Here is a 63,593-nt window from a genome sequence, read left to right as displayed (position 1 = left end):
CATGCTGCAGTGGCTGCTGATGGACTCATAGTCTGTGCTTTAAGCCATTGAGCCACCAGAAAGGGCCCAGAGGGCCCAGAGAAGATACATTTAATTTAACATGTCAAAAAGCTGGTTCCTGGGGTGGGAGCCAGTATTTTCTCACTTGGGCAAATTAGTTGCCCTGTGCCTCATTTTCACACCTATAAAATAATAGTACCTACTGCTTAGGTTTGAAGAAAGTGTTGAATAAGCTAATACATGTAAATAGCTGTGAATATGCATTAGCAATTTGTTTCAATGTCAAGATGACCCACAGACAAGCAGTAGATACCACCTTAGGAAGCTAGACTTAATAACTAGGTAGCATCTAGTTGGTGAGTCACCACAGTCCAAAGTTTCATCCTGTCCTGGCATCTCACAAACTTTATCTTAAAAGCTAACATTTATTAAGAAGTTATTCTGTACCCAACCCTGTACATTAGCTCATTTTATTTTTACAACTACTTTTATAGGAAGGTACTATTTTCTATGTTACAAATAAGGAAAACATTCTATCTTCTGAGGCAGACTCTCTTTAACCAAGCACAGAATAGCAATGCTCCAGCAATGCTATCATATTGTCAATATTAATTCACAAGAAGAAAACTACTAAAGTGAAACTGATTTCAACTTACACTGACCAGCATTCTCCTAGCTTATAGCCTAAGTGAAGTCAGATGATCACAGAGACTAAACATGGTACTAGAACATGAGGAGTTAACTAATCTCAAAAAGTATTTCGCAGTAAGGGTAGCTGGACACATTCTCATCCATCTATATAAAAATACAACTATCATTTAATAAGTGCTTATATAAAGCTCATCTGACCAAATGTGGTGAGATCAGACTTCTTCCCCTGGACAGGTTTAGACAGGTATGAACAGAACCCTTCATTGTTCTGGGATGACCAGGCCTTCTCTTCACACAGATTTTCTCCAAATAGGACATCTAGTGAAAGCCTGTCTTTTCTATGCTTTTTCAAATGGCTATATCATTACAATTAGTGGAGAAAAAAGAGAGAGAGGAAAGTCTGAGTCAAGGTAGTTGATTTAATTACATAATATTCTATCTATTAAATAATTTCTTGAACTTTTAGTGTGTCAGCATGAAAATCTAGTCATTTTAGATAACAGAGAGAGAAAACGTAAGTATCTGGAGCCTCAAAACAGAACATTAGATCCTGAATCATGTAACCCTCCCACGTAATGGCCATTTTCAGATCTGCCTGGGCCTCCACCTGGGCTTTATCACAACTGCAGCACTGCCTACCCACCTGAATAATTTTGGTATCACTTTGAGCGTCCTTCCTCAGTCTTTACCATCCTTCAGGAATAGCCTTTCATCACTTGGTCTGAGTTTCTCAATCTTCTGAACTCCAGGGACCTTCATCCTTCTTGCACACTTTGATTCCTATTTAACTCAACTAATGCTGATTATGGCCTGTGCTAGCACCTTGCTAGGACCCCTCAAAGATGAAAATGAAGCTAGCAGAGGAGACAGTGCACACGTGCAGCCAGCCATCACATATGGATGTGAAGAGTTTAGTAACTAATCTCTTGGGTGAGGCAAGTCAAGTGTGAGTGCCAGCTCTGCCACATCATGCCTATGAATGAATTGTTCATCATTAGACTCCATTTGTAGAGTGAAGATAATAGTACCCACCATACAGGTCCATTATGAAGACTAAGAGAAAATAATGCTTGTAAAGCACTTAGTATAATCCCTAACTGACAATAAACTCCAGTATAACCTAGAAATTAAGAATGCTGGCTCATTTCATTTTTACAATTACTTTCACAAGAATGTATTTTCTATGTTACAAAGGAAAACAGGCATAAAGGTTTGCCTGCTAAGTTGCTTGGTAAGGCAACATTAACTGATATTTGTAGCTCTATCACTTGTGTTGCAGAACCCCCACCTCTATTTCTTCACCTACTAATTGAAGATAATAATACCATTGTTGAGGTAATTATATATTAAAACAATTAAAGGAACAAAGTAAAGGCATATAACATGAAATCTTATGTGTTACTCTAGTAACCTGCATGTCCCTTGACAATTTTTCCCCTTAGTGATCCTCAGAGGCACAACTACAAAACACCCAGGGATGATTAGAACACTATCTGGACACTAAGTAAATAAAAGAGCTTGGTCCATTGTGTATAACAAAAGTCAGATTCAGAATCAACAAATGAGAGCATGTGGTAAATAAGAATCAAACAGGACTTCCAACATTCCAACTTGGACAACTTCACAACTGAGGTAAGAAGTTTCTGCCTGTCTGCATGGCAGAAGTTGGAGGAGACTGATATGCTAACACTTTTATTACTATTAGTGGTTAACAAAGTAGGAGTACAGGAAAGGTATTAGATAAAATCTTCATGCTTTACTGCTGAAACTTTGGCCCCCAAATCTCAGTGTAGATCCCATTCCTAGTAAGTGGGCAAGACCCCATCAGAAATAGGATGTCTCCTGCTTAGACTTCCTTTCTCTGGAGTCTATCCAGTTCCAGGTATATAAAAAGGAGAAACTAGAGGAAGAAAAAAGAATCTAAAGAGAAATTCTTAGGAGCATGTACGAAAAAAGAGACCCTAAAAGACTACGTGTCAAAAAAGACAATCTCAGATGCTAGTCACTTTTCAGCCTTCACTCAGCCATATGAGACTGGACCTTGGAAAATGGAACACTCCTTACCAAGAGTTAAAGAGTCCATGTAGAGTGTGCCTGGCTTATCACCTATGTATGGAAATACCTTCCTTTGTGCTTATCACCCATGTATGGGAATATCTCCCTTTGTTTCAGGCTCAATGAGTACTTTTTAGTCTCTGTGTAAAGTGTGTGGAGTATATGGCATTTTACCAACCCCAAGATTAAATCTGTCCTCCCAGAATAGGGGTTCATTCCACTGCAGCAGGAAAACTGTGTCATGTATAGGCCAACTGCCTTATGTCACTGATCAAAAGAAACCCATTAGCTGTGAGCACCAACACCAATTTTGAAACTAATCAGTGTTGTCCCATCCAGAATTTGAATGTACTTACTCTCCTTGGTGACTCTGATCCAAGGTGCAGTGGACACAAGGGTTCAGAATCCTCCCCTGGAATTGATAACTGGTGTGTGGTTCTCTATTTGACATCATGTCATGTGGACACAGAGAACTCTGTGTTTTAGTGCTATAATCAGAGTCCTTGTGGTCCAGGCCCTAACCTACATTTATCTTCTGCCCCTTTAAAAATAAGGAAAGAAAGCATATAGCTCGACTTCATGTGGAAGAAGTAGATGAGAGGTATAACGCACGTTTTGAGACTTTTTCATTGCAATAAATGCTTACACATGGGCTAGGTACAACTCCAGGTACTAAGGAGACAATAGTGAGAAAAAAACAGGCATGACCTTGCTCTGAGACCTTGCAGTTTCAGAGAGGCAAGGAAACCTAATGAATAAGTTCTTTAATTTTACAGCAGGGATAAAAGCTGTAATGGAAAAGCACATCATTCTGTGACTATTTCATAGAAAGAACTTGCCTAGTCACAAAGGGCAGGGGAGTTCCTTAAGGAACTGATGGATGAAGTAAAAGGAAGGGAGGAGTTAGCAAGATACAGGGAAATAGCTAGGAGTGGTGAGGTAAGCTTGTTTACGCAGAGTGACAGACAGCAGCATTCAGCAAACTGAAAGACCAGTGTTGCCAGAGTACACTGCTGTGCAGTGAGAAGTCATGTCCTGTGGGTCATGGTAAAGACTTTGAACTTTGAATTCAAAAATTAATGAGCTATTTTAAACACAGATGTGACCATGGATTTGTTCTTCAAAGGATTAGTTCTACTGAGGTACAGAAAATGGATCAAAGGGTAAGAAGAGTATATGAATGGAGACAGGTTAGCAGGTTACTTTGGTTTTCCATTTAAGGTGATAGTTTGTACACAGGCATTACTTCAACTCCTTCTAGAAGTCTTAATAAAATAGCAAAAGTTCACAAAGAAGCAAAAGCTGCCAAGAATGAATATAATAGGGCATAAGGTAGCAGCAATAAAGCTTTCCAAGCAGGGGCCCTCCCTGGTGGCACAACAGGTTAAAGCATAGCACTATGAAGCTCTCCACAGCCACTGCAGCACAAGTTCGATCACCGACAGGGAGGTGACCCACATGGCTTGGCAGACCTCTCCTGTCTCGCCTGCAGCTTGCCCCAGCAGTGTACTTCATCAATCTGCCTGTTCTAATCCCCACTCTGTCTCTGGTGAATCATCTCACCCTTCATACCTCTGGTTTGTATCCCAGTTCTTATATGCATAAATAAATAAATCTTTAAAATTAAAAAAAAAAAAGCTTTCCAGCAGGAAGTATGATGGATGAGCAGTCATTTCTTTTGTGAATCCAAGAAGCCTGAATCCTAAATTTACAATGGGGAAAGCTCAGAAGCAACCTGAGACTTAGAAGAAGTCCTCAGAGACTTACAAGAAGGCATTGAGCTTGTGTTGGGAAAAAAGTTAATTGAACATCAGTTTATAAAGCACTAAAAACATGGTTCTCAAGACTCTTCCCTCCAGTACCAAGAAGCCTGTCTTTCCCCACTGCAGCTTATTCTCTGGATGGAATATGACTAGGGAACAACCAGTACAGAAGAGAGCAAGGACTCGATATATAAAAGGGCATTCTGTGAATGATGAGACAGAATGATGAAACTCATACCCTTGTCTCCACTAAACCTGGCAGCCAGGCTTACATTCTCAAGGGAGAAGAGTCTGGAAATTTATCAGCACAAGGAGTGAAGCAAGGGGATAGAATGTACCGACAGGAGGGAAGGCCCTATGAACTGCCCAGACAAATCACCCTGGATGATGTAGCCATGCCAAGATGCTCCACCTAGTTTGTAAGTCTTCAAGTTAGCTTTTGCAGTTTGATCCACTCCAATATACATATAGTACAAAGATAAAATATACATATAAATAGCAAAGATTAGCAGAGATTCACCAGATTAATGAAGAAAGACATAACTTTTTAAAGACTTTTTGTTTTATCTACTATACAAGATCTGGGGTACAGGCCGTAGGGGGAGGAGCTGAGAGGATTCACTAGAGACAGAGTGGGGGGTAGGGCAGGTGGATCTACTGAGATACACTGCTAAGCAGTGGGTGAGACAGGAAAGGTGTACTGTACTATGTGGGTCAGGTCTCTGGCCCAGGATCAAACCATGCACAACAGCTTGATAGCACAGAGACTTTGATTCCTGTGCCACCAGGGAGGCCCCTGATAGCACAGCTTTGAAGAAACAGATGATGCAGGCAGAATCTTTAAAGCTTTAGGGAAACTTTAAAACAATGTCTTCAAGAAGACTGCATCCATGAAGAATGCTAATATGTTATAAATAAGGTTATTGGAAAATAAAAAGGGGTTCTTAGAAATTAATGACTGTGAAAACGAAAACTTCACTGAAATATTTCACAGGTAAAACTTAGAAAATCTTCCAGGAAGAATGAGCAATCTAAAATAAGTGGGAGAAAACAATATAAGAAAATTAAGAGGGGGCATCCCAGAGGTCCAATATCTGAAAGATAAGGTATCCAGAAAAAAAAGAAAAAAACAGGAAAAAGGGAGGGAGTGTTGGAAAGGAATAATTATGATCTAACAAGTGTTCAACAAGAAGACAGTAAAACACCCTATGACATATTGGTGTAAAAATCAAGAAAAAGAAGGACAGAGGAAACACCCTAAAGACTTTCTGCAAGCAGAAAACAAATTACACACACAAGATTAAGAGTCAAAATGGCAGCAAATATTTCAACAGCATATTAAAAACCAAAAAAAAAAAAAAAGAGCAATGACTTTAAAGTTCTGAGAGAAAATTATTTCCCAACTGAATTTGATACCCTAGTAAATCTATTAAGTGTGAGGGAGAAATAAACACATTTTTATGTATGCAACATCATGTGCACCCTCTCTCAGGAAGCTGCTAAAATATGTGCTCTATCCAAAACAGGAAGTAAATTGAGAAATTAGAGGATATGCAATCACTAAACTGGAACTCTTCCTTTAACAGCACCCTCTATACCTCTCCCAGCTTGATAACATATTCTTATCATTCGTGCTTTAATCCCATGACAGGAGACCTCATCGCAGCTAAGAACATAGATGCCTGAATCTAAATTCCAGTTCTCATTGACTCTCTCGCTGTACCTCAACTTTCTCATCTAAAATTTGGGAATATCAATACCTACCTTAAAGGACTGTTATGAGGATTAAAAGCACTTGGAGGAGAACCTGGCACTTAGTAAATGTACTGAACACATTGAAAAGAGGTTATTGCTTCTAAAGAAAAATTTAGGAATTAATGCTAAGCACCTAAGAGCAAAAAAGACAACTATTCATGTAAGAAAGAATAAAAATTGTGGTATGGCATATAACTCAGAAGTATCCTTTAAATAATTACAATAATGTAAACCTAGTTACTATTCATTGAAATTTTAAAACAAATATATTCTAAAGGATGGGGATCTGAAATGCACGTTGAGAAAACATGCATTGTAGAAAGCAAATCTTCATCATCCATAAAAGGCAATCAATTGATAGTGCCTAAAACTGACAAATTAATTTTTAAAAAAGGTTATTGCATTAATTCATATGGGAGAAGACATTTAGGATACAGTGAAGCAGAGGTTAAAGAAAGAATTCAAGGGGCATTTGGGTGAGATGATATTTGAGAAGATAAAATCAAGAAGTGTTACTATGGACTGAAACGAAAAAATAAAGGGTAAAACTATCAAAATTGCTTTTTTTGACCTAGATTACAAATTGGCTGGTGCCTCCATTAAATGACAGAGGGCACTGAAGAGAGCAAGGGGGAAGGGGAAAGGGAAAAGATGGAGATTATGAGTTGTTTTTAGATACCCCTGATTAAAAAACATGCTTCATTCTACCCAAATGAAGCATTAAAACCAGTAGAAACTACTGGTTCAGATCTGGACATAGAAAGATGTGAGTCATCTTCAAAAAGTGGTCATTAAAGTCACAGACATAACTGACATCACCTAGGAGAAGAACCACAGAATGAAAAGAGGCAAAAGTCTAGGACGGGGACTCAGAGACTCCTCTTTTAATAGCCAAGTAAAGGAGACTGAGTCTACAAAGGGCAAAGAGTAGGAGTAACCAGAAAGCTTATTCTAGAAATAACCTGGAGGGAAACCAGGAGTGTTTCATCATGGAAGCTAAGTTCAGTTTGGAACATATTGAATATGACACTGCAGTTACTTAAATATAGTAGCCATTGGCACAAAGATTCTAGAGATTGGGAAAGTGCAGGGCTCACCACACAGTGCCCCAACTTTAAGACCTTGAACTCACTTCCCTTTCTGACTACAACCTCCACTTTTGCACTTTGAATCTTCTCTATACCCTTTTTGTAGGTTGTGAATTCATTAATCCCTGCATGGGTCTCATTTGCCTTTTGCTTTTCTTTATGAATGCCCAGGAAATTCAATCCAGGATTTCAAGAGCAGCAGTAACATGCAGACTCTAAAGTGAAGCTCTACCTGTTCTATAGAGTAAGGCACGTCTCCCTCATCCCCATCCCAGCCTGAGGTTTGTACTGCTGAGCCCTCTGGCACCATGTTATCTCAGCAACAGCAGAGCCAAATAGTAGCACTGAAATACAGCAATATTACAATACGGTAACTTTCTTCACATGTCTAAAAATTTAAAGTACAGTTTTCACATTTTTTTAAATAAATACATTTGCTACTGTGAAAAAAGAATCAAGGTTGAGACTATGAAATCTGATGTCAAATTGTCCAGGTTCAAATGATGATCTAACAGTGCTCTTAGGAAATGGCATATGCTTTCTGAGCCATGGTTTTATCATCTGCAAAGTATGGTGGTCCCAATTTAGATCAAATGAGATATTGCAGTGCCTGACACATGGGAAGCAAGAAATTGATGAAATTATTTCAATTACCACCCATGGCTTTAGTTCCTATCAACATATCAAATAATTCCTATCACTTTCATTTTTGCTTTAAATTTCTTTAATCTATTCAATAAGATTAATCTATTCAAAAAGCTTTTATCAACCCCAGGCAGTTTCTATCTGTCCAACTACCAAAGCAGGAACCTGGGTATGATCCTTGGTTTCATTGTCCAAATCATAAAAAAAATTCCTAGGATTCTTCCTCCTAAATGACTTTGATTCACCTTCTCTTGCTTTTTCCTTCTCCCGTTGCCCTAACTTAAACCCTGGATTTCTGTGTTAGCCTCACAAATCACCTCTACCTCTAGAACTGCAAATCCTATCATGTTAGTCCCCAGTGTTGTAAAGTCTTAACCTTGAAACTGTGATAAGCAAATATAACCATTCGATTGCCGTCATTTGTATTCCTTTCAAGCTGTCCAGCCTCAGGTCTTGTCATTGACCATACAAACCCTGCACCCCAGAGACACCCAGACACTCGCCTTTCTAGATATGCCTGCTTTCACAAACCTCTGGGTATGTTCCTGCTGGTCCCTCAGTTTGAGCTGTCCTACATATCTCTTCCTTTGTGGCTTCTTTGCTGATCTCCTGCCTACCCTCAGTCCTCCAGACAAAGTCAATCTTATCTTCCATATCCTTAATTAGAACAGTAATTCCAGTACATTTTAAATATTTGTTTCTGTGTCTATTTTTCTAATAGTTTCTGAAGGAAAGCACCGTGGTAGACCTTGTCCCTGACAAGTGTCTACCCATTGAAGTAGTCCATAAGAGTTTGAAAAATGATTTAACTCCCTACCAAGGATGATTTTCACAAGAACACTAAAAAATATGGACCCCTTCATAAATTTATGTATCATCCTTGTGCAGGAGCCATGCTAGCCTTCTCTAAATCATTACAATTTTAGTATATGTGTTACTAAATGAGTCCCCAAAACATAGTAAACTTTGGAACACTTGGATTCCCATTTCTAGTTTCAGCCTCTTCCTCAGTCAGTTAGACCTGTCCATTCATTTCTGCTATTCCTGAGTCAGCAACTTAGGTCCACTCTAACAGAAGTATATTCTTCTTCCCCACATCTCTCCTAGCCCATTCCCTTCACTGTGCCCCCACCAGCCCTCCTCCAATATGATCTAGCCTTGCAGGCAAGATGTAGTTTCATCTCTAATTGATTTTCTTTACAATTACTCTGTCTGTTCCTTTACTCAGGAAAATGATCTTGCTCAATTACTCTGTACCCCAGTCCAGGATTTCTTTATGGCTTTACTCATCTCTCCTCTTTCTCTGCAGTCTGAAAGAAAATCATCCTTTTCCCCTGAAATGATTGTCTTCCTGCTCTGATCCTTTCCTGCTCAAGAGAAAGTCAGTTTTTGCTCCTCTTATATTTTGTCTGTCCTGACTTTTTTAGTCCCTGAGACAGAGTGCTGTGTATTAAAATTAACAACTAAGATGGAAAAAGGCTCAAAATGATGTAAAAATAAACTTATATTATTTAAAAAAATAATGCTTTATTTACATGTATTTTCTAGGAAATCCTGATCATGAAAATTATCTAGTCTGGATACATTAGGATGTAAATAACATGTAACAGTTTAAATGAAACAATACTTACTCTTAATTTATGTGACACAGTCAGATAATCCCTTTGCTGTGATGTTCTACTTCCCGATCCCCTAAATTGGTTTCAACTCCCACGAATGAGTCGCATCCCAGGGTTTTGAACAGTCTGCGGCGCCCGTTGCGCCCTAGCCAGATACTCGCGGCTTTAGTAACTTAGCAACCAGGCAAAGCGGGCGGACTTCCGAGCTCCCTCGGAGTTGTCCAATAGGCTCTTTAGAATTGCCGCAGGGGCTGGTGGGACGTCGGAGACAGCGAAGGCCGCCGGCGTCTGCACCATGGTGACGGTCGGCGCCGTGGCTGGGTAGCAATGGCGGCTTGGTGCATCTTATCCCTGGCGGTAGAGACTGCATTCCTCTCTATGGTCCTCCTTCGCGTCTCGCAGGCCCAGACTTTTTCCTTTCCTTTCCGGCAGCCCGAGATGTGCGGTCACAACGAGTACTTCGATATCTCCGCACTCTCCTGTGTCCCTTGTGGAGCCAACCAGAAGCGGGACGCCCGAGGTGAGGCTGTTTGGGCTGGGCCCTGGTTAAAATAACGCTCCCGCCTTGGTAGTGCCTCCGGGCTTTAGAGTCGTTGAAAACCTTTTCAGCTGAGTGAAGAATGTTTCTGCACGGTTAACCGCCAACGCCTGAGAGGGTTTCCTGGAGGATTGCAGCTTGCACACCCGAGAGACTGGGCTACCCCCAGTCCCTGAACTGTTGCTCGTAATTAATTTCTGGGTGCCAGTCCTCCACACCTCAATTGAGGAGTCTTTAGGGAGGTGTCTGGAAAGCCACTATCAAGGTAGAAAAGAAATGGGATGTAATCTGAGGTGCAGAGGAGCACATGACCGGTCGGAGAGGATGCGATTTAGCACTTTATTTGCTTTGCAAATCCTCGAAACATTGAGCTGGAAGGGACCAACAGGTCCATCTTCTCATTTTACAGATCAGGAAACTGAAGCCCAGATGAGGTACTGTCTTGTCACCGAAATTGGGAACTTGAAGAACGATGCCTCTTTGCCTTTAGGCTTAACTGGTGTATTGTGCTATTGAGTGCGTCCGTTAATATTACAAATCTCATTAGGATTGGGAAACTGCTCAGAATAAAACTTTCCCCAAAGACCAAGATGTTTTCAGTCTCATTTTGGTGATTTCATAGCACTATCATCCATCTCCAAATTTTATATCTTCATTTAAATCATTATATAGGACAGATCAGGCTCTTCAAGTGAAGAACAATGAATGAGAAAGCATTTCACAGACTCTAAAGTGTAAACTGTTAGTTTAATAATTATGAACCCAGACATCACATGCATTGTACTACTTCCATGTATAATCTTTAGAGAATATTCTCCGTACTTTTCCAGAGTGCTGAATACTGATTACCTTATAATTTTACTTTCTTTCCAAATGTATTTTTAAAAGTGATTTATTTGAGGTCCTTCCTGTTGGCGCAGTGGGTTAGGACGCAGCACTACAAGCCAGCTGCAGCCATGACAGTGCGAGTTCGATCCCCAGCCCCGGAGATGATCCACATGGTGCAGCAGACCTCTCCTGTCCCGCCTGCTACTCCCCTCAGCAGTGTACTTCATTGATCTGCCTGTTCTCTTCCCCACTCAGTCTCTGGTGAATACTTTCACTACCCTGTACCTCTGGCTTGCACCCCAGTTCTGTATGCATAAAATAAATAAGTCTTTAAAAAATGATTCATTTGAATTAAGGTAGTGTTCTTTATAAAGTTTTGTTCTTGGTAAAGTAAATTTTAATTCATTGGATATATGTTTGTGGTTGAGTGAAATAGAAATGTAAAATTTACCATAACAGTTAGTCAATAGTTTGACTATTAGTTTAATGATTCAGTTATGCTTGTACTTAAAATAGCAAGCACAACACCTACTCTGTGCCAGTGTAAGACTATCACATATACTTGTACTAACTCTGTGAGATAAGCGGTGGTGTTGTACCTGTTTACACACGAGGAAGCTGATAGCCAGAAATTTCAGTAACTTTTTCAGGGATATGTAGTTAAGTAGCAGGATTGAAATTAGAACCCAAAGAATATATTTATGAATTTGAAAGCTAGTAGCACTGATGCCAAAGTCTTGCTCTTAACTACTGTACTCCCTGTCAGGATCTTAAGAATTATCAAGTTTCCCTATTTGGAGTTTTTTGTTTTTTTTTTTTTTTTTTAAGGATTTACTTATGCATACAGAACTGGGATAAGGCCAGAGGTGCAGGGGAGGTGAGAGGAGTCTCCAGAGACAGAGTGGGAAACAGAACAGGCAGATGGACCAAGTACACTGCTGAGGGGAGTAGTGGGCGGGTCAGGAGAGGTCTGCTGCACCTTGTGGGTCACCTCCTGGCCAGGAACAGGAAGACAATTCATGCTGAAGGGGCTGCGCTTTAACCCTTTGCCACCAGAGAGGGTCCCCTATCTTGGAGACTTATTTCTCAAGATTAAAATTTGCTCTTTTCGGCCCTCCCTGGTGGCGCAGCGGGTTAAAGCACTGCACTGAGAAACTAAAGCCGCTTCCGCATGAGTTCGATTCCCGCCTGCCCCGGAGGTGACCACATGGCGTGGCAGACCTCTCCTGACCCGCCCGCTGCTCCCCTCTGCAGTGTACTTCATCGATCTGCCTGTTCTGCTTCCCGCTCTGTCTCTGGTGAATCCTCCGAATCTCTGGCCTGTACCCCAGTTCTGTATGAATAAATAAATAAATCTTTAAAAAAAAGAAATATTTGCTCTTTTCTTTTTTAGGAACTTCTTGTGTATGTCTACCAGGATTTCAGATGATATCTAATAATGGAGGGCCTAGTATTACTTGTAAAAAGTGCCCAGAAACCATGGTATGGAATATTTATTTTAAAGTTATTTCAATGTAAAATGAGTTACACTTTTTAAACTACAATTTAATGTCACAGTCTAATATTTTCCACATACTTTAAAATTACTATGATAAAGGTCAAGTTTTATACAAACTTGGAGAAAGATCAGTGTATTGTTTTACTCTGAAATCCAAAATGTGCAGAACTATGAAAATTTGTATATCTTTATTTTTCCTCTTAGAGTAATTCAGTTATAAAGAAAAATAGATGAATGGTGCATCTACAAGTCAATTTTTAGATGTATATATTCTTTGGTGTAGATTGAATTCAATGTCATAGACCTATTGTATAAGTTTTATATAAAAACTCATGTTCATTATGACAACTTAGGTATAAGCTCATGAAAGGTTAGTTGCATTATAAAATAGGTTAAAAATATCTGTTACTGTTTTACTAATTGTTTCATTATATCATACATTTTGATAAATTGCTATTCGTATAATGATTCTTAATGGACAGCAATACATTTTCCATTCCTTATGGAAAAGTAAGAGTGTCTGTGTGTCAGTTTTGATTTTTTTTTCTGTAATATTATTTCTCAGAAAATGTATCTGAAAATTTAATATTAAGTTATCAGTTATCCTAACTTATGGCTAGGACATAGAGGTGTGATGACACTCATTTTATATTTTTGGGAATATTGACCTTGGCTGAATTACCTGTGATAAAGAGCAGGTAATATGAAATGTAGCAAAGCAGATTTATTTCTCAGAGATGTAATTAAACTATCATAATTTTAAAATAACCTCATAAAAATAGACTGTCACATATGGGAGTATTTCTTCATAGTCTTTTCAACCAAAATTTAAAATAATTTGCATTGTTTTCTTATTATCATTGTTCTCCACTAATTTTGGTTACATCGATTTTTGTAATATACTTGCTATATTTTTATGCCAGGTTTTTCCTAACCCATATAATATAAAAAGCCCAGTTTTGAATAATTGTTATATTTTACAGAAACTTTTACTATAAACTATTAGTAGCTAGTGAAATATCCTTATAATTTTATTTTAATAACTATTTACATGTAGCTTATATATGTCATGAGAACTGATTTTGAATCATAAATTTTTTAAAGCTAATGTATTTTAACTTTTTTAAGGTGCAGTAGTTATTTTAGAAAAAAAAAGACTAAACTATTAATTGACAATAGGTTAAATTCTTTTCAGTTTTGCTTTTGTAAATGGAAAAGCTGTATGGCAATAGTAATTATGAAAATAAGGACTTATATGAACTTAAAATCACAAAGAAAAACTATTGCCCAGAGGTAATAGTAGTACATAGTATTCATGTATAGCTTACATTTTTGGAATATAAACATAGTTCAGCATCCAAGAAAAAAATTTTTTAATTTGTATACAGTTTATCAACTGCAAATGATAGTATCGTGACATTTTTTGTATACATGATTAATTTTGAAAGGAAAAATTAAGAAGGATAAAATAATTTTTTTCTTGGTTTAGAATGGTGTTACTGAAGATGGCTGGAACTGCATTACTTGCCCTCATGGTTTAACTGGAGAAGGAAAATGCCGTTGTCCCACTGGCCATATTTTAGGTAATTAGATTTTTTATGAAGTAGTAATGTTGAATTTTCATATGTGTTGTGCAAGTAGAGGAATGCTTCATTTTCTGGGAATTTATTAAAAGGAGAGCTGATTAGAGTTGTGTATTTGCATGTATATTTTAAATGTGAAGAATGGGAAAAAAGTGGAGACTAAGTACTGGGACCTGAGTCCATGGTCAAACGGTGTCGCCATTTACTGAGACAGGAGATGGCTATAGGAGGAAGCAATATTTTACTTTGCTTTTGTTAAGTTTATATTTTTACCACTTTGCAAAAACTTAAAATGTTAAGAATAAAACATGGAAACATTATAGATTGGGGATAATAGTCTTTGACTATTTTTCCAGTGTTGATCTTCTGTTATTCCTTCAACCACCTAGTAATTATCATTTTGGTATGTGACTGTGTCCTAGAATCTTCTTTCTTTTGTTTTTAATATACAAATATTCTTTGTAGCCACAGAAAATATAGTGGTATTAACATATAAATGATTCATACCAAAGATGTTGTTCTATATCATAGGTTTTTTAATTACAATGTAATCTGTTAGATTACCACATTCTTTTTAACCCACACTAGAGTATTTCATAGCATTGTTATACCACCATTTTGTTAACATATGCTTCCATGACTATTCTTATACACATGTGCAAGTACTCTTATAGGTTAGTTATCTAAACATGAAATTGTAGTGTTGTAAACCTAAAATTTTAATAGGTACTATCAAGAGCCCTCTTAAGTTACAGCAACTTACCTGTAGTCCATGAACATACTTGTTTCTTCATACCCAGTTTAAATAGAACATGCAGGTAAGAAATAAAATTTTTGAGGAAAAATACCACTTTCTTATCATAATGATTTGGAAAATTAATTTCTCTGCTTTTTTATGTAGGATTGGGCTTTACTTTTCTGTACTTTGTTATGGAGGTGCTTGACATGCCTTTTATGAAAATAAAGTGTTCTGTTCTTAAGATAGTAAGTATAAGTGGATTTCACTAAGTATATAGAAGCTCATATGTTAACTAATCAATTTTGTTTTTAAATTGTATAGTGGAAAGAGATACTAATGGAACATTGTTCTCTCATGCAACTTGTAAGCTGTGTGCTGAAAATTCTTTTACTATAGCAAATGCTTTAGAAAACAGGTAAGCAGTGTGCAGTCATCTTCCTGATTGTCACCTTCTAATTATGTAGAATCTGTATCTTTTTAAAGAACGTTCCTATCATGTCATTTGCTAGTTTACAAAAGAAGGATGAAATTGAACATTAACATGTAAAGTTGAGACCTATAGAAAGAGACAGAATAGGATTCAAATCTTATCTCAGTCTTCGTCAGTTGTTTGACGGTGAATAGTTTCCATTATTAACCCCGTAAATATAGTATCCATGTCATTAGAATGGGAATAAACCATCCATCTACTTCATGTTTTATTATGTCCATAGTAAGTGCTCAATGAAATGTAGCTATTTTTGTTTATTATGTAATTTGTACAAATCTATAATGTAATATGTAGTATATAATAGTAATAATTTCTATTTACAACATGCTTTCTGTGTCCCAGGTACTGGCCTTCATATGTTATTACATTGAAAAGCACCTCAGCAAATACAATGATAATTGTAATAATCCAGGAAACCTGACATATAGCCCTGTTCTCTGTTACTTCCCCTTCTCCCTGTAGGTATACATATGTGAACATACAGCACACAGCAGCCCTCTCTCTAACTCAAACACATTATCCCTATTTGAACTTCTTCAGTTCAAATGATTACTTCCTTCCAAATGTAATTTTCTCTTCAATTCCCAAATTTAAGAGAACAAATACTTGATCAGCTTCTCCTGAGGTTACTTAGCACTCATTTTTTCTCTCAAGCTGACTTGGTTTGTGTTACCAGCTCTATCTGGCAAGTAATGAATTCTCATGTAAGCCCATATTTCCACTAGTTCAGGGTTCCCCCCACTCTCTATCAGCTGTTAGTGAAAAGTATATTTCCTAATATAAACAAAGATGATTAACTCACTTTAAAACGTTTGTTAAAGAAGTAGATGTATTTATCTTTTAGTTTGTTACCTTTTTACTTTGCAGCAGACGAAATAAAAGTATATGTGATATAACTACTGATAAAAATCATTGGATATCATTTATGAGTTTTAACTGAGTAACTTAACCATTTTTTTTTGCTATTCATTATTACTTATTTTATACATTTTATGTAGTTTTAAAAGAATGCTCTCATTACTGATTTATACGATGCATTTACACCTTGCCTTGCAATGCAAAGAGTGGTAAAAAGGTATTCAAATCAGTGTTGACATGTTGGCTTTGTCTATATTTTTAATTACTTAACTAAATGAATCTGTTCTAACCCAGTGTTTAGGAAGATTATGTTCTCAAGTAAATAGGTTTTGTATTATTCATTAACACTTGCAATTTTTTTTTTGTTATGTTGACAGGTGCGTCCGATGTGAACCAACATTCATTAATACCAGCAGGTCCTGTACATGTCTGAAACCTAACATTTTAGTAAGCCGAATCAAATTATTATAATTTAATCAAATTGTTAAATTATTAAATATTATATATTTTAAACTTGAATTGCCTATACCGTTCCATAAACTTTTGTGTTCCTTTTTATTTGTGAAGACAGGAGGATTATGTTTCAGCAACACAGTGAATTTTCCTCCACGTATGATTTCAACTGCCCGTTATGGAGAGCTTGTAAGTATGAATTATTTGTTCCATTTTTTTTTTTTGCATTTCTATTTTTTCTAATTAATTTGGGTGTAAAGTGAGAAATATTAATGTATGTCACATTAAAGTAGAAGTTATTAACCTAAAAACAATAGATGCACAAATAAATAAGCATGATAATAGTTACTTTCTTCACTACTGTACCTCATTCTTTTTCAGTGAATCTGAGATTGTTTAGGTCAGAAAGCTCTTTACATATCCTACAAATGCTTATAATATTCCAACCTGGTTATTGGCTTTCACTGGGCAATTCTAATGTATATTGGTCTGGTATTATTTTGTTTGTTACTCTTTGGGCCATTTGGATCAGGATGTCTGATTCATCTCCCAGATTAAGATGGTTCACAGCATTATTTCTTTAAATAAATTTTCTGTACCTTTTTCCTTCTGCAACCCCACTACATAGATATTACATCTTTTTAGGTTGCCTCAAAGACTAACAGTTTTCTTTTTTTCTCTTTATTGTACTACTTGTGTGTTCTCTACCTCTGTGCTTTCAAGGCCACTAATTTTCTCCATTACTTGCATTACCAACTGATGTAGCCCTCTACTGTATTTTTTAAATTCAGTTATAGTATTATTTAGATTAGTTCTTGCTTCATATTTTCTCAACTGTTGATTATCTTGTTTTTGATCACCCACTGGTCTCATGCACCACTCTGTACACCCCTTTTCCTCACTGGTGTGCTTGGCTTTTAAAGCCCCACAGTGGGTGTAGATACACTGTTTGTTAACAGCAGAGGGGTTCTGTCCATGTCACTGTGCTGTGCTGGGTTCACTGTAAGCATGGTTGAATCATTTTCTACCCCTTTCCACTGTTTCCACTGGTCATCTGTTTATAATTTAGGAATTCTGGGGGTTTTATATTATTATTGTAATTTGGTTGTGAGTATGTAGAAGAAACGAGCCCAGTGTCTTTACTCTGCCTCTATATTGCTGAATCCCCACATTGTTTTTTGTATACTTGAAATTGGCGTGATAGTTTTTTGGGTTATAGCCATACTTTATCTCCCATGTCTTTTGCCTAAGTGACATGACTTTGTAATGGAGTGTTGTTTGTAGTAACTGACATTGGTAAGAATGAATTCATACATTCCATATTACATTCTTACATTTAGAATTATTTTTCTGACATCAAGGATATAGTCATTTTCCATTCAATAATATATGTGGTGATGTCTTCCTTGTAGTGTAGTGGACATAAAACTAAAATTCATCTTTTTGTTTACAGGGCATGTCTTTCACTTCAGAATGGTTCACAAAGTATTTGCAATCATCAGCAACTGCTTGTTGGGTAAGTTTGACATTTTGGAAAATAATTTTATTTCATTTTGAAGAATTGTAGCACCATTTTTCTCAAAATAATGGAATTTTTCTATGTAGATGCATCTCATTGTCACACTCTATAAGAAAATACAATACTTTCTGGTAGACTAAAAGAGAAAATATATTAGAAAAAGTCATTTATTTCAATTTTCAAATATGTCTAAGTTGATTCAACTCAAATTGAGTGGGAAGAGAAACTGATTCATATTAAGTTTATTGATGGACTACAGTGGACCAGACCCTGTTAACATCTAATCATATTATATATTTCAGGAAAGAAAATTTAAGTCCCTCGTGGAATTATATTCTGATTAAGTGTCAAGTAGTGTTATGTGCTGTGACAGCATATCAGGGTGAAGAGTATAGAAAGTAAAAGAGGGTGCTAGTTCATGTTAGGATGGGCAAGACAAGCATCTCTCAGAGGATGGGATTTGAGCAAAGACTTGCAGGAAGTAAGAGAGAGCCATGTCAATATGTAGGGAAGAGTCTTCTAAGCAAAGCCCGTGATGAATGCAAGAGTCTTCTGGCATGCTCACTATTAGGAAAAAGGAAAGGGGCTGGGATCGTTGGAGCAGAGTGAGAAGGGAAAGTGGAGAGATGAATTTAGGGTGACAGGTGTGGGTACACAAGGACTTGGAGTTTGGCGTAAGGGAAATAGAGGGATTTTTGTGCACAGAAAGATATAATCAAACTTAACATTTTGAAAGGATCACTGGCATGAAGATTAGATGTTATTGGATAAAGGACAGAAGCAAAGACCAGTTAGGGAGGAAAGTATTTCAGTAATCTCAGTGAGAGATAGTGGACCCATGCACAGGGTAATACCATGGAAATGAGACGGTTTTTAAAGAATGAGCCAACGAGATTTACTGATGAGTTGGATATTTGAAGGAAGGAAACAAAGATCACTGCAATGTTGTTGACTGGAATAACTAAAAATGGAGTTGCCTTTTCTTGATGGGGAAACTGACAAAGAAGTTTGTGGGGCAATCTCAACAAATGATCTTATTTTGCTGTTCAAAAAACAATTACTTAAATCATACAAAATGGGTTAAATTTATATGCATAAGCTCTTACACAAACATCATTATTCTTTCAAATACAATTGTTCTGCTTACCAGTAATTTTAAATGTCATGCTTTAAATTTATTTCAATAGCTCGTCTTCATATTTTTGCTTAAAATTTACAATTAAATTGTACACATTATCTGTCATGGTGAAAGTTGTTTTCTACTTAAGAAAAAAGATATTTTTAAAAAGTAAAAAAATGCACAGAAAAAGAATTTGTCTAATAGGTAAAATTAAAAACAAGCATAATTAATACATAAATATCATCTTAAGATATTGAAGTCTATATTACTTTTCTTTGCCAATGTTATCTCATAGGTGTATGCCAATCTAACATCTTGCCAAGCTCTTGGAAATATGTGTGTGATGAATATGAACTCTTATGACCCTAACACTTTCGATGCATGTCAGCTATTTCACTATATCTTTGAAAATACTGCTGGATTACATACTATGTACTCTATTTCATTTTGGTAAGGATATTTTGATTGATGAATCAGAATTTGGACCAAATATTTCACAAATGTTAATAATAAAAGTATATTGTCTCCCTGTTATTAAAACGATTATAATTGTTTATAGGAGACAGACTCTTCCATGGCTATCCTATGGAGACCAAGTAGGATTAGCACCTCAAGTACTCAGTACCATACCTTTTCCAACAAATTTCAGTTTTAAAGGGGAAAACCAGGTACAAGTCACTATTATATTTTTTAATAATATAAAAGTTTATTTTTACAAGTCACTATTATTTTTAAAGGATAGATACATTTTGAATTATCTATAAAAACAGTAATACGAATGTTACTATTTGTTAAGTCCATTTTTTTTGTTTGTTTTTAAACATGGTATTGCTAAACTGGATCTAAAGATGGGCTGCCATAGGAACTAATGATATGGAAGTTAGCTATCTTGAGTATATGGATACCTCTGGATTATGCAGTTATGGCACAAGTAGTGCTTGTGGGGTTGGGAACAGTGGTTTTCATCACCAAATGCAAAACTACCTCTGTCTTTCTGCATCTCTGCATTTTTAACAAGTGCTTTGTAAGATTGGTTGGGGCTCTAAGCCACTTCTCTAGCAAATTCTCACTGCCAAGATTTTGACCTGATACCCCCACCTCTACATTTAATAAGTTTGAAAGGAAGTTACCTGTCAGTAGTGCTGCCTCAATTCTGAATTAAAAGTTGTTTTTGTACAAAAACACCAGTCCATTTTTTTTTTTTTTAGGTATATTTAATAGTAGAGATGCTTTGTTTCATTTTGCTTCAAATATAAAATAGTTGAATTTAATATTTGATCTCTGGAAAAAATAATGATCAATCAGCAGCTTATTGCTTTCAATGTGTTTGACATTTTATTCTTGTTTTTCTTTAATCAGAACACAAAACTGAAGTTTGTTGCTGCTTCCTATGATGTAAGAGGACATTTTCTCAAGTGGCAAACTTTAGAAGGTGGTGTTTTACAGGTGAGTATAATTCTAGTTAAAGAATTAATAACTGCCCTGAGGCAGTGATGAAGAAGACCAGATTATTATTTAAATAGAGAACCAAAGTTGTGCTACATTTGATTTTTTTTCTTGTGTTTTGAATTGAAATTTCTTAAAGCTACTTGGAGTTATGACTTTATAACAGAGGTGTCCTGAATGTCACCTTTGATGCATTAACTAAGTATTCTATAAAGCACGTGTCCCTGTTGGAACTTGAGAAATCTTGATTATAAGCAAAGAAAACCTTTATAAAAAAACATTTATTTTTTTTATAAAGATTTATTTATGTATACATACAGAACTTATGTACATGGGCGTTGAGAGGATTCACCAGAGACAGTGGGGAACAGAACAGGCAGATCAGAAATACACTGCTGAGGGGAGCAGCGAACGAGACAGGAGAGATCTTCTGTGCCATGTGGGTCACCTCCCCAGCCAGGGATCGAATTCTCACTGAAGCGGCTGCGGCTAGCTTGCAGTGCTGCGTCCTAACCCATTGCACCACCAGGGAGGGCCAAAAGATATTTATTTTTTATAAAAGTTGTGTTCTTTTGCTGTAGCTATGTCCAGATACAGAGACAAGACTAAATGCTGCTTATTCTTTTGGAACAACTTATCAACAAAATGTAAGTTTGAGCTGCTTTAAGACAGTCTATATTTTAGCTTCAGTTTTCATATCAGTGATAACTAGGGTAATCATTCTGTTTTCAAAATTGGAGATTTTTCAGTAGTAATGAATGATTAATTATACTGACTGCTATAGTTTTTTTATCTGCGCATAGAAAGACATAATTTAATCAACAAGAAGAGAGGAATTTTCTTTAGAGTCTAAAACATATGTTAGATTTCCATAATTATTTAGCTCCTTCTAAGTGTAGTCTAAAATATAATATCTACTTCTGCACATTTTGGGATAAAGTAAAAATATTTATTTTTAGTGACTAATAAAAATGTTACTCATTCCTTTTTCTTCCCATTAATAAATAAAAATGCTTCTTTTTCTCTCCCTCTGTGCTTTCCTCTCTGCCTCCATGTTTCCCTCCTTCCTCACCCTGAACCTCTCTGTCTGTTGGTAACACATTTTAAAATCACAGAGTGGTACAAAGGAATATTATGAGCCATTAAATTAAATGTCTGAAAGACATTTACAACCTTGCAAAAATGCTTCTTGATAAAATACATATACACATGAGAGAACAAAACTGTGATTTCAGCTTTGTTAAAATCACACAAAAAATGGCATCATAGAAAACAGATTAGAAGAAAGCACATGTATATGATTAGCTTTGGATGGTGGGATTATAGATGTTTTTTTTTCTTACATTTTCAAAATTCTATCATGAACATAAGTTTACTTTTATAATCAGAAACAATTTATGTGTTATTTTGAAAAAAAAATGTTATTTTTTTTGCCTATCTTGTTTATGGGAATCAACATTTGTTAATTGCCTGGTGTTGTGATAAAATGTCAGCATTCTATCACATTACCATATCTGATTCATGAAATCCCTATGTGAGATACATATTATCTGTGCTTTAGATGAAGATATTTACTCATTGAAATTATTTGCTTAAGCCAGTGTTCTCCTAGGTTTCAGAAATACAGTTTTTTTCCATTAAACCTGGTTGTCTCTCAAGTAGTTCACAGTTTAGTAGAGAAAACAACTAGATAGAAATAAACTGCTAAGAATATGATGTTGTTCTTCAGGTATATATGTCTACAAAGGACAGACCATCAGTAATTTTGAGGGGGAGAAGCAATATAGAAAGGTTTCATAGGAATAGTGTGACTTGAATTTCTAGAATGAGAACATGTTTTCTGGGAGAACACAGAAGAGAATGTCAGGCAGTGACAACATTTGCCATGTCAAAGAGACAGACTAGTGCATCATATTTCAGCACTTCTAGTAGATTAGCATGAATGGACCAAAGACTGGGAGAGTGGGGTGGGCAATAAATCTGGCTCTTGGGACAACCATCTCATAGACAGTTTTGTACCTCAGGAGAAAGAAGTAAGACCTCATCCCTTAGGACAGGGACATTTTTTTTTTTTTAAAGATTTATTTATTTGTACATACAGAACTGGTGTACAGGCCAGAGGCTCAGGGGTGGTGAGAGGCTTCACCAGAGACAGAGCGGGGAACAGAACAGGCAGATCGACGAAGTACACTGCTGAGGGGAGCAGCAGGCGGGTCAGGAGAGGTCTGCCACGCCATGTGGTCTCCTCCCGGGCAGGCGGGAATCAAACTCATGCGGAAGTGGCTTTAGATTCTCAGTGCAGTGCTTTAACCCGCTGCGCCACCAGGGAGGGCCAGGACAGGGACATTTTAAAGCACTCCATTGTACCCTTAATTTGGGAATGAAGGCATATTCTCCTCAGCTGAGTTGTAGAAGAACCAGGCAATATTATAACAGTATTTTGGAAACCATGTGCAAATGCATATAAATAAGTTAGTTTAAAGGTATTTTGCCTACAGGATTTTTAAAGCATTCCTTTAAAGATAATACATATTCATATTTTCAACTGAGTTGCTTTTCTTTTTAATTTTATTTTCCAGTGTGAAATTTCTATCTCTAAGATCTTAACTGACTTTCCCACTCCTATATTTTATGATGTGTACTTTGAATACACTAATGAAAATCAACAACAATATATTTGGGCTGTGCCTGTATTAAATCTAAAGCTTCAACGTAGTCACGTATTTGTGAACCAAGGTAAGACATCTATACATACCACCCTTCTCTGATCTCAAACCAATAAACAAGTAACCGTGTCTATTTAATAACAATGGATTATAAGAAAGGTCTGAGTTCTCTCCCCTGTGGTTTTTTTGTAGCAGACCGCAAAGCAAAACAGTAAGATTGCTGACATAGATTTTAACCTTTTTCCTGAATGTGTGGAGCTTATTGTTAAGAAATTATATTATTGCTAAAGGTATCCTGAGGAATACTAATACAGCTATAAATTAAAGCTTCTTTAAACTGTCCTTGAGCTGCTTTTTATAAAAATTAGCTGCTTTTGTTTCCCATATTTTAAAACCTATTTTTTCAAGGAAACTCACAGGAAAAGTCTTTCAAGTTGATGGAATATCCAAGACTCAGAAGACATTAAAGTGAGGTGGAGAAGGCTACTACCAGGATTTTTTTATATTCCATGGCTATTTTTGCAATTATATGAAAACAGATAGTTTAGTTTTGTGTTTCAGATTTACTCAGTATACTTCTTGAGAGCTATCTTGAGCAATTTGAAGATTTTTTAATGTCTTTTTTTTTCTTTTAACATAAAAGACAGTAATTCTGACAAATGGCTTCTGACTCGACGCATTTTCTTAGTGGATGCCCTAAGTGGACGACAAAATGACTTAGGAAGTCGGCCAAGAGTAATTCGAGTTGCGACCCAAATATCACTGAGGTAAACAAACTTCTAATGCACTGTGTAACTGTGAAACCATTTCATATAGAAAGGTTTTGCTAGTATCAGATGAAAACAGTAAGGACATTTGGACTGGAATAGCACGAAATTTTTCTAGATTATAAACCAAATCTAAAGCTCATTTAAGATAGTTTGTGTTGGGACCATTAGATTAGATTTCAACTTCTCTAACAGATGTTCTTATTAATCATTTGGTCCTGAAGTTACCAAGACTATACATTTAAATTCAAAATAAATTAGTAAGTTGGTTTTTTTTTAGGAATTTATTTATGCATATAGAACTGGGGTACAGGCCAGAGGTGCAGGGGTGGTGGGAGGATTCACCAGAGACAGAGTAGGGGGCAGAACAGGCAGATTGATGAAGTGCACTGCTGAGGGGAGCAGCAGGCGGGTCAGGGAAGGTCTGCCATGCCATGTGGGTCACCTCCAGGGCAGGGATCGAACTCATGCTGAAGTAACGTTAGCTTCTTAGTGCTGGACTTTAATCAGCTGCGCCACCAGGGAGGGCCCTAAGTTAAGTGTATTTTTAAGGACTAGATATCTTCGTAACTAGAAATGTATTTTCTCCTAAATAGCATCCACCTTGTACCAAACACAAAAAGTGGAAACATCTACCCTCCTTTACTAACCATTTCCTATAGTGATATTGATATTAAGGATCCTGACAGCCAGTCTGTGAAGGTGAGTTTTTTACTACTCAGAGTCCCTATGTAACACTATAATACAATGCAAGTTACATTATGGTCAAAGCACAGTCCTTTTTCAAATTTAAAGTAAACTCTCCTTTATATAGTCAAATCTGGACTATTTTTTTAACTGATAGTGGCAAGAATCCTAAGTGTAGAGAAGCAAGAATTTAAGTTTTTCAGTGACAGCATCCACAGCACTTGGTCATCTCTACTTAGGATTCTGGGGTGCCCAGCGTCTAATTTCTTCTCTCTTTGGCCGTCTGGCTTCTATTAGGATTTTGTCTTCTGGCCTAATTGAACTAGGAGCTCTCATTTTGTGTAGGCATGTGTATTTTCATCTCACCAGCCTACCTGCTTGATAAGCAAACACTTCAGTAGGCAAAAAGAGATTCAGCTTTACTTACTAGTAGCACTAAAGTAAACTAGAGAATTCAGTTTGGTCCTGCTGCCAGGTAGGCTGTCTCCTGCTTCCCCAGGCAATTAAACTCATTTAAATAAGTGTCAGCTATATTGACATAGTTGATAGTTTTGAAAATATGATGTTTATGATCAAATCCAGATGCAAATGTATTTTTTCCAAAATCTGTTATTGAAGTAATAGTGCATGATAACATTATATAAATTTACATATGTGTTATTGTAAATGAGCATCTGCATATACAATTTTAAGATCATTATTAAAAGTATAATTCTTAATCTTTACCTTACTATAAATGTTTTTGTAATAGAAAAGTAGGTTTGTGTTATTTAATCTCATTATGGCTAATTTGTTCTTTTAACTATCAGGTTTCTTTCTCAGTCAAATATGAAATGAACCAAAGAGAAGCGTTTGTCCAGACAGATGTAAGTTTTACCTGTTAAATTTTTACAGTATATATTTCAATTAAAATGGTTTTATTAGATGTACAGGAAAATTGTCAAAATGAAAAGCTTTGCTATACACCCACAACCCAGCCTTCCCTAAAGTTAGCATCTCACATAACCGGAGGACAGTAATCATAGCCAGAAAATTAATACTGAGATAGTGCTGTTACTTAATCTGGGTATTCTTTTAAACTTCACAAGTGTTTTAACCATCATTTTTCCATTTCAGGGTCCAGACTGGGATTGCATATTATTTTTAGTTATTCTGTCTCCAAGTCTCCTTTGATTTGTGAAAGTTCCTTGGTCTGTTATAGTCTTTCAGAACCTAATACTTTTGAAGAATACTTGTTGATTACTTTGACCCTCAGTGATAGATACCTAAGACTAGATATAATTTTAGTGCAAAGGCCACAGAAATGGTGGTCTCTGGGACCTTCTCAGTACAGCATATTAGAAGGTATTGGATGGCAATATACATCATATTTGGTGATCTTATACAGGTCATACAGCTAAGATGGTGTCTGCAGAATTTGCCATTTTATTCTCCATTTATAATTAATAAGAATCTTGTAGGCAGACATTTTAAGAATATACAACTATCCTCTTTCTCATTTTTCTTTTGCCCTCTAACTTTTTTTTTTTTTTTAAAGATTTATTTATTTGTACATACAGAACTGGGGTACAGGCCAGAGCCTCAGGGGTGGTGAGAGGCTTCACCAGAGACAGAGTGGGGAGCAGAACAGGCAGATTTACAAAGTACACTGCTGAGGGGAGCAGTGGGCGGGTCAGGAGAGGTCTGCCACGCCATGTTTTCACCTCCAGGGCAGGCGGGAATCGAACTCATGCGGAAATGGCTTTAGCTTCTCATTGCAGTGCTTTAACCCGCTGCGCCACCAGGGAGGGCCCTGCCCTCTAACTTTTAACCTGCATTAATGATTCTTGCCTATAGAAATGATCACTATGATATTTACTTGGTGATTTTCCATTTCCATCTTCTGTATTTGTCATTAAAATTTTAAAGAGGAACTGTCCCTTTGCCCACATTTATTTATTCATTTTTTTAAAATCAATATGAACTTGTGGATATTTACTTTATTCAGCAATTATAACCCACTAGTATTTATTTTGTTATTCAAGTTGTCCCATATCTGGCCACTGGGAGTTCTGTTAGCTTGGCTCCTGTGGGCTTTAAACAGACCCTTTGCCATTTTTTGAGTATTGTCTCTTTACAGTATTTTTTGACATGAATGAGTAAGGGAAGGTACATATATTCAAAGTGCTCTCTTTTTTTTTTTTCTCCTCAGATTGCTTTGGGGGTGCTAGGTGGGCTAGCTGTTTTATCATCTCTTTTGAGGACAGCAGGGTGGAAGAGGCGCATTGGGAGTCCTTTGATTGATCTACAGGTATGCTCTCAGGGGTTTTTAAAGTATGCCGTTATTTTGACCTACTTTACTTCCTTCCAGCAAAACACAGCTAGAGGAGGAGTAAGAACTTTCCTTGAGTTTTTCCGATGTATACTATTGGGAAAGGAATAGGCAATGCTCATTTGCCTCCCACACTGTGTGCCAGTCTGCACCACCGCCCACAGGAGTCATTTCCACATATCTATACCAACACCTGACTTTCCCAGTCTTTCCAATTTCATGCCAGGCTTTTGGTATAAGTGCTATGTGTTTCTTGATTTTGTTTGTTTGTTTGTTTCTCTGATAATTCTTCATATGCTTTGAAATCATTTGTGTTTCCTGTGAGTTCTGTTTATATCCTTTACTTACATTTCTCTTAGGTTCCCAGTTTCTCTTGTTATTTCCAGGTCTATTTTGTTTTTTCAAAATTTAAATAGCCTTTGGATTTTCAACATTGAAATATCTTAAGTGTAATCTGTCTGTTATTTTACCTACATGTTCTTTTCTTGAACAGGAAATATAAAAATTTTTATTTTTGACGTTTTCTTCTATTAACTTCTCATTTAATAGTTTTGCTTCTCCTTTAATCTGTACATGTACATCTACTATTTTTTTGATTATTTAGAATGTCCCAGGTACTTCTTATATCTTTACTTGTACAATTTGTTTAATCCTCACAATATTTCTATGAAGTTAGGTATTTTTTATCATTCCCATTTTACACATGATGAAATTGTAAAGGTTAACTAAATTTTCTACTTATTTAACTATTCAGTAATAGAGATGGTTCTTCCGTTTTGCTCTTAAAGGCCACCAAGTGACTTGGTTGTGCCAGGATAACTTGGTGAGTCTAAAGCCGAAGGAATCGGAGGAGGGGGGCTTGACTTACTGTCTGGGATAGTGAAGAAACACTTACTGAGATGCGAGAGATGTGAACTTTATGTTGGATTATCAGTGCACTCCACAAAGTCAGTGAGGGCCTTCTGGCTCAGTGCCAGCATCTATGGGCTGCTGGGAGTTCTGCTTGTGAACAAAGACAGACATGTTCTCTGCCCTCTGAGCTCACCAGGGTTTGTCAGAGTGAAGGGGAAAACATTTGATGAAACAATGTCCATTTCATTCCACAAAATAATTGAAGCTGTAGAGTGGTTACTGAATAAGTAGTTGGAACTGGCAAATGAGGGTAAAAGCCACTTTTGATCTAGGTTGTGGAAGTTTACATTTTAGTGAGGATTCACCCTCCGTTTTTAAAAAAGGATGTGACTCAAATCTTATTTACATTTTAGAAAGCTAACTCTGTTGATAGTAGAGAGAATAGATTGGGGTTAAAGGTTCTAACGTAGGAGAAGATTAGGATGCAGTCTAACTTTCTTAGATGGCAAAAAGTGAGAAGATTGAATAAGAAAGCTATTGGAAATGGACCAAAAGGTAGGAATCCAAATGCTGATCTCGGAAGAAGCCACAGTCTTTCTCCCTGATTCATGGCTCCATGAAACAAGGCTTCACGTCTGGGAAACTAGATAGATAATAAATTATTAAAAGTGACAGTATAAATAGGTTGCATCTGTAATAGCTGTTACTCTCTTTTAAATTGCAGACAGTTTTGAAATTCTTGATATATTATGCTGGTGATCTGGCTAATGTTTTCTTCATCATCACAGTGGGAACAGGACTTTATTGGCTGATTTTCTTCAAAGTGAGTTTATAACTATAACCTAAATGCCAATATCTGAATATCTGGTAAGCTCTCTTAATAAAGGAACTCTTGATTTAGGTATATTTCTTATCAAAAGTATTGAGGTGGGTGCTAAACTCACCATTCCCCATTATGCTATGTTTATTTAGTGCATAACAAGCTTCCCTCTTATGTTTTCTTTTGCTTATAAATTGGGCTTATTGGAAACCTGGTGTGATCATTTTTAATGGTGTAATTTTTATCATAGGCACAGAAGTCTGTCTCTGTTTTTCTACCAATGCCATTTCAGGAAGAACGTTTTGTTACTTATGTGGGATGTGCTTTTGCTCTGAAGGTATGTTTCAAAAGACAGGTTATTGAATTTCAAAGACATGTTAATAAACTTGTTACATCATTCAAATGTTTTCAAAATCTTTGGTGTATAATTTAGCTTAATTTTGAGGGAAGTTTGAATTTTCTATTTTACATAGAAAGTGTACTTTTATTATAATAGAGCTCATTCAGAAAATCTACTTAAATATTTTTCTTAAGCATAAATATGTTTGAATTAGCATGAAGTATAGGTAATTTGATAAACATTTTTCCTTAAAATCTGATGACATGTTCACAATGTGACAAACTATCATCAGGCATGAATTTTGTCTATTATTGAAGTTAAAGGTATCATCTTAGATAATGTGCTGAAATTTTAAAAGAGATTTTTCTGACCTTCATATGTCTTTCCTTTTTATGGAAATACCTTTCCCTCCTCCTGGTTCTGTCAATGTATATGAAGCTCTTTACATTTTGTGGTAGATCTCATCCCACTGTATTACGATGATAATTATATTGTCACTGACCTGTGAGCTCCTTGCAGAGAAGAATCAGTCTGTATGAAAGTTTTATCCCATGATCAATAATGTATCCAGGAAGAGTGCCTTAGTTTAAATATACTACCAATACTTCTGTAAATGAAAAAGATGTATTTCAGCAACACTTTTTGTTTAATATCAGAAAGAGAAAAAGACAAGACTATCATGAAACTTTAATTAGGACAAGCAAATTACAGTTGAAAAGCATCTTGACTTATAAAGAAGTCAGGCAGTCTAAAGACCAAAGTATGCTTTTGGAAACCTTGGGAAAGAGTGGATTATGCAGGATCCCTGTTTGAGGTCGAATGTGTCTCCCTTTTAATATCCCTATGTTAAAGATGAAAGAAGGAAAGGTAAATGAGCGTATGTATGAAAATTCTGTGAATTTGTTGTTTCCAGGTTATTTGATGACTTCCAATATTGTAACTTCATTTAACATCTGTGAAAATTACATATTCGAGATGTTTGTTTGGTTTTGCAAACAGACTACTGTGGATACTTTTTGGTATTTTGTCTGTCATTTGCAGGCTCTGCAATATTTGCATAAACTCATATCCCAAATTACCATTGATATATTCTTTATTGACTGGGAACGACCTAAAGGAAAAGTTCTTAAAGCTGTTGAAGGTAACTGAAATATCCATTTTATCAAAATTTTTTCCTACCCTTGGGAGCGAAGACCCTTTTACTCACTTTATCTCTTTGACCAGGTGAGGGTGGTGTTCGAAGTGCTACCGTTCCTGTAAGTATATGGAGAACTTATTTTGTAGCAAAGGAATGGAATGAAATTCAGACTGTGAGAAAAATCAATCCACTCTTTCAAGTACTTACTGTCCTCTTCCTCTTGGAGGTATGAACTGTTTGACATCATTATGAAGTTTTGGGGTACCTCCTAAATGTTAATTTAAATATTCCAGCTAAGTTTGCATGTCAGTGGAAGAGTTTTCTGTAAGTAAAATACTGTTACCAAATCACTAAAAAGGAATGACTTTTTAAAAACATGTGCCATAAAATTTACCATTCTAACCATTTCCAGTATACTGATCAGTAGTGTTAAGTACATTCACATTATTAACTGTGTCTTTAGAATTCTATCTTGTAAAACCAAAATCTGCATCCATTAAATAATTCTCACTCCCCTACCACCTTAGAACAGTGGAAACTGTTTCTATGAATCATGTGTTCTCAGAAATTAACTTCTTAAATAAGTTACATATGAATTATTAACTGTTATGTTTGTTTGCCTTTCTTTTTCCTTTTTTTCTTCCTTTCCTCTTATTTTTGAAACTAGAAGAAGACATATAAGTGATATTTCAGCATATACATGATATTTCAGAGGCTTAGGACAAAGGAACAATATTTGAATAATTTAGTGTTCTCTAGAGAATGTTTTCTAGAAACCTAAAATGTATTACACAAAAAGCAGTTTTATAGTCAAGGCAGAAAATTTAGAAAACACTGCATTCACTAAAGTCATGTAGATTTTCTTTACTGTAAAACTTGTCAGAATTTATTCTAGAAGGGTGGAAGGCATTGGAGATGAGTGTACTACTCACACCAAACTTAATCATGATATTCTTTTATCAAAAGAATGTCTTCCTTCAGAAGACATTTTAGAAGTCAAGTATAAAAGCATGTTTTGCATAGTGCCTGTTCTTTTAAAAGTTGAAGGAATTCTACTTGTTGTTGGTAGTATACAAAAGAAAATTTTACTCTTTTGACAGATATTTGAGCTTTGTTAATATAGATGACCTTAAGGTTATATTTGTCATGTAAACAGAATACCATATGCTCTAACTAAACACTTTGTAACTAAAAACAATTATTTTTATCTAGATTTCCTACTGTGTATACACACTTGACTATTAGATTTTTCAAAGTGAAGCGTAGGAAAACGGTCTCATTTTCAGTCTAAAGGAGGGTTGGTTTGTTTTAAGACTTTGTCATTTTCCTCTTACTCCAGGTTGTAGGTTTCAAGTACTTAGCATTAATGGACGCATCAAGCAGTCTTTCCAGAAGCCCAGTGAGCTATATAGCTCCATATAGCCGCATTCTGAGATACGCAGTATCTACTGCTCTCTGGTTAGCCATTGGATTTATGCAGGTAACAAGAGATTTTACTTTTAAGCAACATTGCTCTTGGATATCTACAACTCTGGTTACAACTTATTGTCCTCAAATACTCTCCACATCCTGATCTCTATTGCAGAAAAAAGGTGACAAGAACAAGAACAACAACAATAAATCTTACATAGTGTTATAATCCATACACTGTATTAATGAGTTGTATTTCACATGTTAACTTAATTTTTATAGTAGCCCTTGGAGTTAGGTTCTATTAGTATACTCATTTTACAGATGAGGACCTGAGGGGCAGAAAGATTAAATAATTACCTAAACTCATACAATTAGTGATTGGCAGAACTGGAATTTGAAACAAGGTACTTTGATTTCAGAGTTTATCTGATCAATAGTGGGGCTCTAAAGGGTCTTTCACTTTTTGGCTTTCTAGTCATATAATGGTCTCTTTATACGTGTACACACACACACACACACACACGCACGCACCCCTACAGTGATAGCTAAGCTGCCCTTAATATTCTTTTCTTCTTCTGTTTATATTTATTTAGATGCCATTAAATCATACTCAGATTGCAGGTAACTTGTGAAATTTTATTGCAAGTATTTATTGAAATAACTGAAACTTCAAATAAATTACTTAGTCTCAGGTCCTGTGACTCCAAAGGAGGCTCCTTTCTATGCTTGCTTCTTTTACCATCTTTTATGGTTTTTTTTTTTTGTAATTTACTTTTTTTAAGATTTATTTTTATTATGCATACAAAAGCTAGGATGTAGGCCAGAGATGTGGGGTTGGTGAGAGGATTCACCAGAGACAGAGTGGGGAGCAGAATAAACAGATCCACTGAAATACACTGCTGAGGGGAGCAGCAAGTGAGACAGGAGAAGTCTGCTGCGCCATGTGGGTTAGCTCTGGGGCTGGGGATCAAACTCGTGCTGCAATGGCTGTGTTTTGCTTCATGGTGTTGACACTTAGCCCCTGCACCACTGGAGATGCCCCAGAATTTAGACTATTTAAACATACACTTATTTTAATTAGTGAGACTTGTTCAAACTTAAAACTATAGGGATGGAGCTAATAAGGGATAATTTGACAATCAGGAAGAAAAGACAAAAGTTAGAATGTGAGATAAGATGGAGTCAAAAGAATGTGGGGTTTGATGTTTGTCATCAATTTAATGGTCAGAGGATATTTTATTTTCTACACTTGTCAGTATAAATTTTTGTGAATGGGTCATATTCATCTGGATATAGAGAATTTACAGGAATACTGCCAAAGCCTTTCATATTTGCTTGTGTATAACAACCATAATAGCAGCGCCAAATAAAAGTGACCTTTATTCCTCCTGTCATATAGTTTAAAGAAAGAAAAAGTCAACAGTGCAGGGCTGGCATGACCCAGAAGCCTGTTCTGAACTGCCTCTGTAGTTCCATGCTAAGTTCTCCTCCTACTCCATAGTGGCTGAAAAAGCTCTCAAAGAGGAGCACTTCTTAAAGAAGTGCTATTCACTGTCTCCTTGGCTAGAACTTAGCCACACAGCCACACCTCGCAGTAATGACATCTTTTAAGCTGAACAACCTTGTGCCCACACAAAGAAACAGTCTGTCCCCAGGAGAAAGGATTGGTGGGGCAACAGCTGATGGTCTCCAGCGGCACCACCTAAACACCTTCATTTCTTTTTACTTTCATTCTGAACAGGAGTATTTCTCTCCCTGGAAATATTCTGAGGATTCTAGTGATTATTCCTCAGGTGCCTTTAAGGGCTCCTTAAACAACTTGCTGTAGTACCATTAAGTTTGTTTCTAAACTCTTCTTGTTTTTCATAATGTTAGAATTTATGGTTTACTCCTTTTATTTATCTACCCTTTTCAACTTTAAATTTAATCCTTTAATTCTAAAAAGTTGAATATTATGCTTTTACATGCTCTTTAAAAGGGCTTAAGAAATATGTTTATTGAGTGTTTAGGAAAGTGTTCTTGGAAATCAGATGCTGTTACAGTAGAGATAGCTCACAGTTGGGAGGCTTGGCCAGTGGTCTGTTGTAAAGGACTGTAAGGGCTTTGATGGTGGGAGAGGTGTGGCAACATCTGAGGAAGTATGAACCTCTCCCCATGTCATATATAGTATTGTGACCTAATATTACCTCCATAAACATAAAAAATGAAAAATGGGGGGAAAAGGACAGAGATCCAAAGATAAACTGCCTTTCCTTATATTTTTATTAGAAAATGTCACATTGATAGTTGACCAAATAAAGGTTGCTGTAGACTGATCATATAATGTTTTTCAGTCACCAGATATAAGTGCCATTAAAAGTGCTGCTGTTGCTTCTTTTATTTATTTACACAGTTGAGTACATTTTATATACTATGCACTGTGTTGAAAAGCGGGATATGCTTTAATAAGAACAAATTAAAATTATGACAGCTGCTGTGAAGGGCATCCGTAGAGAGAGAAGATAGTAAGTGGAGATGAGAGTGGAAAGTAGGAATAGGGAACAGCAGGAACCGTGGGGACAGCCTTAAAGTGGTTGGTTAGGAAATGATAGCTTTCTCTGAAGCATATCCAGAAAGGTCTACAATGAAAACTTTTGTAATTTGTAAGATTTCTCTTTATTGGTATTGGTATTGTCACTAAATCTAAGAAGACATATGCAACCATAACCTATAAGTTCTTATCACATTATCTGTAGTTGAAATAGAATACTTACTATGTTTTTTATGAGCCACCGGTTAAGGAAGACCAGGTTTGAAAGACATGGCTTTGAGATTTATGAGATGGCCAGAATTGTAGAATTAAACATCAATCTGGTTTATCCTAAATTTTTCATTGTTTAAAGTCACTTTTTTCTCCCTATGTTTATCCTTTCTTGTTTTAATGACATAAAAAAGGTTTAAAACTCAAAATAGGCCCACCCTGGTAGCACAGCGGGTTAAAGCACAGCACAAGGAAACTTAAACCATTTCCGCATGAGTTCCATCCCCGCCTGCCCCGGAGGTGACCACATGGCGCGGCAGACCTCTCCTGACCCGCCCGCTGATCCCCTCAGCAGTGTACTTCGTCGATCTGCCTGTTCGGCACCCCACTCTGTCTTATGGTGAATCCTCTCCCCCTCCGCATCTCTGGCCTGTACCCCAGTTCTGTACGAATAAATAAATCTTAAAAAAAAAAAAAAAATTCAAAATAGGATACCTCAATGAATCTTAACAGAATTCCAAATCCATCTTCCTTTGACTTAGAGTCAAGAATGACAAGTAGAATTTTATTCCACTGGAACCAGTAGAGATCACTGCATTCTTAGTTGGAACTTTTTTTCCTTAAGATTCTACACTGTGGCTATAAAAGAAAATTAAATCCTTAAAGCTAATACGCATGTGCTTGGCTTAATGTTTCAGATCATGTTTTTTGCTGTGTTTTATGAGAGATTTATAGAAGATAAAATTCGGCAATTTGTTGATTTATGCTGTATGAGCAATGTAAGTATTTCCTGACTATCTCACAACTCTTATTTTCCCTTTTTAAAGGTCATGTGCCCATTAAAAGAGGCTTTAAAATTGATTTGGTATAATTGGATTTTCAGTCTAATTTTCTCCTGGTTGTTAACTCCAGAGATAGTTACAATGAGCTACAAGTTAATATTTACTGCTTTACTTTTTTCTTCTTTATTTTCAGTTTCTTAATTATGAATTTTTTGTGCCACCAAATAGTTCACTCAGCCAAGAGTGCCTGAAAAGTTTTCAGAGATCAACCTAAAGTGTTCCTTCCTTGGAAATTATCTTCAATCTCTTTTCTACGCACTTTTACAAAATAACCTCATTATCCCTTACTTGTTTATTATCCCCAACCATCATTAGTTTGAGTGAAAAGAAGCAATTTTAAGAAAAACTTAATTTAGTTGTTTTACAAATGAGTTGTTAATGGCTCCTTTTCCTTTTGTTTTTATAGATATCAGTGTTTCTGTTATCCCACAAATGCTTTGGGTATTATATTCATGGTAGATCGGTACATGGGCATGCAGATACTAATATGGAAGAAATGAATATGAATCTTAAAAGAGAAGCGGTATGAATTTATTTCATAGCTTTTGGTTTTTGAGAGATGGGTTCCCTTTGCTTAATACAGGATTTGTAATAATGTTTTCAAGAAATCCTCATTGATTACTTTTGAAAGTTTCTAGAGTGCCTGCTCATTACCCTGAACATTGATAAAGAGAAAGAACCAAATTAAATGCTGCAGAGCAGTTCAGAGCAATCAAATAAATGGAGGAAAAGTTCTTTCTTAATAGAAAAAAGTCAAAGGAATTCTAAATTAAATCATCATTTTATAATGACTAGTGGATTACTACCTATAGGTTTTAATCATCAGTAGTACTAAAACAATTAAGTGAAGCTTGATAAGAAACTTATCATAATAAGAAATCCGACTGACATAATTTATACACTGGCTCAATCTTATTTCAAGTAAAAATTAACAAATTGTGAATTTACAGTCACAATGTAATAGGAAGTAACATAATATCACCCAAAATATAATCTTGCCTAAGAAAATTGAACCTGAGTATGCTCAGATCTCTAGGCTAGTTAAAAAAAAATTTAGTGCATAAAGGAACAAATTAAATAATACCACAGAAACTGATTAGCCAGAATATAAGACAGTGTCTCCAGCCAATCAGTATGAAATGAAAAAGAGGGATGGTGATGGTAATGGTAGAATCAGATACTGAGATAATAAGAGAGATATAAAAAACAAAATAATCAAGTAAAATGTGTAGACATTACTTGGATCAAGTCAGACAATTCAACTAAAAAGAATCTGGGGAAATCTTGGAGATTAAGTAGGCTAATTATTACATAATATCAAAGAATGGTTAATTTGCTAGGTGTAAAAATGACACTTTTTAAAAGGACTATTAGAGAAACAATTATTTACAAATGAAATAAATGTTATCTGGGATTTGCTTTAAAAGAAATAGGTAGGTCGATAGATTTTGGTACATAGGGTGGTAGAAATTGATAACATGTTAGTTGGTAATTGTTGAAATTGGATGATGGGTGGTTTACCCTTCTTTCTATTATATACATTAGAAAACTTCCCTAATCAAATTTGAAAGAAAAATATAAACTTATGAGGGTTAATTAAGTACTTTGCTTTCAACTTATAAGACTTTTAAAACATAAAGATGGTATCCTCTAAGAAGAGTGATTTATTAAGTCCATTTAACTAGATTAGTTTGCTAACGATCAAAAATTACACTGGTTGAAAAGGTAATATAAGATTAAAAAAAACTGAGGAAGGAATATTTCCATTTGGGAGATGACATTCTAAAGTATAGAGAATAGAAAGTATCAAGGACTGATTTTATTTTTATTAGTACAGAATATTCACATGCCAAAAAAATCTTATAGATATTTAAAATGTTTGATTTATAAATTAATTAATGTAAAAATAACATTTTGGCCTTCTCCAAATTAGCAAACTTTTGAAAAAAGATAATAGCCTCAAGAACATGGTAAAATAGGCTTTATAAAACTACTGGTCTGAAGATAAAATTTTACAGGTTTTCTAGAAGGTACTTAGCAATATATATACCAAGAGTTTTTTTAAGAGTTCCTTATCTTTGACTTGCTATTCTATGAGTGTAACTCTAGAAAATATTAGCAATGTGAGTAACTAATTCATTGCAAGATTTTATCTCAGGTATTTTTTTAATATAGGCAAAAACATGTAAAAATGAGAGACTGTTAAACCTATACTTAGATTGACATTAAAAATCATGTTTTATAGAATATCAAATAGTAGGCGAGCTGGTCAGTGTATAATGTTAAGTGAAAAAGAAATTGGTGTGATCCCATTTTATGCCATCTTGGAATATCCTAGAGGAAACATGTAATAAAATGCTTGTATCTTTAGGTGTTGAAATTGTAAGTGATTTTTCTCCCCTCTTTTGGGGGTACTTTTCCATATTTTATAAATTCTCTGCAATAGTATGTGTTTTTCTTAATCAGGGAGATATCCCTGCCTCTCCCCTTTTAGATAGAAAGATTCACTACATGTGTATTTCCATTAGGTCCATGGAAAACCGCATATTATATTGTTTGTGGTTCAGTTTAAATAAAGGAGAAACTCTGGAGTAGGCAAATAAAGGGGATTTGCACTGACTTTGAAACATAAATGGAAAATGTCTGCGAGGGGTCAAAATCTTGCATATTAATAATTGTCAGGAATCAAGTTATATCAAGGAGATCTGATAAGGGTATCTAGTCCCTAATATTAATTCTTCACTTATGTATTACTGCGTTTTTACTGTAGTTAATTCAGCAAGCAGTTTATAAGTGTTAGAAAGCAAGAGAGACTATTTGCAGCTTTTAATTATAGCTAATTCTAAGACTAGTTGTTTGGTATCCTTTACAGCACAATAAAATGATTCATAAAAAATTATGAGAATTTCAACATATAGTGAACTTAATGTGAGATTTGTTTTCAGTAGGGCAGAAAAGAAGAGGTAATTAAAAAAAAACCTTCAAAAGGGTATCACAAAATAGAAATTAGTCAAACCTAGAAGGAAGTAGGAAACTTGGGTAACATAAATCTTTGTCTCAAAAACAGTTTTAGTAAAATTTCAATTGACTTCCAAATCTGGCAATATGTGATACTAACTAAAAATTGCATTTTCATTTAAATCTCTTAATTTTCCAGGAAAACTTGTGTAGCCAGAGAGGTTTGGTACCCAACACAGATGGCCAGACTTTTCAGATTGCAATTTCTAGCCAGATGAGACAACACTATGACAGAATTCATGAAACACTAACAAGGGTTTGTATAAAGTACAGTTTAGATATATAGTGCCAATATTTTGTGTTGTTTAATACCACCAATATAAGACATGTCGCATTTCTTCTTGTCTCTTTCTAACATTAGAACAATGGCCCTGCTAGACTATTGAGTTCATCAGCAAGTACTTTTGAGCAGAGCATAAAAGCATATCACACTATGAATAAATTTCTCGGATCTTTCATCGATCATGTATGTATGTTAGCAATTCTATTTAAAAATCAAAATCCAATTTAAAAAAATTAATCAAGAATATCAGTTAATTCCAGAGAATTAAGTCAGTGAACTTCGGAAATCCACTCCCCGTCTCCCCCCTTTTTTCTGTCTGCTGAAGTTAATACTGTGATGTAGGGGAGAGTCAAGATGGGACTTTATATGTCTATTGCCATAAGGATGATTACTTTAAACGTATCTGTACTAGAATTTTGTTACCAATTACCAAAATATAAGTATTAATTCATTGTAGAAATAGACTATGGTTGTACACTTGAAAAACTTGTTATAAATTGATTTTCATTATATCTAGCTCTAAACACTTACATTAACTATCAAATTTAAAACATTATTAAACTTTTTATAAATATATTTTTTACATTATCCTTCACTTCGTACATTTTTCATCTCAGTTGTAATCCCCATGGCCTTCCCACCACTATTTCACCCAGGCGCCATCACCATAGTCCCATGTGCTCTTCCCACCCCCAGTAAACCATTACTAAACGTTTTAGGATATTTCTTGGTTATAAAATGTGGTGTAGAAAATTCACTCTTTTTTAGAGACTATATTTTCTTTGCATGCTATTCAATTTTCATTTCTCTCCTGTTGTACATTAATTTGGGAAACATTTATTTCACTGCTGTTTGTTAAATGACTGTCTTTATATTAGGTTCATAAGGAAATGGACTACTTTATAAAAGATAAGTTGCTTCTTGAAAGAATTCTTGGAATGGAATTTATGGAACCAATGGAAAAAAGCATCTTTTACAATGGTACCTTTCAAATACCTTTGTAGAACTTGATTACTATTTTCAAAGTTTGAAGAAGAACTCATTACTCTTGTTATAACTTCACATAAAAACAGGAAATATAATTAAGTTCATTAATGTCACAAAGCTATAGTTTTCTTTGTTCCGTTTTATTATATCACAGTCATTCTATACAATTATGTCACAGTCATTCTATACAAATAATCATTCTACAAGATAGTAAAAACACTGAATTCCACATTCAGTGGTGCATGTAAGAATGGAGTATAAAACAAATATATCAGATTCTTGTATTTTAAAAGGTTTGTTCAGTAGGAAATTTTTGAAATACCTAAAGAAGAATAGCATTTGTGATTAATCTTTAATGCTTCACTTTTTCCAAATTCTTAAAATTGCGTAGAACCCATAACAGGAATAGTAAATAAATCTGGTTTCTTGGCATAAAAAGAGAGTATATTACATATATGGGTCACTTTTACTATGACAGCCTCTGGTATGGTGTGCTTAGAATAGAATTGGTATAACCAATGTCTTCAACTACATGTTACTTAGCATCACGGTTGTGCCAGTCCTGGGATTCCCTTGTGTATCTTGTTGAGTAGCCCATGAAAGATAGGTCCATGAATGGCCTAGAATTCTCTGCAGGCACAGGTTGCACTGGTGCAGAGATGTTGAATAAAGAAAAAGAGATTGCCAGTGATGTTAAGGAAAAAAGAGGTAGATGTAGAAGAAAAGATTGATCAAACTTGCCCAGGTTTCCAGCTTGTTTGAAGAGATGGAGAGTGGTGGTCCTATGTCTTCGAGGACCAGGTCATTAAGGCAAGAGAAAGAATTTAGTTTTAGACTACGTTGTTGTCTTGAGGTATCTTTGGGACATCTAGAAAGAGATAAAGGCATTAATTGTAAGGGACTAGATCTTAGGAGACAGTAAAGGCGTGCAGTAAGTTGCATCTCACATGAAGTCATTCATTGCTGCAGCTGTCAGAGGAGCAACTGAATTAATTTTTTTTATGTATATACAAGCTCAGTATATATACAGAAGAGCATATTGTGTGAAGATACAGCTTACATAGCAGTGAATTGTTGCAATCTAAATATATATTTAGATAAATATATGCTTATATTTATCCCTTGCACCCTGATCAAAATAGAACATTATCAGCACCTAGATATTCCCAGTGCTAGTAGCAATTACCCAACCCTTGGTGCAAGTGTTGAAACTGTTTGTAAGGAGCGAAGTTCCTTATCTTGTAGACTAGCTAATTTTCATGATTGTTATTTTTTTGGTAACTCATAAAGTATTACAAGTAGAAACTAGTTCATATTGTGTTTAAATATCCATTTTTTTCACAAGTTTATTCAATTTTTATTTCTTACTTATATTTTATAAATCTTTTTATAGATGAAGGTTATTCTTTCAGCAGTGTTCTGTATTATGGAAATGAAGCCACTCTTCTTATTTTTGACCTGTTGTTCTTCTGTGTTGTGGATTTGGCTTGCCAAAGTTTTATTTTAGCAGCTTGTCTCACATACCTCCAACAAGAGGTAAGTTAAGTTTGTGTGTGTGTGTGTGTGTGTTTCTTTTAAAAGACTTGTTGGAAGTAGATAATTATTCCCCTAGCAGAGAGTAATGATATTTGCTTTCACAGGGTTGTAAAGGTTTATCATTTGATTAACCTACCAAAAAGGAAATAACATTTAAAAGTGTATTTCTATAAACTTGAAAGGATTTCTGTGTGTGTATAGAAGAACAGGTGTAGTCCAGAGGTGCAAGAGATGAAAGATTCACCAGAGACAAAGTGGGGAGCAGAACAGGTGGATCTACTGAAATGCACTGCTCAGGAGAGCAGCAGGTAAAGCAGGAGAGTCTGCTGCTCCATTTGTAGGTGAGCTCCCTGGCTGGACATTGAGCTCAGGAAGTAGCAGTGATTGTGCTGAGACTTAGACACGAAGGAGGCCCAAGGATTTGTGTTATTAGCAAAATATATTCTAAATAGGAACATATGCTGCTTTGATATTATTTAAGAGGATAATAGACTTGAAGTAGCTCTGTATATAATCATGGCATTCAGATGTCTAGAAGAGGAAAGTAAATAGTTGAGAATAGTAGCTAGTTTAATTTAGATAATTGAGCTGCATGTTAAATTTTCCTTTTATTCATTTTTTTTTAAAATTCTGACTTGCTTAATTTTTTTCCCCAGATTTTCAGATTTATCCGGAATACAATAGGGCAGAAGAATTTGGCATCTAAAACATTGGTGGATCAAAGATTTCTGATTTAATTTGTTGAGTAACTTAAAAGTTGCCATATTATCATGGCAAAAGAAAATGTCATGATTAACAGGTTAGTTTGCATTATTTTTTGAAAATTGTTTTCTTTTTTATTATACAAGAAGATTTATTTTTTTATGACTTATAAGTATATACCTTTGTGAATTTAATGTGATAATAGAATATATTGTCCTATTATGTATAGTGTTTAATTCACCAATTCATAATTAAGAAACATTAACAAGGAAGCAAAACAAAAGCCTGCTTTTTTGCTTTGAGCACTTTTTAATGATAATCAGAACAAATGTCCTTGTCATTTATAGATCATTTTTACAAAATTATTTGATCCCAAGTTGAAACCTAGATTTTAGTTCATTGTCTTATTCTAAATGTTTTGTGGTTAAAAATGTTGAAAGATATTTTCTAATTTACTTAGAAACTTTAAAGTATATGATTACTGACTCATTTTGCCTATTTTAATTGATCACCCTGTTTTGTAGATGTTCACTGTAAACATCACATGAAATGGTACAAATTAATTCCTCTGTGTGCCTTATATTACTAGGTCTGTCCATTGAGTGTATTTACAACTCTAATGGCATTTATAGTTTTTATGCTATAATGTGTGACATTTCCCCAATATACTTTTTAAATACATTTTCAGTTAACATTTTAAGAGCACTCCCAAAGCTTTGTCCTTTATAAATTTTAAAGGTTGTGAATAACAAAATAAACTGTAGCATTATCGTTATATTGACAAGATAATTTTGCCTAACAAAACTTTCAGGCTTCATAAGTCATTAGGGTTGATTTTATTTTTTTTTAAGAAGAAAAAAACTAGAACTGAAAATATAATTAATGAACATTTTTAACCATTGACTTTTTTCCATTATGTGGAAAAGAGTATGTTTTTCTTCAGTGTGTTCTTTAATGATACTTTTCATTGTACATAAGGTACTTGAAAGACACCTTGCATTTCAAAACTAACAGTTCTTACTGCCTTTTTAATGCTGTATAAAAACATATGTGTAAAACTGTGTAAATATGTTTATATTTCTGAACTGAAAATAAAGAATAAAATATTTGGTGTTATTGTGTACTTCATGAAACAGCATTTAGGAATATAAGCCATTGCCAAAATCAAATCTTTAGCATTTCCCTAAATCTTGAGGATGACTGAGGAGAAAAAGAAAGGGCTAATAAGTTTTTGGAACTTCAGTTTCTTAACTGGTCACATTACAGGAGTGCCTTTTTAAGCCTCATATTTAATTAAATATGCCAGCACAGATTTTTTTTTTGACCACCCACTCAGAAACTTATGAAAGAAACTCAACTCTTGTTCCACACAAAAGTTATTTTAGTGTGAGTGTTTTTAAATGGAAATTTGAAAAAAAAAAATCTCTTGACTCACCTGCTGATAAATTGGAACTGAGAAAATACATTTTAAAAGCCTTTTAAATTAGATGTATACACTACTTTTTATTTTGGTTAGATCTCTGGTGACATAGATTTTAATATACTGTTGACTATGTTCACATGGTAACAACTGAAATTGTATGATCACTAGATCCATTATCTGTTGCTATAGCAGCAAGTCATTGTAGTCTGTGTCTTATAGTCTTAATTTTACTGATTACTTGGAAATACTTGATAAACCTCTTCACCATTTCATAATGAAACAAACTCTAGGTTTGCCTAGAGGTTATTCACAAGCTACTGTGTGCTTTGTAGCCTCCTTACAAATGCAGAGGCCATTGAAGTATTCCACAGATATATCTCCCTGTTGAGTTGTTTGTATTTATTTTTCTGGTATTGCTGTCCTAACAGCTGCCTTTTGAAAAGACTTGATATTCTAGATTGAGAAAAATTAACTCAATGCTTGCAATCATAAAACATGTATCCTTTTATCTCTCTGTAAGTAAAAGCTGAGAGGACATATGTAAGTTGAACATTATGACTTAATGGAAAATGCTCCAGGTTAGTAACAGAAGCCCTGAATTTGAATTTAAATTTTGCTCCTGTCATTGGCTTTGGGACCTTAAACAAGTCATCTAGCACCTTTGAGCATCATTCTGCATCTCCACAATGGGAATAACTTGCTTATTGCTTGCAGATTAACTCATTAAGGCAGACATCACAGTGAGTAAACTATGAACACTGACGTTTTTACAATTTTTAATTTAAACCATCTGCCTCCACATATATTTTCTATCTTGCTAATATGTTAATCCCATGATATTAAAACTCAAATTACTGAGCTCAGTGATGGATCAAGATAAGTTCTGAACTATATCTCAACCACCCCAATCTGCTAAGAAGAAGCTCTGGTAATCACAAGCATCTGAAAGGAGGCAAGAAGATGTCATCACATTGTGTTGTAGATCTATCTGCCTTATGAAATAGATGAGAAAATAGTGGGAGGAAAATAGAAGGCTGTCTCTGGAAGGGGGAGAGTGCCTTTCATTGAAATCATTCAAATAGTTTTTACCTCTTCCCACACCCCACCCCTTCAGAGGGCCTTACAATTAGTCAAAGGAACAGTGTATTAGCCAGTAATTACATTGATCAGAACAATGCTACAGCCATCAGGGTGTGATGTGGGGAGAGTTCTTAACCGCATCTGTGAGCATCAGTGCTTTGACCTGCGAAATGTGGTCTTTGAAGCAAAATGAGCAATCAAAGCAAGGAACAGCCTGTACTCTGACATGAAGCAGATGGCAGTTGGGATAGTACAAGTAACTTAAATCCTGAGCATGAGTGTGATTTTTAATTTTGATGTTCTGACTTTTTTTTTTTTCTTCTGGCTGGGGAGATAATAAGAATTGGGACTAGCCATTAGAAGTTCTTAAGAGATAGCAAAGGGCCCAGTAGAGTAGGGACACTCAAACTAAGCAGCCCAGAGCCACACCTTTTCTGACTTCTACAAATAAAAGGCAAAATTCTTCCACCTTAATTATCCCAGAACCAGGTACCAGGCAACTAGGAGCCCTTACTATACCTTAGAGTCTTACACTTTACCCTGCTGGCCTTTCTTGCAGAAACTAATGAAAACTGTGGTCTAGGCCTCCTGGCCAACACAGGTGCTTCCCCATATGGCCCTGTGCAGGGTGGGGTGGCCTGGCATTATCTGCTCTGTATGCTGTGCTTCCTGTTTCTAGGACGTGTGAGTATAATAAGCTTCTGAGTATTGTCTTTCATGGCCACTCTACTCCTCATCACATAAGGACAAAGAACAGGTCATATAGAGGTTTGGAGGAAGATGAGGTTGGAGAAGAAAACAGGAGCCATATCATTAAACATTTTTATATTATACGGCGGGTTTAATAAGCTAAGTTTATGCACTCCCACCTAATGGATTCTTCAATATCTGAAAGAGTGACTGGGCAGTGAGACAAGAGGGGATCTTCCACAGTCAGTTCTGGAATAATTGGTGATCTTTCAGAAGAGAATTTTGAAATGACCAACAAGCACATATGAAAAACCTTATGAGAATACAAAAATAACATCGTTATATCATTACAAAGCCACTAAAACTTAAAATACTACCTAATGGTAAGGACCAGAGGCAAATGAACTTCCAGCCTACAATTATTACGCAAAACAAGGTGAATAGTCTTGGCAAGTACTTAAGACCGGAGACTTGATATCTCGTTTGACTGAAGGTGCAGTGACAGCAGATGGCAGCAGAGCGCACGGTCTGGGTCCTCTCTCCACTCCGTGTGCCTGCCCTTCACTTCTGGTGTCTCTCTCTGCTCATGCTGCACCCAGCCTGGGTAGCTCAGAAGGTACAGGTAGAAGGCATGCTGAGGTTTTTCACCTCAGGCTTGGGAAGCTAAAAATAGAAGTTTGCTTTCATCTGTCTCCTAGGGAAGGACCATAAAACAGATTGTGCCTTAGAGGAAAAAAGCTGATTAAGATAAAGAATAGTTTACCTAATTTCAATGAAATACACATTTACATTAAAATCCTTTTGAAACATCAAATCATTGTCCAGAGTATATAATGTCTCTTCTAAATACAATTTTCATCAAATGTGACATTTTCCTAATGCTGCATCATACAGTCACTGTACCAAAATGTAATACATGGCACAGTAGATTGTATATTAATGCTAAAAGATGTATATATGTATATATATAAGATTTATTTATGCATACAGTACTGGGGTACAGGCTAGGGGTACAGGAGCAGTGAGAGGATTCACCAGAGACGGGAGCAGAACAGGAAGATCGACTGCTGAGGGGAGCATGGGTTAGACAGGAGAGGTCTGCTGCGCCATGTGGGTCAGCAACAGGGAAGTGAAGAGGCTGCAACTAGCTTGCAGTGCTGCGTCCTAACCCCTTGTGCCACCAGGGAGGGCCTAAAAGTTATATATTTTAATGTAGCACCTTGAAAACCTCACCAAAAGCATTTCCATTTCAAAGATCATAACGCGCATTTATGTGTCTTTATTCTCTTAGAGTTGGCATTATTGTAAGATAGGAGATGATTTTCTACATGTCTAACTTTGTATACACATGTATCCCTTCCATATTTTTTGTTTACATGACATTTGTACTTTTTAATACCATTATGCTATTACTTTTATAGTCTGTGTCTCATGTTTATTCTTTCACTTGAGGAAGCAGAGAAAGAGAAAATCACATGAAGCCTTGGCCTGACTGAGGGAGCTGTGGATAGGCCTTTCCTGGGTCCGGTCTCCACTGGTCTGATCACTGGTAACTTTTACCTGTTTCTTTTGCTTTGGGAGAGAAAGGTGGAATTTACCATTAGTGGTCAAAATTGTTTTGAACCTCTAATACTCAAACCCTGAATATATTGTTTGAATATAGTGACTATGCTATCTGACATAACTAGTAAAGTTAATTAATAAGGTAATTAGTAAATATTTGAACTTATACTTTTTAAATAAAGAACTCTCTTGGCAGCCTTTAACTATGCAGTACAGCACTATGACCTGTAGTCATGCTGTGTATCACCTTACATCCCTGGGACTTATTTATTGTTTATGTTATAGCTGTAAGTCTGTACCTTTACACTTTCACCCACTTCTCCCATCCCTCAGCCCCTTCTGGCAACTTCCAATCTGTTCTCTGTGTCTATGAACTTGATTTCTGAGGTTATGTGTTTAGAGTTCATATGTAAGTAAAATAACATATTTGTCTGAAAGTATAATGCCCTCAGGGTCCACCCATGTGGCAAATGGCAAGATTGTGTATGTGTGTATGTGTATATCACATACTCTTTATTCCTTCATCCACCAAATACTCAAATTTATTATGCAACATTTTTATACACATTTTCTAGTTATAGATCCATTTTAAGTTTTGTTTTTGACAAATAAGAAAAATATAAAAAAATTTCCACTGAGACTCAATCCTCCCTGCAATTACTTTGGCTATTTGGACACAGGTTAACAGGAAAGGAAGCTCTGGTTACTGTGATGATTCATGCTCATCATAAAAGAAAAGACTGGGTATGTGTTGGTCACTCTGCTCCTTGTTGTCTGGTATTGGAATAGAATAATAAATGTTTAAAGGAATGAATGAACGGTCTTCTGGTTGGGGTAATTGTTTGTTAGAATAAAGAGGCTGAGTGAGTTTTCATCATGCCACTAATACTTGCTATTATAGAGCCTACTCAATTTGCAATACTCAATACTTATCCTATATTTTATGCCTAGCATTGCCATAGGTGCTAAGGATATATGGAGGTCCCTACCTTTATGGAGCTTGTATTTGAACAGAAAAGAACAAGTAAATGTAATAAGTACTGTGTAAGTTTCCTATAACTGCTATAACAAATTACCATTGTGTTGGCTTGAAACAACACAAATTTTATTACAGTTCTGGACATCAGATGCCTGAAGTGAGTTTCCTGGGCTAAAACCAACTTCTTGTGAGGATTGTGGTCCTTCCAGAAGTTTTAGGGGAAACTCTACTTTTTTGCCTTTTCCTACTTCTGGAAGCTGTCTGCAATTCTTGGCTTTTGGTCTCTCTTTTTTGAGACCAATAGCACAGCATTTTCAAATCAATCTCTGACTATGACATTCTGCCTCCTTTCACATAAAAGGTTTCCTATAATTGCAATGGTTCCACCAGATAATACCCCACATAAAGATCCTTAATCATATCTGCAAAGTCCCTTTTTCCATACAAAGTAATATATTCATAGGTTCTGAGGATTAGGATGTGGACATTTTGGGGGAGCCATTATTCTTCCTACCATAAGCAACAAAATAAAACCTACAGGGTACAAGAATATCAAATCTAAGTTACCGAAAAGACTTTAGTATTCTACCAGTCTGATGGTCCAGAAAGGCCTACTCATGTGATATTTTCACTGAGCATAAAAGGATAACAGAAAACAGCTAGGGTGATAGGTTAGAAATGAGGGTGAAGATTTCCAGATGTCGGCCCTCCCTAGTGGCACAACAAGTTAGGATGCAGCACTGCAAGCTGGCCACAGCCTCTTCAGTGCAAGTTCCATCCCTGGCCCCAGAGATGACCCACATGGCGTGGCAGACCTCTCCTTTCTCACCCTCTTCTCCCCTCAGGAGTGTATTTTGGTCAATCAGCCTGTTCTGCTCCCCACTCTGTCTCTGGTGAATCCTCTCACTGCCTCTGCACCTCTGGCCTGTTACCGGCTCTGTATGCATAAATAAATAAATCTTAAACAAAAAACAAAAAGATTTCCAGATGTCAGGAGCAGTATGTGCAAGGGCCCTAAAGGGGGAGCAGCCCTGTTTATGGAGACTGGATTTGCCATCTGACAGAACTGACCAACAGCAGAGAAAGGACTTGCTTCATGTCAAGCATATAATTTACAGACAGTAAAACTAAGTTTAAGTTCTTGATTCCACCTAGTATATATTTCTGGCCTTCCCATTTTTTAGATAGCTAAAAGTGTTCTATTCACTGAACATTTCTTATTTTGTGGAGCCTCTCTCAAAGCTATTATTACACACAGTTACAAAGGATTGTTGCAGAGCAAGCTCAGAGCACAAAGGCAAAGCCAGTGCTCTAATCCTATTTGAGAATTGGTCTGCTTCTTGCTGGGGTTGGCTGTTATTCTGATCACGTTTCCCTTTTTGCAGTTTTCTTTTGCTGCCACTATCTTTATAAGGAACTGGGGACAAAACTGACGGAGCAGAAGACAAACAGCTGTTATTAGGCCAAGGCATTTAAAACGCAGTTTGAAAATGAATCACTGAGCTTTTTTTCCAATGACATCACTACTGAACTTTTTTCAAGAGAGCTCAAAAATAAGTGTGGCCAGTGTTTGCATGGCAATTGCATTCCAATATTTTAATAAGTATTTGGATATCACTCCATGTATCCTCTTTAACTGACTAATATCATATGAGCACAGCAATGCCAACTGCCAAAGCAACTGATGGTCACTTGCTAGCCTAGTTTAGTGCTAACCTTCAGAAAGTAAAGTGTTACCTTCTAAAGATTCGGTACACCAGAATCTCTGTCCCACACATAAACCAAACTGAAATTCAAAATCCATTTATTCTGTCTGCTGTCGCTGAGTATCATTAAGCTTCAGGGAAAGTCTCCATTTGACCACTTTTTAAATTTTTTTTTTTTTAATGCTTGTGGGGTTGAGAAGCAGAGTATAATTGTATCTAAGAACAAAAATGTTACATTCTGAGAGATCAGCATCTGACTTCTCTACTTCTCTATTTTATTTGTGTTTGGTCGCAAGTATACTCTTTATTCTTTCTTAGCCTGCCCCTTCATCTGTAAAACTGGATAAAATCTGTCTCAAGAGGATTGTTAGGAGACTCAGACATAGAGCTGTTAGCACACTGTCTGGAAAAGGCAGGTGCACAATGAATACATCATTGTGACTGAATTATTACGCCAGCCACAAAACCAAATCCATGTGATATTTATTGAATGCTTCTGTGGCACAGCTGAGTTCAATATAGATATGGTAGCCCAGAGGACACCTGGCCTAAAAACAGGGCTCTAGAAAAAGTCACCATTTAAACTGACCAACAAGCACATTATGGAAGAACATTTGGACGAAGTTAATAAAATTTAAGACCATCTTAATAGAGGAAGAAGTGGCCTTAGGCATCTTATATATGGTATTATGTCTGTTCTGGATGTACCTGACTCTTAAGGGGTCTTTGCGGGTTGGATCTTAATGGGAGGGTGGTGATCAGGATGGTGAAGGACACTGAGATGCCCCTTGGAAGAATAAAAAAAGGAGCTGAAAAAAAGATAAACCAGAACAACCATGATGGTTTTCTTCAAATATTTGTTTCAAGAAAGGAGTTGACATCCACATAACTCCCAAGACAAGAACCAGTTAATTGAAGCCATGAAACTATGGATTTCAGTTGAAGATCCAAGTAGCAGAAGTTCCAAATAACTTCGAGCTGCTGGAATGATAGAGACTCCTTGCCATGCATGTCCTATTGTAGACGCCTCATGGCGACCAGTCTGGAATGCAGACATGTTCGCTGCTTTGGGAAAGGATGGACCACACAGATTCCTTGGCACTATCTGGGTATGCACACAAAGACTTCTCAGACAAAATCTCCTAAACAGAGGGTGCCTATTGGCCTCCTGATTCATGTGAGTCTTACACATGGAGTGCTAAAGAACACTTGCAAGCAAATTACATTACATACAGCATGAACTCAAGGGTGAGAAGCTAATTGGACCATAATAGACCCTTATGTATATATTTTCACCATTTGGGAAAATATAATTTTTTCCATATGTGTGTATCTATGTCCATTAACAAGGTTTGATAGTAAGGTTGACCTGAGTATATCCTACAAATAAAAAGTGTCTTGGGAAAGAACTCAAAATGGTTGGACACAAAATAAAAGTGATGGAACTCATTTCTTCTTCCTCATAAAAGAATGAGTTCAGAGGTAAGATATATATATTTAATAAGCATATTTGGGAGAGTACAATTGACTAGAAGTAAAGGTATTTGGTTTTTATCTATCACTCTTGGTAATTAGACCTTGGCTAAGTCAGTTACGCCTCCAGAAACTCCTGTTTCATCATGTAGAACTACAGAGATTGCCAGGACTACTACTATCTCTGAATCCAAGAGCCACAATCCATAACATTCTACATGTAAGTTGCTGGATGAAGATAATTTTCATTATGAGCTCACTTGTCCTTGGGCAAGTCATTGAACCTAAAATTAAAAAGCAGATAGGGCCTCTCTGGTGGTGCAAGGGTTAAAGTTTCAGTGCTGGCCCTCCCTGGTGGTGCAGCAGGTTAAAGCACACAGCACTAAGAAGCTAAAGCCACTTCAGCATGAGTTCGACCCCCACCCACCCTGGAGGAGATCCACATGGCGAGGCAGACCTCTCCTGACCCTGCCGCTGCTCCCCTCGGCAGTGTACTTCATCGATCTGCCTGTTCTGCTCCCCACTCTGTCTCTGGTGAAGCCTCTCACCGCTGCTGAGCCTCAGCCTGTACCCCAGTTCTGTATGCACAAATAAATAAGTCTTAAAAAAAAAGTCTCAGTGCTATCAAGCTATTGCCAACCACTGCAGCAAGAGTTCAATCCCCAGCCAGGGAGTTGATGATGCACATGGCACAGCAGACCTCTCCTGTCTCGCCCACTGTTCCCCTCAGCAGTGTATATCAGTAGATCCACCTACTCTGCTCTTCACTCTGTCTCTGGTGAATCCTCTCATCCTGCCCCCTAAACCTCTGACATATGCCCCAGTTGTTCTATGCATAAACAAATAAATCTTTTTTAAAAAAAAAAAAAGGAAAGAAAGGGCAGGCAGGCTCTTACCCATTAAGTATTTTCAGTTTTATGCATCCAAGTGAGGGATTATATATACCATCTGCTACTAAAACTCCATTATTTACATTGAACAAAACCCAAAGACAAGTAAGATGGCATAGTGTTGGATCAGCACTTCTCTGGCCCCCCCTACATGAAAGGATTGTAGGAAGGACAGAGGGCAAACACGTCTCTGGGACTGATTGAATGGCCAGGTTGAGAGCACAGATGAGGACAAAGGTGTGCAGAGCTAATCTAGCTAATCAGCAGGTTAAAATAGAAACCAAATTTGTTGAAACTTTACCAACAAATGGAGAAAGTGACTAAGAGGGAAGTCCCCATTCTTTTTTAAAGAAAAAAAAAAAGGAGCCAACAGAGGTTAAAGTTTACTAAGATGACAAGAATGTGTTCACTATTAAAAATCATGCACTTCGATGAAAACCATTCAGCCTACCATTCTTTTGAGAGTCTCCCATCCTTTAATGTCCAGATGCAATGATGAGCTGCCAACCCTCAGCCCAAATACTGAAAGTCCTGTCTCCTTCTGGCATTTCTGAGGATTCTTGACAGTGTATATGAATTTGTGTGTACACATGTGTGCAGATGTGTGTGACCTGTGTCATAACAGAAGACCAGAATGTGTGGAGGTGTATTAACATTCTTGAAATTGCCTCTTCTTCTGAGTGGTTTGGTTGAATTCCCATTTCTCTTCTTACCTCCTAGCTCCTACCACTTCACCCCTCTGAGGACCCCACTCCTCCCAAAAGCATTACTAGGTAATTGCATGCTTCAGCAACTGTAAGCTATAGCCCTGCTCTGAGATGCAGCATGCACAGGTCAGAAAACACCATTAACTTTGCTGTTCCCCTTCACTTTGGGGGATTTACATTGTGTTGTGTTTTAGATCCTTACTGTTAGGTGCTGAAGGGACAACAATCTCCCCTGCACCCTCATGATTCTTCTTGGTGTCCTCAGGACTCCTGATTCTTCTTGGTGTCCTCAGGACTCCTCAGCCTTCCTCTTTTGCAGTGATGACTCTCAAACTGTACAGAAAAAGGGCCTTGAGAAGAACAACTGATTGGAGATTGGAGCTAAAGGACTTACTTTGAAGTGTGATCAAGCAATAGTGTTCTCTACCTTATTTGGACAAATCAGGTGACATGAGATATTTGGGGAGAGAAATCAACTTTATTTGTGAATCAGTTGGCAAGGAAGTAAGAGATATCCACCTAATCAAATCTACCTCCCTGATCAAGAAAGAAAGCCAGGTTGTATAGATATAGGAAACTAGAATTGAAAACAAAGGAGTTAAACTTGATTCACTGAGAAGCAGGTTATGGGCAAAGAAATTTAGACTTGACTGAAGTTCATTGGCTAGTTACAAGGCACTTCATACATGAAGTACAAGCAGGTTCTCTTCAGAGAACTGGGGTTTGGATGGATTTCTGGTGGTGTACTTCTCCTCTGTGATCTCAGTGCTGCAGTTCAGCTCAGGGCTGTCAACAAGCCTCCAGTCTCTGCTTTGTCCATAAAAGCAGCTCTCAGAACAAAGTTTAGATAAGTTTTTCTTTTCTCTCTTGTAATTCAAGGTCTGAGAACATTTTGATCATTTACCCTTGGTTTTAATGGCCTTCTTTCTTTAGAGGCTTGCACTTACATTGTGTGTAACTTGAAGTGAGTTAGAAGATATCATGAGGGATTTTAAGGAATTCTAAGCCACTTGGAAAGGTTACTTAGTTTTTCCTGGGGATCCCTATGAGTACATAAGCTGTATATGTTCCTAAAATTCTGCTTTTTTTTTTCTTGTTGTCTTTTAGTGTAGGGATCTCAGTTAAAACTTAGAAGAGTAGAGGTAATCATTTTTGCTCCCTTACAATAGTTTTCTATAAAAATCTTCTCAACCCATCTTCCACTGCTGCACTTTGAGACAATTGCCTATTGTAAACCTGTCCTATGACCTAACCATCTAGGAGAGCAACCAGTGATCTAGCAGCACCATCTTTCTGTCTGGTGCACGGCTATGTTGATATCAGAGGGTGGCGCAGAAGAGCGCATTCCTTTCTAACCACATCAGCCTTGTTCCCTGACACACAGAGGCCTTGGGGAGTAGCTGCATTCTAACCTCCTCTTGTCTCTTGCAGCTTTTTAGCTTATGATGTACATGCATTTGTGTGTATGCATGTATTTAGACCTCTTCTCAGGTCCATTATCCCATCCAGGTTCTCTCCCCTCAAACCTTTGTCTCATATTTTGAATTGTCTCAGTTATCTAATGATAGGTAAAAAGGTGTTTCTCCTAGTTGCGTTAATTAGGTTTTCTCTGAAGCATACGTATAAAATTTTATAATTTCAAAGTGTAATTTTCTTTTTAGTTACAAAATGAAATTTTAGGATTTCTATTAATTTCAAGACACAGACAATAGAATTTTAATTCTGACATAGAAACAGTGGGATTTTCACCATATTTCAGAACTATATACTACAGATACTCAGCACTGAAAAGGAACATTGACCATCTAGGCAAACTTGTTGTTTTAAAGAAGTGTGTGGTTAAAGAAGTTATTATATACAAAACCCCCCAAGACTAACACTTACTTGTTTGGGAAAAAATAGTCTATTCAATTCACAATCATTCATTAACCAGGTGCTATGGAGGTTCTTTCAAGATCAAAACCAAAATCTTTGTGTCCTGAAAGAGTTCAAACAAAAGGGCAGGAAAGACAAATAACATAACACAGTTTGTTATGTTTGTCCATGATTGTCCTTTCTAAACCACGGTTGGCCTATAGTTGTCTGCTTTAGAAAAGAGAACAGAGATGGACTGAGGTCAGATGTCAGAGGAAGCATGGCCCAGATGCCAGAGCCTTACATCATAAGAACACAGTGCTGGCATGGAACTGAGATGAGACAGTCATTAAAAGGCTGGATTTGGGCACAGGGCTGGCAGGTTGGAGCAAAGACAACCCTGGAGAACAAATCTGACATCTGAAGTGGCTAGAGTGAGGGGAGAGGCCAATCAAGGAAAGAGAAGCCTAAAGCAGCAGACCTGGAAAGGGCTTGCCATTGCAGTGGGGACTTTCTCCAAGACCTAGTGACCAACCCAAGAGGCATTCCACTGACGTCTGTAGTGCCCAATCGAGTCTCTATAGAAGCCCACACTAAGTGGTAGAGGGAATCTTCAACTGTGATTTTTATAGGGGAGATGATAGAGAGTGTGACTGCTTGAAAGGTGGAAATAAGAAAGCATGTAGTGCAGAATGAGGCTAGTGAATTGATGCCAAGGTCAACATTCATTGAGCACTTCCTATGGGACCAGCAGTGGGTAAAGCCCTTGACATGTACAAGCTTATTTAAGCCCCACCACAATTTTGTGAGATGGACTTTATTGCTATCTTCATTGTGAGTTGAAGAATTGGAAGTTTAGTGAGGTAACCTTTCCCAGGTAAGTTATCCAATATTTTACACTAGAATGTGGCTCAAAACTTCACAGCTGGGCTATTTAGTACTAAATTAACTATTACTATTAACTGCTAAAATCCCCTCATGTAAAACTATAACAAGTCTTTTGTGACGTGGTAGAATATTGGCACTTTCTCCTGTTGACAATATTGAGGAATTGAAGATCTTTAAAGACTAATGTGTTTGATAATGTAATCATCAGCATAAATTTCAACATATTGGGGTTCAAGCCCTAGCTCTATGACTTTAAGGATGTCTGCTCAAGGTAATTTCTGAAGCCTCAAATTCCTGTTTTGAATTAAAATAATAGCAAGGTCTTCTTGCTCTGGAATGCTGTGAGACTTACAGGTGATGATACAAACAACAACAAGGCATAAATAGGAAGTTCTGACAATTCTTCTTCATTTTAGAAAAATAATGGCAGGCCCGGCCACAATGATATAATACAGGAGAATGAAGGAGGATGACAAGGGCCTACACTATTCCAAGGTAGCAGAAATGAGGTTGGGGAGGCAGGACATATTTAACGGGGAATTAGAGCACTTTACAAATGGATTAAGTAACGATAGGACTTGGGAGGGAAAGGAAAAGGATCAGGATGATTCCATTTTCTGCTGAGTCATCAGATGGGTGGTGATGTCATTTCTGCAGGAAGAGGGTAGGCAGGGGAATGCCTTCTATTTCAGGAACATTGAGAAGAGGTGGTTCTGAGGCAGCCAGCAAGCAGAGGTGGCGAAATATGCGTGGGACTGTGAACGGGGGCCCCAGGAAAGAGGTGTGCTGTAGATTCACTCTTGGATATATTTGGCTATTTAAAAGCTGTGAGAGTAGAACTGATATCCAGGAAGCTCACATGTAGCAATGGTTTCTACACTTTTACCACCAAGGAATCCTCTCCATACAAAAACAGATGCTTATGCAAAAGCCCAATTTGCCAAATAGAAGAAAATAAAGCTTTCCTGGTCAATTCTGGGATAAGTTGCCTGGAGTACACTTCTGGGGGCACTTCGCTGAGCCAAGTTTGAGAACCACCAACTTAGAGCAAAAGAGAAAAATGGTGAATTGCCATGCTGAGTCCGAAAGAAAACAGCTTACACAAAACCAGACTGGAATTTCAGTTTCAGATGGTTGAAAGCCACTTTGAAGCTCTTCTTTTGGAAGCCTTCCCCAGCCACATGCACTGAGGATACATTTTCTGCCCCTTCCGTTCTGAGGGGTGCCTGACACTGTGTTGCAATGTCAGTGGCTGCCCCAGGGAAACCTCAGTGCCGGCCACTTAAAGACAGGTGGCAGTGAATTTGGACTAGGATCTATTTTCAAGTCTGTGCACTTGGTTTTCTCATCAGAAGAAGGCTATTGTGTAGGCAGCAGCTGAGTCATTAACACTGAGATAACCTCACTTGTACAGTTACCAGGAGATTCTTGTAGGTAACTGCTATGAGGTTACTCAGTTGTTTAATAAAAAATCTTCTTTAGAGGGCCCTCCCTGGTGGCGCAGCAGGTTAAAGCACAGGACTAAGATGCTAAAACCTCTTCAGCATAAGTTCAATCCCCGCCCACCCCAGAGGTAACTACCCACATGGCGAGGCAGGCCCTTCCTGACCCGCCCACTGCTCCCCTCAGCAGTACACTTCATCCATCTGCCTGTTCTGCTCCCTGCTCTGTCTCTGGTGAAGCCTCTGGCCTGTGCCCCAGTTCTGTATGCATAAATTTAAAAAAAAAAAATCTTCTTTAGATATTTAACTTCTGAGCTTTTTAAAAATTGAATTGATTGGACTTTTTCTCCTAATTACTTGTGTTGGCTTATCATTTCAACTCTATTAAAGCCTTAATACCAATCAATAAAAGCAATTTGGTTTGATAAATAGAAAAACTTGATCACACGATAAAGACAATAGGAACAAGGAAGAGGAAGTCAGGAGATAGAGAAGAAAACACTAGATTTTTTAGTAGCTACTGTAATGCTATATTTGTTATATAACTATGCATTAATAGCTATTGTTAAAAATCACTAGCATGAAAACAACTATAACATGGTAGAGATAGAAGGCAATGGAAGTTTATTTCATACCTCTTCAGTGTTGGGATGTTTATGGTTGACACTGGCCCTTCTTCATCTTTGACTTGGCCTCAGGGTCCTCACCTGGATGTCTTGCCATCTAGAGAGCAACTCAGGAAGTGGGGACAGGAGCATGTTTCTGGGCCAGCTCTGGAGATGACCACATGCATCTGCACCGATTCCATTTGCCAGAACTAGTCCCACATTCTCACGAATATGCCTGAGGGCCTGGGAATGTGGTCAGGAGAAGGTGGGTATGGTGAGAAGCGAGCCAGTCCCCACTACAGATGAAACAGAAAATGCCTATGCTCCAGTTCTGTAAAAATTAGGAAAGATGAATCCCTAGTGGTAAAAATGTAAACTGACCATTTTTCCTCTGTTATGAAAGCCCCAGCCCCCAAACCTGAGGACAGGTGCTGCCATAAATATTAGTTAATTGCTACACAGGAGAAGATTAGCATATGTTCAGGCACCCCAAAGAAAATGTTTTATAGTTAAGGCTCCATTCTCAAAACACTCTTTTTTAAACATCTTATCCTGAAATGTATTTGGTGCAGTTCAGTATTATTATATAAACTTTTTCTTTATAAACTTCTCATAAAACTTCAATATTCTTACCCAAAAAAAGAATTTTTAAAAAGCTAGACATACACCCACTGAGTCATAGAATAATTGGAATACTGACAGGAAGATAACTCTAAAGCAATTCTTTAAAAAGGAACACCATTCTGCTTTAAACTCCACAAAGTAGGTGAACGTTTTATGGATGGAGATTTTCTAACACAGGCTGTTATATAACATGTAGCTCAGCTTTGAAAAGTTCTCTGCCTTGTTCTCCCACATCACGCACCTGCCATTGTATGACATCCCGAGGCCCGAGAGGCTACTGGATTAAACTTTCTGAAAAGAAAAGGTTATTCTACATCATGTATAAGAAAAAGCTTTGATGGATCATAAAATCAAAGCCTTTTAGTTCCTGGCAGGGGAAACATCCTAGTCAATGTGTTGAAAGGAAAAGGAATGTATCGTGACTTGCACTCTGTTAGAACCAAAGGTCCCAGCTGGCTTTTTTTTTTTTTTTTTTTTTTTTCAGGAAGGACAGAGCACTAGACCAACATTGATTAGGCAAACTTTAAACAGCACAAAGTTGACAAAGACATTTTCAGCCTCAAAAAAATTGAATGCCAATAAGCCTGCATTCTATGGTAAGTACTATTAAGAGTGTCCCAGATAAGGATAATTTTACCTTTTACCTTAGAAAACAGAATTTGCATTAGAAAATGTGGTCTAGTTGAATGTGATTTGCTGATAGTCTCAGCAGGGTCTTCATTCCCTTCCTAACATTTTCATTCTCCTCAGTGCTTTTGCCTTTTTTGCTTGGAGAAAGCACTCTGAATATGTATTGGTTTATAATCAGCATCAGAACTCGATTACATAATTTGTCAAGAGCTTTTTTTTAAAAAAAAGATTTATTTATTTATGCATACAGAACTGGGGTACAGGCCAGAGGTGCAGGGGCGGTGAGAGGGAAGAGACAAGAGCAGAAACAGAACAGGCAGATCCTTGAAGTACACTGCTGAGGGGAGCAGTGGGCGGATCAGGAGAGGTCTGCTGCACCATGTGGGTCACCTCCAAGGAAGGCAGGGATCGAACTCATGGGGAAGCAGTTGTAGCTTCTTAGTCCTGTGCTTTAACCTGTTGTGCCATCAGGGAGGACCCTGTCAAGAGCTTTAATAAGCTCCAAAAAAGATGTTCAGGCTGAATTTCTTCTCTTTTTGGCATATCAAAAGAAAGTTCTGTTTTTTTCGTGTCTTCCTCATTATATACAGTTCTGTCAGAATGATACTCTGAGTGTATTTTGACCTTTAATCGTTTTGATTAGATGGCCATTGCAGAGATGTCAGTGAAACAGGCCTGCCTTCAATTATGTAGGCGGAGGGGCATTTTACAAAGTGTGAGCTTTAAGTACCCTGGCATCCCAGGTAATTAGAGATGCTGTGTGGACACAGAATGTGTTCATTAATAAAATCATAATTTAATTCTTCTGAAATTTTCTACTTGACTCATATAATGAAAACATCATTCCGCTTCAGTTCTCTCTCTATTCTCCTGTTAAGGAGAAAGCTTCAGTATAATGATAGTTGTGTGTCCGGAGGCCTCTATTACCTGCTGTTCTTTTCAACAAGAGAATGAATTTCAGATTGAGAGTCTCCAACAGGCAGTCTTACCTAGCTCAAATTTAGTAACTTTTATTTTCCTGATTTTCAGTGAAGACCTCTGGATAGCAGGTGATTTTTTTTTTCAGCTATCAAATGAGACAGTTTAATTTTGAAATAGATACACTAAATTTTGAAAAGAGAGTTAATATTGAGAGGAATACTGATGGAGTAAGTGGCTTGTGAGCAAGGGCTGAACAACACAGATAATGGGACGAGCACTGGCCTGAGAGCTAGAACCATTCTTTGTCACTATCTTGTGACATGTAGAAAGTCACTAAACCTCTGGGCCTCAACTTTCTTACTTGTAAAAGGCTGCAGTAAATCAGTGCTTTTCAGCTTCAGCTGCACATTCAGATTACCTGAGGTGTTTGTTTTTTAAAGATTATCTATTTATGCATACAAGAACTGGGGTACAGGCCAGAGGTGTGGGGGTGGATGAGAGGATTCACCAGAGACAGAGTGGGTTACAGAACAGGCCGACTGACTGAAATACACTGCAGAGGCGAGCATCAGGCAAAACAGGAGAGATCTGCTGTGTCATGTGGTCACCTGGTGTGGGATGGAACTGGAGCTGCAGTGGCTGCCGAGCTTCGTGGTGCTGTGCTTTAACCTGATGCACCACCAGGTTAGGAGCCCTCCCTGAGGTGTTTTCAAGACTTCCAGTGTTTGGTCCATACCCACCAGACCAAACGTGAGTATCTCTGCAACTGTGACCTAGGAACATCAGGATTTGCAGACGATGCCAGTGTGCACCTAAAGTTGAAAAGCTCTGCCATAAATGGCTTACATGGCCTTTGTAAACCCAAGCTTCTAAGATTCTTAGATAAAATAGGTGACGTAAAGGATTTTATTGACATAATCGAGAAATTTATACTAACATTTCACACAATTGGTTGATGAACCAGCTTAATGATGTCATTCATTATCCCCTATGCATGTTCAAATATGTATTGCATGCTATTACAACTTGACACAGGAACTATACTGGGAATATAATGGCGAATAAGGCAGCTGTGGCCTCTTTCTTATAGAACCCACAATTCAGGGAGAAGGGGTGAACACAGCACCACAATGTTTCTATGTTAGAGAATGGGGAAAATAGGAACATGTAGAATTAGAGCATTAAGGAGGGGAGGTCATCAAAATAATCTTCATATGGTTGGCTGTCCACTTTATCAGAGCTACCCGCTCATGTTAGTATGTGCCAAGCAGAAAAACTATTGAGAAAATTTCAAGTTTGAAGTTTACCTTCTGCACATACAAGCTCTCAAGTTGGCTTTGGGCAGCTGTCTGACCCTATAGGAAAAGCAGGAATAAAATCTTCTTCTAACCTCTTCCCTACCCTGAGGGTACCCTGATTACTGTATTGCTAATATAAATTTAAAGACTTTCATTGACTATCTGTTTGAATTCAATAGAGGGAATTACAATAAGAGGGAACCCTTATCAACATTTAACTAATGATGCATGCCATTTCTTTCAAATAACAAATGTGCATAGTTATGCTCTTTGGAGAAATGATGGACACTGTGATTTACATAGAAATAAATCAGGTCATTCAAAATGAAGACAAACTCATCATTCTGAGAATAGCTCTTGGGTTAGGTAATTTTGGACAAATAAGATTTTTTTTTCAAAGCTAAAGAAGGATACACCCTGTGGCCACTGCTAAATCAAATGCAGTTCATCTTAGTTTTCAAAAAGAATGTCTGTCAGTAAAATATTGGGGGATCCAAATCTCAATACTTTCAAGAAATCTGTGCTGGAGTGGTTCTGAATGGTATCCTAGCAACCTAGAAGTGTGAAGGGAAAATCTTGTAGAATATGCTCTGAATGTCAGTATGCTATCACTAGGGTCAATGCTGGCATATTCCCTTTATTATTTTATTAATTATTACCAGCACATGAGCTATATGTGGACAAAGGATCAGAGTTCCCCAGCAGAGGAAATGTGCAACTTTACGCAACAATGGCTTTCTCCCTCCCGCCATAGCACTCACCACTGGCTCTTTGCTCAGCACAGTGGCACCCATGGGCTAAGTAAGCAAAGGACATCCATGAGGGTCTTGAGGTCCTGGGGCTGTGTGGCAGCCTCCACAGTAAAGAAGGAAAAAAATGGGGAACTGTTTTCTGCTACTAGCTCTACATGAGGATTCTTTGTAGCATGAGGACTGTTACCAGTTCCTTCAACCCAACGGTCAACCTTGCTTTGCTCTCTCAGGCACTGTTGTCCCTCTACTTTCTCTGGCATCAGTTCCATTTTGCTGAAACAAATGGTTTGCTCTTATTTTAGTGACTTATCACTTAAATGCTAAGTGCCCAAAAATGAACACAACAGCTCACCTGTGGCATCACTATACCCCAATTTTTCATCAGTGACACTATGACAGGGCAACGCAACATGAATTGGGTAGCCTGACTGTGGGTCCTCACCCATGTGCTTAAGATTCAACTGCAGACACATACAAAATGGCTCATAGTGGGTTTATATACAAGGGAAAAGGGAAATGAATAACTCAGGGAACGAGAGCAAGAAGTTAATGCGTCCTACCATTCCTCTGACGTGGAACCTCAATAGCACACTGAAAGCCAATGAAGAGCCAAGAGGCAAGCCATTAGCCATGAGGCCAAGGGAGTCCCTGAAGCCCACATGTCCGGTTTTGTCTCTAAACCTGGCTTCTTAATTCCACCCTCAGGTCCCAGCATGCTCCTCTTAGGTCTTAATGGGATTGTTTTTGATTCCTTCTCTCCTTGGTACTCTTATTTCCATGCTTCTCTAGAGTTCTGCCATTTCTTCCTTCAAAGAAGCTCTAGTTTACACTTCCCTTGGCATTTTAGTTCCTCCACCATGCTCTAGCCCCTGGTTTCACATCTCAGTAAACTGAGGAACCCCACCTAGCCCTTCCGTGACCTCCATTGTTACCATCAGCAATACAGATTGTGTCCTGTTGCTACATGTGTATTTTGAAAACTGTCCCTCTCTCAACTACTCTGTTTAGGAACCCCAAGTGCATCACTACACCAATGAGGTGATGATAGTAACCACTGCTAGCACATACTTTATACACAACATTATAAACACTATGTGTATAATGCTGATAATATGGGCATTACTAATAATATCCACAGAGTAGATAATATCATCCGTATTGTATTAATAAGGAAACAGGAACAGGGGAGCATGGCAGAGATTCAAGATCAAGTCTAATACCAGTGGTACATGCTATACCATGCTGCTTTCAAAAAGCTCCCTTAGATTTTCAGTTCTGTTCTGATGTGCGAGGAGCCCTCCTGTTCTAACCTCTCAGCTCTCTGACAGATGCCTTCTACTTCCATAGGTTGGAAGGCCCATTCCATGCCACTCATATTCTACACTGTTCCCTTCCCACTACCTAATACAACCCTCACCCCCAGGTGAGGGTACACTTCCTTCTAGCTCATGTTCATCTAAATATTACTCATTCCTCAGCCCTCTGATCAGGTATGGTCAACATAGATTACTCTTAAATCAGTATGTTTCCACAATGATTTGACATAGCATCAGCACTTTATAATTTATTTTTTCAAATAGTTGTTTCTTCAATTAGATGTGAGTAGAGAATGAAAAAGTTGTAGAAGATCTTAGCAGACCAATAGACCCATAACTGGATTCTTTTTTCTGGGTGTGGGGTCACAGACAGGGCACTGTCTTCTCTGATGTTACATTTCCTCAGCTGGAAAGGACAGAAGAAACTCATTTGTTAAGGTCATTATGCAGATTAAATGACCTAAAAGTGTGTACACTTTTCTGAAGCGCAGCTCTTGGTAGTCTCTAAGTACTTGTGAGCTTTTTTTTCTCTTTGAGGGCAGGGCCATGACTCATGCTTGAAGAATGATCACAGAGATTAACAACCATGCATGTGTTTTGAGTTGTATAACAGGACGCTGAGCTGTGTGTCTCAATGGAGGCTGAGACACAAGAGAAAATATTCCAAGTAACCAGAACCAATTTCAGAACACTCAACCCCTCATCACAAAAGGCGAAAAAGGACAGAGGGTTGGTGATAAGAAAGGTTGGTGATAGGAAGTGAAAGCAAGGACTCAAGCAGCTATTTGTACCCCGACTTGTTGGAGACCAGCTCCAACTATTGAGATGTCTGGAGGCAAGACAGGCAGGACCCTAAGGTGGGAAGGCATGGGCGAGTGGAGATTCCTAAAAAAAGGGGGAAAGGGAGAAAAAAGGGGAAAGGGGAGCGAGGAAGACACGGGAGTCAGAGTTGGGTGCAAGTCTTCCTGCTCTGCCTTCAGCAGAGGTTTATTTTATACA

The 63,593-nt window shown here is 37.1% G+C and overlaps 1 protein-coding gene across 2 annotated transcripts; it reads left to right on the top strand.

The window, feature by feature from the left end:
* The first annotated feature begins 9,903 nt into the window (after positions 1-9,903).
* Positions 9,904-41,893, top strand: TMEM67 (transmembrane protein 67). Of its 2 annotated transcripts, XM_004679733.2 has the most exons (28): positions 9,904-10,096; positions 12,336-12,424; positions 13,930-14,023; positions 15,084-15,177; positions 16,488-16,557; positions 16,678-16,752; positions 18,017-18,079; positions 19,498-19,652; positions 19,762-19,870; positions 20,562-20,648; positions 21,230-21,295; positions 23,228-23,384; positions 23,958-24,081; positions 24,678-24,783; positions 25,578-25,634; positions 26,960-27,058; positions 28,656-28,754; positions 29,002-29,088; positions 30,133-30,232; positions 30,316-30,455; positions 31,569-31,709; positions 35,081-35,161; positions 35,631-35,747; positions 38,382-38,498; positions 38,604-38,708; positions 39,404-39,506; positions 40,906-41,048; positions 41,705-41,893. In XM_004679733.2, exons 1-28 carry the CDS (start codon positions 9,904-9,906, stop codon positions 41,783-41,785), a joined length of 2,952 nt encoding a protein of 983 aa, XP_004679790.1. In that variant the 3' UTR covers positions 41,786-41,893. The 2 variants fall into 2 exon arrangements, with proteins under 2 accessions (XP_004679790.1, XP_012578277.1); XM_012722823.1 differs by lacking the exons at positions 9,904-10,096; positions 15,084-15,177 and having other exon boundaries at positions 12,349-12,424.
* The last annotated feature ends 21,700 nt before the right edge of the window (positions 41,894-63,593 follow it).

Source organism: Condylura cristata, unplaced genomic scaffold (genome assembly GCF_000260355.1).
Source record: "Condylura cristata isolate star-nosed mole 26May11 unplaced genomic scaffold, ConCri1.0 scaffold00009, whole genome shotgun sequence".
Taxonomy (NCBI): domain Eukaryota; kingdom Metazoa; phylum Chordata; class Mammalia; order Eulipotyphla; family Talpidae; genus Condylura; species Condylura cristata.
The sequence above is the reverse complement of the archived record's forward strand: the minus strand, read 5'-3'. Positions and strand labels throughout refer to the sequence as shown.

What these genes read in the sequence shown, in the direction of transcription:
- TMEM67 (XM_004679733.2), top strand. Translation starts at nt 9,904, where the DNA reads ATGGCGGCTTGGTGCATCTTATCCCTGGCGGTAGAGACTGCATTCCTC. An exon ending in GTTTTAAAGGGGAAAACCAG is followed by an intron (nt 19,871 to 20,561) that starts GTACAAGTCACT and finishes TTCTTTAATCAG; the next exon opens with AACACAAAACTGAAGTTTGT. An exon ending in TAGCCATTGGATTTATGCAG is followed by an intron (nt 31,710 to 35,080) that starts GTAACAAGAGAT and finishes TTAATGTTTCAG; the next exon opens with ATCATGTTTTTTGCTGTGTT.